Source organism: Engystomops pustulosus, chromosome 4, assembly GCF_040894005.1.
Source record: "Engystomops pustulosus chromosome 4, aEngPut4.maternal, whole genome shotgun sequence".
In the NCBI taxonomy this organism is placed as follows: domain Eukaryota; kingdom Metazoa; phylum Chordata; class Amphibia; order Anura; family Leptodactylidae; genus Engystomops; species Engystomops pustulosus.
In genome coordinates this window covers 145,931,834-145,997,374 of record NC_092414.1, presented here as the reverse complement: position 1 = coordinate 145,997,374, position 65,541 = coordinate 145,931,834, and the positions used below count along the sequence as shown (strand labels likewise).

At 41.7% G+C, this 65,541-nt stretch overlaps 2 protein-coding genes across 3 annotated transcripts; both read left to right on the top strand.

The window, feature by feature from the left end:
• The first annotated feature begins 7,824 nt into the window (after positions 1 to 7,824).
• MRPL18 (mitochondrial ribosomal protein L18) lies at positions 7,825 to 15,480 on the top strand. The gene is made up of 4 exons (XM_072147989.1): positions 7,825 to 8,021; positions 8,663 to 8,849; positions 10,443 to 10,674; positions 15,116 to 15,480. The coding sequence occupies exons 1-4, from the start codon at positions 7,985 to 7,987 to the stop codon at positions 15,185 to 15,187; spliced, it is 528 nt and encodes a 175-aa protein (XP_072004090.1). The 5' UTR covers positions 7,825 to 7,984; the 3' UTR covers positions 15,188 to 15,480.
• Positions 15,481 to 35,378: 19,898 nt separating this feature from the next.
• LOC140125667 (proto-oncogene Mas-like) lies at positions 35,379 to 57,067 on the top strand. 2 transcript variants are annotated; one of them, XM_072144535.1, is made up of 3 exons: positions 35,379 to 35,801; positions 51,519 to 51,644; positions 55,703 to 57,067. In XM_072144535.1, exon 3 carries the CDS (start codon positions 55,965 to 55,967, stop codon positions 56,964 to 56,966), a length of 1,002 nt encoding a protein of 333 aa, XP_072000636.1. In that variant the 5' UTR covers positions 35,379 to 35,801; positions 51,519 to 51,644; positions 55,703 to 55,964; the 3' UTR covers positions 56,967 to 57,067. The 2 variants fall into 2 exon arrangements, with proteins under 2 accessions (XP_072000636.1, XP_072000637.1); XM_072144536.1 differs by lacking the exon at positions 35,379 to 35,801 and adding an exon at positions 48,214 to 48,296.
• Positions 57,068 to 65,541: the final 8,474 nt, after the last annotated feature.

Here is a 65,541-nt window from a genome sequence, read left to right as displayed (position 1 = left end):
AGATTTTGTGTTTCTGTATAGAAAAATTGAGATTTGGTTAAAATCGTACCAAATCTAACGTTTTCAGAACCCCCTGCTTCTCAGGCAAATTAGTTAATTAAAATGTACCGGGTGCCTGCTTTATGTTGGCATTGTATTTTTATGTTATTTTATTAAGCTTTCAACCGATCAGCAATTCTCCAAATTTTTCTGTGAATTTCCGATTCAATTATTTTAGAGCCCCAATACTTTTTTTAAAGCTACTTTTGCCTACAAAGTTTGTGAAGTAAATCTGCAAAGTAGGTAAGTTTAGATTGTAAGCTATTTTTTTCCTTATCATTTGTAAAAAAGTTTTGTATTCTTGCTTATAACTAGATTCCAGCAATAAAAACACATCTATTCATCTAGAAACCACAGAATATGGAAGTATTGAAGTATGACCTGAACTTTGCATTCACAGACAACCATAAATATTCTGATCAATATTTTGCATAAGTATTTGTAAGCCAAAGTTATAAGTGTTAAATGAACATAGAACATTCAAACTGATTTACATATATTTTATGTATTTGACCCACACCTTGTTTTGGTTTACAAATGATAATGTAAAATATGAAAATCTGACCAAAACATGTCCATGCAACTTAATTATTAATGTAAGCTTTGCATCAAAGAAAGTAATTTAACCCCTTAAGGACGCAGCCATTTTGTAGCTTAAGGCTCAGCCCGATTTTTTGGATTCTGACTTGCGTCTCTTTATACGGTTATAACTTTTGAACACTGTTACTTATCAAAGCGATTCTGAGATTGTTTTTTCCCCACATGTTGTACTTCATTTTAGTGTTAAATTTTGGCTGATAAGTTTTGCGTTTATTTACAAAAAAAAAGAAAATATGATAAATTTTTGGAAAAATTTGCCATTTTCGAAATTCAAAATCATTGCGTTTTCAGGCAGATCGATTTACCACCTAAATAACTTGCTGAATAACATTTCCCATTTGTCTACTTTACATTTTCATAATTTCTGAAATGTTTGGATAATTTATTTTGATGTCACGCGGCTTGCAAATAGAATAGCGATTTTCCGTATTTTCAGAATTGACTATTTTGGGGATAAATACAGTTTTGAATGAAATTTTACATATTTAGCATCAAAACCCCCTATATAACCAACCCATTTTCAAATCTGCACCCCTCAAGCTATCAGAAACAGCATTTACAAAGATTGTTAACCCCTTGAGATCTTCATAGTAATTGAATCAAAATGGAGGTGAAATTTAGAATGGTCATATTGTTCCCTTATACGTTCATTTAGCCCTAAAATTTACAAATTTCCAAAAGATAAAAAGAGAAAACCCACCATAAAATTTGTTCTGCAATTTCTCCTGAGTACAAAGACCCCCCACATGTGGCTGTGACTTGTTTTAAGGGTGCACAGCGAGGCGCAGAAGGGAAGGAGGGCCCTGCAGCTGCCAGGATTTTAGTTTCCTCATTGGCCCCTTTTGAAGGCTATAAAATTTTTGCTTTTTCGTTATTGGGGCCATGTGATGCCATTTTTTTTGCGGGATGAGATGCTTTTTCCAGTGTTACCATTTTTGGGTTTGTATCACCTATTGTTGAAAATTTAGGAACTTTTTTTGAGGACATGAGTAGAAAAGCATCAATTCTGTACTGGATTTTTTACTTCTTTTTTTTTGGGTGTTCACCGTATAGACTAATAATCATGTTATCTTTATTCTATGGGTCGATACGATTACGGGGATACCAGACATGAATATATTTTCTTACGTTTTACTAAATTTGTCAAACAAAACCCTAATGTGGGGAAAAATCTATCATTTATGTATTGCCGTCTTCCAAGTGGCATAACATTGTTACTTTTTTGGCTACGGAGCTGGTTGATGGCTTGTTTTTTGCGGGACATGTTGTACTTTGCACCAGTATCATGTCGGAGTACATATGGTTTTTTGATCACATTTTATAGCATTTTTTGTGGGATTGAAAAGGTAAAAATCATAATTTTTGGAGGGTTTTTATGGCGTTTATCGTGGGGGTTCAATAATGATTTACTTTTATTCTACGGGTTGTTACGGACGCGGTGATACTATATATGTGGGGTTTGTGTTATGATTCAGACTTTTTTTTGAGTTATATGTCTCTTTATATGTTTTGGGGCTTTTGGGCATTTTTAGTGATTTATTACTTTATTTTTTTATTGAATAACTTTTTTTTTTTTTACTTTTTCACTTTTATACCATGGGACATGAAGAAGCAATCATCTGATTGCTTGTTCATGATAATATTCTGCAATACTCATGTATTGCAGGATATTATCAGTGTCAGCCTATACACTTGCATAGGCTGGCACTGTGCCAGTAAGATGACGTCACAGACGCCATCTTACTGGCAGTTCTTGCAGGTAACTCTGGGGTCCAGATCGGACCCCAGAGTTACCATAGCAACGATCGGCGCCCCCCGAAAATGGTTCGGGGGGGGGCGATCGTGGGGGAGAGAACCCCCAGCTGCATGTTAGATGCCGCGGTCGCGCTGACCGCGGCATTTAACGGGTTAAGCACCCGCGATCGGAGACAACTCCGATCGCGGGTGTTACACTGGGGTGCCGGCTATCAGTCACAGCCGGCACCCCGTGTTTCCCGATGCCGGTTCAGCTCAGATCTTGAGCCGAACCGGCATCAGCTCAGCGTCCGATATATCGGACGCTGAGCGCTAAGTCACTGTGCTCAGCGTCCGATATATCGGACGCTGAGCGTTAAGAGGTTAATGATAGTAAGGTTGGAGAAGGTAGAGCCCTCAAATGGCCTCATCATGGCCCTTTCCTACTTAAAGGGAAACTGTCAGCAAATATTGACCTATTAAAACCAGTACGAGTCTGTTTTCAAGCAGCTGAACACCTTCTAGATCATGTTTCTTTCATGGCCCAGTGTGGTGGCATCAACCAGAAAATCAACTGTGAGATGTAAAGTGAGATGTAAATTGGTTGGTGATTGTATAAGGTCAGGTTGGCAGATCTGATCAAGCTTTCTCTGAAGTCAAGCTCTCTCCGCCACGTAATGGTCCTGCATCGAGAGACATCACTACCAGGTCTTCTGGTCCATTGCATGACGAAAGATGTGGGTAAAGCTTGACTTCACTGTTAAAGCTTGTGAACCACACTGTCCCCGCTGGGTGTTGTTGGGTTAATGGATGGGCTGAAGTCAGTTACCTTGCTAGGTTTTCTAACTACACTTTACCTCACAAGTCTATATTTTGCTGCCATTTCAGTTTTGACCTGGTTATCCTGACTTGCTTGTGTTTGTCTATCGGTCTGTCCCTCTCTCTGCATTTTGTCATCTGTTCTGAGAATATACTCAAAACAGGGAATGTTGACCAGTTGAACTTGTGGGTTAGCACAGGGCTAGGTAAGTAGGCAGGGACAGAGGTCCTGGGTAAGCTTAGGGCTTGCACGTCTTAGTTGTTTTTCCCTATGGGGCACTTTACTGTAATCCTTTCCCTTAAGCAATCTGTAGATCCATATTTTAATTAACTGTGCTCCATGCAGGCATAAATCTACAGTCCTCACTAAAGAGGCTGAGATAACAAATAATTTGCTCACGTATCCTGTTGTCTAGGGAACTGAAATCAATAAATCACACAAAATATAGCATTGTAATTTGTCAATACAATTCAGTGTAAAATCATCCACACGTATCATTTTGTTCCTAGACGTTATAGTTACTTTGTATTATGGAAAAAGCAAACATGTTTGGTATTGTTGTATATGTGGGAGAGAGGATTATGTTTTGCTATAACGCTTTTTTTGTGCAAAGTAATAATTTAACCTCTTTACGCTCTGCGCTGTACATGTACAGCACAGAGCGGTGGAGGCTATATGAAGAGGGCTCACAAGCTGATCCCTCTTCATACAGATTTGGGATTTGATGCGTATTGCACAGTTCATAACAAAAATGCCTTCATCATACAGGAACTGCTGACACACTACAGCCACATGAGGCCTGTCATTGTCATGTATCAGAAACAACACGGGGCTCTCTGCACCATAATATGGTCTAACTATGATCCTGTTACCTAATGGCAGTCATACTTCTGGCTAGCATATGAAGGGCTACAAAGAAATGCCTCCAACACCATTACTCGCCCACTGCCGATCTGGTCATGCTGGAGAATGCTGCAGCCAGCAAACGGCATCTCCAGACTCTTTCATGGCTAACACATGTGCTCAGTGTGAACTGGCTCTCATCCTTAAAGGAAACCTACCACTTGAAGTGGCAGGTTTCTGATGGAAATACCGGGCACCAGCTCAGGGTGAGCTGGTGGCGGGGCTTATTCTTGTTAGTGTTTTAAACAAACACATGGCAATGACAAATGGCAATCACCCTGACTACATACATTGGGGCCTCATGTAATCTGTTTCTGACAGTTTGAACAAACAAATGGATATTAGTGGCCTGCCAGAAGTCATTTTACAGGGCTTTGCCACTACTCCTTGCACAAAGGAGGAGGTAGCAATGCTGCTGCTGGGGTTATTTCCTTTCTACAGACCCCTTCATGTCTCTTAAAGGAAATCTACCATTTGATTTAATGCATTATGAAGCAAACATACATTGAGAATGCTGTAGCTACAGGGCCGGATTAAGGTTGGTGGAGGCCCCTGGGCGCAAAATATGGTAGGGGCCCCCATTAAATGTAGTCCAGACAGGGAACAGCAATCACTATTTACCACTCCCCAGCAATAACCATATACAGCCTCCCCAGTAATCACTATATACAGACCCCAGACATCACTATATACAACCCCCAGACATCACTATATACAACCCCCAGACATCACTATATACACAGAAATAGAGAAAATAATTTCACTATGACCGGAGCTCCCAATATTCTTCTTCTCTCTCGTTATTCCACCCTAAAAATCGATGAACAGCACCAATCCTCAATTTCTCCAGCTGCAAGTATGTCACCATTCAGACTAGCACCATCGCACTCTCATCATCCTCCTTTAATTATATTTGTAGCTGGAAGAAAATATGCAGGCAGATGGTGTGGTACGTTCCAACAAAGTTAAAATTTATTTCATTTCATCATACTCACAAGAGTCCATTAAAAATGCACATATCACAAATTCATATAACGGGACGATAGCTTTCCTATCCGCCCGACCAAGGGTTTCGCCGGCAAGGCCCCGGAAGACACGAACAACTGTGTTTCATCACTATATACAGCTCCCCCAGTAATCACTATATACAGCTCCACCAGCAATCACTATATACAGCTCCCCCAGCAATCACTATATACAGCTCCACCAGCAATCACTATATACAGCCCCCAGTAATCACTGTATACAGCCCCCAGCAATCACTGTATACAGCCCCCCTGGCAATCACTGTATACAGCCCCCCTGGCAATCACTGTATACAGCTCCCCCAGCAATATATGGCTTCCCAGCAATAACTATATACAGACCCAACATTACCTATATATAGTCCCACAGCATTAACTATATACAGCCTTTTATAATAACTATAAAACTATATAAAGACCCCTATAACTATATAATCCCCCTATAACTATATACAGCCCCCTATAACTATATACTGCCTCCCTATAACTGTATACAGTCCCCCTATAATAACTATACACCCCTTATAACTATATACAGCCTCCCTATAATAACTATATACACCCCCTATGACTATATACAGCCCCCTATAAGAACTATATACAGTCCCCTATAACTATATGCAGCCCCCTATAATAAATATATACAGTCCCCCTATAATAACTACATACAGTCCCCCTATAACAACTATATACAGCCTCTGTATAATAAATAACTGTATGCAGACTCATATTATTACTGCTTTATACAATCCCCCCCCCCCCCATAATAAATATATACAATCCCCTATAATAACTATATACAGTCGTAGAAAAAAATTATATAATATTGTACTCACCTTCCATCGTTCCCCCGACGCGCGTTGTGATCATCTTCCCTCGCGATATCGGATGTAAACAAATATGGCGACACCCTGCTACAGACAGCACGCTGCAACATCACACTCTGCGCTACTGTTTTTGTTTACAATACAATGTTGGAATCGCCCGCATTTGGTGGAGGCCCCTTTAAGGGCAAAGTGGTGGGGGCCCTTTGTAGCTACACTGATGCAAAAACATATCTTTTGTAATCCCTGAGCTTGAATAATACACAGCAGCTGGGGGATGGTGCAGCGTCAAGTACAACACAGTGATTACATCATTCTCTGAAGCAGTGAAAGAGCAGACGTGCCAAACCAGGCACTGGAGTGACAGAGCCTCATTATCCTGAATTTTACAATAGTTGTTTCAGAAAAACCACTCAGCTCAGGGATTAAACAAGATATACGTTTCTGCATCAGTGTAGCTACAGCATTCTCAAGGTATGTTTGGTTCATAAGGCATGAAATCAAATGGTAGATTTCCTCTAAGGCACTGGCCTGACTACTGGCCTCTGATCCATGCTCTTGATAATGTGCTAACGAACACAGTCTGAGCACCGCCTCATGCTACCTCTAGAGATGAAAGAATTGACAAAATGTAAATACAACAGAGAAATGATCTGTGCTCACCACCTACAGAACCATTCCTTTACTGTGGTTGTCTGGCCAATCATTTCCACCTGTTGTCTGTTCCATTTGCACAATAGAAAAAGCAATTTATTCACAGTTTTGTAACATTATCAGGCAGGTTGATTTCACAGAAATGTGATTAACTTGTGAGTTACAATGTATTGTTCAAGTGTTCCCTTTCTTCTCTGAGAGGTACTTCTTTCTCTTTTGTGCTCCAGTTTCTGCTATTTTAGTAAAACCATGGACATGTACACTTGGAATCTAGCCGGAAAAGTGCAGTCTCCATTGTACAGCAGTCACACATGGTACATGACCTGGGCTCTCTGTTCCAGTGAGATGCTGGAAGTTTTCCTACCCTGCTGACTGGTACAAGTCTCCTGACCCTGCATCCTGTTGTACAGATTATGAGGATGAGGGGGTGACACAAGGGCTTACATTCTATGAGGATGAGGGGGTGACACAAGAGTTTACAGACTATAAGGATGAGGGGTGACACAAGAGTTTACAGATTATAAGGATGAAGGGGTGACACAAGAGCTTACAGTCTATGAGGATGAGGGGGTGACACAAGAGCTTAGTCTATGTGGATGAGGGGGTGACACAAGAGCTTACAGTCTATGAGGATGAGGGGGTGACACAAGAGCTTACAGTCTATGAGGATGAGGGGGTGACACAAGAGCTTACAGTCTACGAGGATGAGGGGGTGACACAAGAGCTTACAGTCTACGAGGATGAGGGGGTGACACAAGAGCTTACAGTCTATGAGGATGAGGGGGTGACACAAGAGCTTACAGTCTATGAGGATGAGGGGGTGACACAAGAGCTTACAGTCTATGAGGGGAATGACAAGAGGTAAAAGCTTGTATAATGGTATATAAGTGAGTGTCCCTGGTTTATCGTGACGGAAAATTTCCTTTAATAACTTCACACCTGATAACTCAATTTTATAGGCAGGAAGACTGGTACATATCACGTGTGATACACGGGCAGAGGTCACGCATCAGCCAGACTTGTGCTGTATATTACAGCAAGCAGTACATTACATGTGTACAGAGACCACATTACACTGTGGAGTCCTGCTGTGAGCATTGCACAGCGCTCTACTGCAGCCTGCGGGGTCTAAGAGTCAGCTGCAGGACCTTTGTTAACGTCATAGCCACGTGATCCGTCGCCTGCAAATCACACGCAGGCTTGTACTGTCTGCTCTCACACTACCTGTAATCACAGCTCCTGGCTCCTCCCTGTCATTACGTCATCACAGGTCCTTTCCTGCTGTTCGTACTTGACATCTGCTGCCCTGTTCCTGTGTCCTGGAAAGCAGCAAACAGTGTGTGCGGGGGGAGCACATGTCACCTTGACTGCAGTGTAATGTAATCATGTCCATCCTGAGGAGAGGCCGAGGTCTCCTAGCAGGTCTGTACAGGCTTATACATAGTGCACTGCTGGGGCTATTAGGGACGGGTTTATCAGCGTCTTTATGGAAAAACATTGAAACGTATAGACAATCAGTCTGCCATATTCCTGAAGATCATGTATGAATGCCTCAGGAATGGCGTGTAAGAGTGGCGCAGAGCTGCACGTATGAACGGCATGTATGCTGCCATCAATATGCAGTATCATTTAAAGGAATGAATGGGATAACCTTTTTAACTGGCTCCAAAGAGTGTAAAGTAATATAAAGCATCTACTTCCCTCATTAAGTCGCCAGTGGCCTGTTATAGGCTGCAGCCTGCGTGCACTGCTGACATTACCTCTAGGCCCCCATATGCAGAGGGCACCGGGGACAGGAGGGGCCAGGCTGCACTGGAGGTAGTTTTACACCACCTGATGCCCATAGTAACGTAAAAATGTGCAATCCAGGCAGCACCTTTACTCAGGTTTTCAGGTTATTGATATTTCTTTTTGGGTCAGTGAAGGGAATCTGTAAGGTTGTTGGGGCCACTAAACAGAAGTGTTGAAACTCCTGACAGTGATGAGCTGGTGGGATGGACGTTCTTCTTCACATGTTATTGATATTTGTTTGTGATTAATATATTAATTTCTATTTATTACAGCAATCCGTCCAGCGAGTACATCTGCCAGTGTTCAGACCTCACAGCTGGTGGGGATAGATACAAATGAAAATGAGATTGTCAACCCAGAGTTCTCTAATAGGAATCCTCGAAACCTTGAGCGACTTGCGCTGGCTGTAAAGGATCGGGGATGGGGTACAGTGTGGCCAACGCGTCAGTACTGGCATAGGTGAGGGTCACTGAGTGTGTGGACTCTTCTTGTGTAGGGTCATATAGGACAGTCTCACCTTTTGATGTTTTGTCCATGCTGATGCTCCCTAGGTACAGGCATCATTTCATAGTGTACTTTAGGACTGCTTTCCACTGTATACTAGATTTCACATGCTCTGCAGTAATATTTCTTGGATGTGCCAGGAAGGTGAATGCAACAAAGAGATCTGTAGACTCCCATCTAGCATTTGCTGTATAGAGCAACACAGCCAGCTCTGCTATTTCACACAGTAACACATGTATTCCACAGGGTCTATTTCTTTTACTACGGAGATTTCCAGGGCAGGATACAGCTATATGGACTGTGTATATTGCCCGGAGCTAGGGATATCCTGTATCAGCAATCTGCTCTGTATGGTTGCGAGTCATGTCTCTCCAAACTATTTTGTCTCTTATCAAGTATTTGACTTTGATACCACAAGGAAGAAAGATTGTAAACCAAGCACACTGACATACTGGTTTGTGCCCTCTGTTGTAGGCTCTGCTCTTCTTTTAGCTTCTCATGCCCTGGCTTTTACAAAAAAGGCTTTTATAATTATGCAAATGAGCCTTAGGGGATCCGGGCTCCATAGGTGTTAATGTTTGCATTATGTCATAGGTTTGCATGATTTTTAAAGCCTTTTTTTCTTAAAAACAAGGGCATAGGAAGCTCAAAAAAGAGCAGCTCCTGCCAGAGGGGGAACGCAGCTGCATGCCGATGTGCTTGGTTTACAATCCTTGCTCCTGCTGGTAGATGTCCTTTTAAGATGAAATAGTCTCTTACCTGAGGTCAGACTGGGGACAAGATGGCATTATAGGATATAAACACTGCTAACTACTGTGTCACTGTATTTGAGCAATTTGATGATTTGCCATCTACTTCACTGGGTTATACCAAGTTTACATGCTATCCCCTATCCACAGGACAACAAAAATGAACTCCAACAAACCAGAGGACAGGGGTCCCATTCTCATTAATTGCTGAAGCAGCATCACAAGCATGCTACTTTCCACTGCATTCAATAGTATGGAGGTTATGAAAATTGCTGAGCACAGCACTCCGCTATTCTCAGCACTCCCATTCCCAGCCGTATTCCACAAACATATAAAATTATACAAATGTTGACATTTCCTTTAAATGTCTTTTCTATTCCTAATCTTAGGATTTAGATCAGGGGTGAGCAACATTTATTTGCCCAAGGGCCATACTGGCAACTGCTCAAATTCAAAGGAAATCTACTACCAGGATGAAGAATTTTGTAAATGAGCCTGAGGGGCTCAGAACTCCGGCTCCTCATTTGAGTTTGAACGGCTTTTGCACGCTGAAGACTGGGGTAGGAGGGATCCAAACGGGCTACTGGGGCATGGAGTAGCCTCTTCATAAAATGTGTATGTACATCAAATAAAAGATTTATTAAGTTCTGAGCCACTACAGTTGTGTCTAAATAAAGCATAGGGCTACACTAAATAAGAGGAACATGCCAACTGGGTCAAATTAAAACAAGTTCTCTGCTTGATATAATTCAATGTAAAATAATGGTCATTAAATACTGTTCATTATTTTCTATTAAAGGTTACGCTTAGAACGCTCTGGACATCATGTGAATGCAACTATAGACCACTGTAGTGGTAATGTCGTACTCACAGCCTCCACTCAAGAATGGGCCGTGAAGAAACATCTTTACAGCACAAAAGATGCCATGGCGTGTGAGAATGTTGGTAGGGTATTGGCTCAGCGCTGCTTAGAGGCTGGAATACACTTTATGGTTTTTCGGGAGGTTCCATGGACGTTCCGTAGCGAGTCGGTAAGGGGAAAAGTTTATTTTATGAATCCAAATGGCATATTCTCCTGTATCCATAATATTCTAGTCTTAATGCTCAGTTCTAGCTTTGACTAGTGGAATTGATGTGATTCCTTTATTTATATACCGCACACAGATTATGCAGCGCTGCACAGATCTTGTCAAATCTGTCTCTGTCTCCAATGGGGCTCACAATTTAATCAACCTACCTGTATGTTTTGGAGTGTGGGAGGAAACCCACACAAACACAAGAGAACCTACAAACTCTTTGCAGATGTTGACCTGGATGGGACTTAAACCCAGGACCCTAGCGCTGCAAGACCATAATGCTAGCCACTGAGCCACTGTTAGGGTAGAATCGCATTGGGATTTTTTTTTCCACATGAGTGAAACCCATTTTGGCTTCTGGTCACATACAGATTGGTTCAGTAAAGCAATTTATACGTGTCCATAAGGCAAAATGGGTTAAAGTGTAACCGTCATTTCAAAAAAACTTTTGATATGTTGTAGGGCAGGTAATTTTAAGTACATTTGCAATTGGATTAGTTACCCGAATCTGGTTCCTTCCTCTTGTATTCTGCAGACTTCCCCTAGATGGCAGTGATCTCTCATATGTCTGTTACTATGGACATTCCGTATTCATAAAGAAGCTGAGACTACGGAAGGAGAAATGCGCCCACCCCCCCCCTCTGCTCACAGCTGATTACCTCCTGGCTCAGTGCTGCAGCAGTCATTTGCAGGGAGAAGCCCTCTCTTCTGCTACACTTGTGTATAAACACATAATCCACACAGACAGAAACGGCAGCCCCCCATCACCTTACACAAGGAATTGGCAGGAGACAATCTCCAAGTCTTCATGCTGTGTCATGTGCTGTGTTGGATGGATAGATTGGCGATAAATAGAAGATATAGATGGATAGATATATGAGAGATAGAAGATATAGATAGATAGATATAAGATAGCTCTGGTGTGATTGGTCAGCAGCGCGGCTTGTGATGAGGTGACAGGAGGCAGGCTCCGCCCCTGCATCTTGCTGATTGTAGGTTTTTGAGAGCTTGAAACCCTGGTTGCTATGGGCCAAAAAAGGTACTAAATGAGGACTGAAAGGCAAAATATTTTGAGGAATGATTCCGAGGAACACCTGCAGAAGAATTATGTATTTTGTTTTTTTTTTTGTTCAGAATGACGGTTACACTTTGTGAAAAAACAAAGATATGAAAGAAAAAGCCAATGTGGAACCACTGTTAATTGCACAAATAATGTAGATCAATTAAATTGAAACATAAAGTCCTGTACTGACAGTTTTTATTATTCCTGGTGATTAACAACCAATTAAGTAATCAACGATCATTCCTTTTTTTTTTTTTTTTTTTTTTTTAATTATTTTTGTTATTAATTACTTTTATATTTTTAAAGGGATTATTTTTCCAATTTTAGATTTATTAGGGGTTAAACTACCATAAAATGTTTACATGTTCAATTACAGTATAATTCTTTTTTAAAATATAGCATAAATATTAAATACCAATGAAACCTAATAACCATGGGTCCCTTTCTGTGTATGTCATCATCTATACTGGCCATAGTTACGGGAGATAGTGACCCCTTGTGAATTTCCTTGCAGAGCTTTACTGGGACTAGTAAGACCCAGCAGCTCATTTAACCAAAGCTATCAAGCAATCTTGTGATGACTGGGTACAATAGAAGGAGAGGTATTACTGAATCAGTTCTATGAAATTAGACAAAAGTTGTAATAAACTACTGTTTGCTAGGAGTTGTCACTGAAAGAATCTTAAATGCTTCCGATTAAAATCGGGTTATTTCCAGGTATTACTCTTAAAGGGGTTGGACACTCTTTTGCATGACGCGCGGCAGTCACAGCCGGCCTATGGAGCGAACGGGGCGGTCCGGGGGCAGCGCCTCGGACCACCCCCTCATGAATACACCGGACAGCTTTGAGAGCAGTCCGGCATTTACATTGTACTCCACCGCAGTGTTAGATGGGGTTATCAGAGGTTTCTTTAGTAAGCAGCTCCTAGGGCTGAATTTCTTGGTGACAGGTCCTCTTTAAGTGATTCGGCATTCCCGCTTCTTACTTTAGTGCTGTCTGCAGACTCTCCATGAATCTTTGTTTACATGTCTCAGCTCTGATGAATTAGAGAGGTTGCACCCCTCTACCTGTGTCTGTTAATGAGATAGAAAGAGGCACAGTGGGGGACGCCATGGTCTGGAGCAGTGAGAGAGATGAAGCTGTGTATATGTTCAGAGGGCAGCATGGTGAGAACAAGGAAACACTGAAGTTATCAATGGAGGCAAAGGCACTGTTACGTAAACATGCAGAGACAGGTGGAACAGATTGATTGAAAATTGGCCAACCCCATTAAGTAAAGAGCTAATTTAGATACACAAACTAGATCTCACATGGTTATGATCACCCTAAATTTACTGGATTAAAGTGATTTATGATTCTCTGAGTATGGTATTCTCAGCCACAGGGTCCGGCTGTTGGATGTTACATCTGACCATTAAGTCCCATGTAGTAGTAGATGGAGGCAATCTTCATGTTGCATCTCCACTTTGCTGTAATTTTGTGTTTAACACTAAAAATACTATTTGTTAATGGATATTATCAAAAACACAAAATGTTAAGAATATTTATCCTGTGATTTGTGTAAAAAATAAAAGGTGAATGGTTAAAAATGTGCAATACATGCTTTTATTCTCCTCCCCCCCCCCCCCCAAATTAAATGGCAAATGATGGCCTGGATAATCTGTAGTGAATGTCCTATAGTCCTAAAGGAGGACTGTGGCCTCTTTATACCTGGATTGGTGGAGGGTTCCTCAAAAAGTTATACAATCTTCTGCTGACCTTCATCATTCTACACATGTATAGATGAATGAGCTGATAGTGGCTTTGCGTTGGCTATGCAGCTATGTATATTTTGCAGAGAAAGAAGCCGCTTCCTCATCCCCAATTTCTTCTATATTCCAGTACAGACAAGTCCAGTCCTTGCCCTTTCTAATTTGAGTAACACAGGGCAAATTGATGTAGAACTGCAGTCTTCTGCTGTCTCCTGTATATACATCTCTAACTCCAGGAATCATCTGGGATGTCTCTGAAATAACATGAATGAGCCGCATAGGTCAAGCCTCCACATTCTCTATGTACTTAATATGCCAGATTATTTTATCTAATCTCACGGTCAGGTTTCACGCAAACACCTGTGTTTGTCTCTGACCTCATTTATTTTGGATGCACAAACAAGTAAAGGACATTGTCGTGTCAATATATACAGAGCAGTGTCCACACTGTCTTCTCGTGATATAGTTGATTTGTATGTCCCTTTATTTGCTCTGTTTGAGCTTTAAAAGCATCTTTATTTATCTTGGAAGTGGAGGAGCAGTACATAAATGTATTCATCAGTCGCTCAGGCTTAGTTTGTTCTGCTGATGAATGATATAAATAATGTGGTCATCTATAAAGCTCTTTGGTCCTGGCGAAGTCTGTGTTTGTTCCTATCTCATGAAAAGGTAATTGAGGGATGGACATGTAGGGGCGGTGCTCAGATTTCATTTTAGAGCATCTATTATTCAATATGTAATAAATGTATCAGTTCCTTTAAATAATATTAAGGCCGGTCACATCCCATATCGGCTCTGCACTGCTCGAGTCATTAAAAATGCATTGAAATATATTTGGTGTACTCATTGCCTTCTATTCGGAAATATATGCAAAATATTTTGCTCTATGTCTGACCTTCCTTTACTTATTTTTTTTCTTTATCCGCACAGCTGTCTTGTGTTTTTACTAGCAGTTTGACCTTTTGCAGTAAAATGGGTCAGTCTGAAAAGTACAGTCTGAATCTTGTTTTTTTTTTTTTTTTAGTTTTTTTAGTTTTTCTTCTTTTAAACATTTTATGCATGCATTAATTTCGCATATAGGGGTTTTTTATGTATTTTTTACAATTGCCATAAAAACTGGAAAGATGTTGCAGCAAGTCAATTGTGGCAAAGGAATTTCAGCAAAGGTTAATGTTCACATAAGTTTGTGAAAAGAACAAATGCATGCAAAGCATGTGATAAGGATGTGGCTAGTCTTATTTATAGAGAAGATTTTCTGCACATAGGATGGTCCTATGTTCCTTTTCCGTTACAGGGACCCTATTCTTGTATTAACCCCCGTCCACCTAAAAAAAAAAAAAAAAAAAAAAAAGTTCAAATGTCCAGCATTGAAAAAAGCTAATAAACCCAAAAAGCACGGGAAATCCTGCTGCTTGGAGATCAACTAATAGATATGTGAGGTGATGTGTGGCCGTGCTTAGAGTGCAGAAATGTATATTGCATCTTTCACGTCATGTAAATTATCATTTATTTCAAAACCTAATGAATCCAGACTCTATAGAATATTGTTTATGTAATAACTTTGTTCTTTTTGTTGTTTAGGTTCAGAGGTTCCGAAATGCAATGATTGAAGGTGGAATATTATTAACTGAACCAAGACGCATTTATGAATAATAAGACTTAATAAGCACAATTCCTATAAAGTGTCAAAAAATCTACAAAATGTACCTGCTTCATGGAGAAATGGTCACAAGTAAAAGAGTTCCATGCAGCAGGCAGACGTTTCGTGAAGACTTCCACTCTACATGGAAATGACTTGGTCTCATGGTAAAGCCTCACTGCCTAGACACACACGATTTTTGCTTGCAAAATAACCATGTTATTAAAAAAACCTTTTTTCTAGTATTTCATCTGTTAATGTTAGTTTTCACTCAAATATTCTTAATAAAAATCCAATTCCAATAAAGTTTGGTGGGATATAAAAGTGCTTGTGGTATATTATTGAAGAGCAATTTATTTAGCATGTGCCCCCCCCCTCCTTCAATTAGTGTTGCTGTGTTGATACATTTTGCCATTTCTCATCTTGGATCATCCTCTTTTATACTCTATGGGTGAGATCACACATATCGCTAGTGTACTTGGGTGGGCCTTGGCCCAATTGCATATGCACTCGATCACATATTAAAACAATGCAAGACACCGGGTTCTGGTTACCGATTTGTTTGCCTTTCCATAGAAACGCATTTAAAAAGTATTGTTAAAAAAAACTGCTAAGATACATCTGACCAGCTGGAAAAAAACAGGGAAAGTCCCAAAAAACAGACAAAGCCAGACTTATGATACACGTCTGAAAACAGAAGGAGCAGAGATGTATATGAAAGGTCTTCGTTCTTCCTGCTGTATAACCTGATTTCTGCAGTTTTTTTGCCTCATGTACACAAACATCTATGATTAAGAGTTGCAAGGACTCAAAACGTGTAAGATGTGTGGACCTACTACTCTCTGATGTTGCCAACCTGTCTGTTACTGGTTTTATGAGGAAGAAAAAAGTTATAATGAGAATTCATCCCTGTGGACTTGCTGGTTCATTTCAACAAACCTTTTTGTCTGTTGGCTACAGATCACACCTTGCTATGTTTATTTCATGGCACACACATTTTCACAGATCATGTGGAATCTGTAGAAAACCCAGAACATACCCTATTCCAGCCCATGTCTTTGGATTGCCCCTTCCCATAGAAGTCTATGGGAACGTGATAATTTGGATGCCACACGGGTGTCATCTGTGAGCTGTCCATATTTGCGGATCATTTGCTGGAAAACACAATCATGTGACCCTTTAAGAGGTTGGGATAAGCACAAAAGTTCACAGACCAGGCCCTTTTAAAGTCATAATGTTGGAAATTCCACTTGGTTACTCAATCTCCGTATTGAGTCCATGGTTAATTTAATAATTTATGGTTGTGTGCTGAAACTAGAGTATACAGCCAGGGGAGGGGGATTATGTTCAGTAGTGCCAGGACATGTCACTCATTTCCCGCAGCCTTATTTAAATAGCTTTATAAGGTCAGGAAGACAAGCTGGAGATTGTCATTTACTCTGTAGGAGGGGGAGCCATAAAACATACAACTTTTCCAACCAATATGGTCCATCCCAGCCCAATTCCAAATACATATCTGGAATCAAGCCTGCGAGGAAAACACTTACCTGCGTCTCAACTTGCTTTAGTGGCCATGAAAACTGAGATAACCAGAACTTTCAGTGGGAGCTTAGGAAGTGGGTTATGTCTGGTCTCAACAGAATCCAGAGCTTCAGCTGGATATGAGTTCACCAGAACTCTATTCCTATCACTTCCCATTGAGAAACTAGAACTCATCCAAGGCCCTGGATCTGATCCAAGGAGAGATGTTCTCTAAAGCCACTTGGGGTGTGTCTACAGCTAATATAAGCACTTCACCCCTTCTGCTTATTGTCTTTGCCTGGGGATTTACCATCACATCAATGGCATGAAAGATCGTCAAGTGGGGACTGAACTATTTTCCCATTTGTATTGTTTGTTAATGAAAAGTTATACAATTTTCCAATATATTTTCTGTATCAATTCTTTACGTTTTTTTTCTAGATCTCTGCTTGCTGTCATGCAACAGGAAGTTTGTTATACTTCCTGTAGATAAACAGTGGTCCATGGTGATGTGATGTCACACAGTGTGTGTTATAATGAGCTGTACCCCTGTGTGACATCACATGACTATTGTTTATCTTCAGGAAGTAAACAATGAAGCAGACAACAAGCAGAGATCTTGGAAACAAGAATTGATACAGAAAGTATATTGGAAAATGCACAACCCCTTTAATAAAACAATGAACACAACAATTGTGTACATATTACACAAGACTGTATACAATATATCTATGGCTAAATTTAAAGCACCATGCTACAAACTAGGGTGTGAGATTGTAGTTGTAAGTGTCAGCCAAACAGGCTGTTATATCTAAAGCCTAGACAGGAGCAGAATCAATTTTTGTGCCCAGACACAGAAGCCCCTACTCATGTTTTCGCACAGGAGGAAGTGGAAATGATTCCATCCTAGTGACATGTTGGATTGTCTCTACCATAGGACATTCACATTCAGCTTTGTCATTACGGGGAAGATTTTTTTTTTTTTTTTTTTACATATATTAGAAGTTCACAGCATAACAAATTGTGAAAATAGTGGGAGAGTGTGAAGATATTCCAAATGTATTGTATCTATCTCCATTGCAGGAAACGCATTACACCCATTGCACCAAGTACTACTGCAACAACGGAGCACGAGAAGTTACCAACTTAACCCCTTCCCGCCGCAGCCCTTTTTCATTTTTGCGTTTTCATTTTTCACTCCCCACATTCAAAAATCTGTAACTTTTTTATTTTTCCATGTACAGAGCTGTGTGATGGCTTATTTTCTGCGTAACAAATTACACTTCAAAATGGTAGTATTTAATATTCCACGCCGTGTAATGGGAAGCGGGAAAAAAAATCCAAATGCAGTAAAATTGGTAAAAAAACGTATTTGTGTCGTATTCTTGTGGGCTTGGATTTTACGGATTTCACTTTGCGCCCAAAATGACATGTCAACTTTATTCTTTGGGTCGGTACGATTACAGGGATACCAAATTTGTATAGGTTTTATAATGTTTTCATACATTTAAAAAAATTAAAACCTCCTGTACAAAATTTTTTGGGGGGGATTTTGCCATCTTCTGGTGCTAATAACTTTTTCATACTTTGGTGTATGGAGCTGTGCGTGGTGCCGTTTTTTGTGGATTTTGATGACGTTTACAATGTTATCATTTTTAGGACTGTAAGACCTTTTGATCACTTTGTATAGAATTTTTAATTTTTTTTTAAATGGCAAAAAAAGTACCATTTTCGATTTTTGGATGTGATTTTCCGTTACAGGGTTAAACGCAGTGAAAAACCATTAGCATATTTTGATAGATCGGGTATTTTCGGACGCGGCGATACCTAATGTGTTTATAATTTTTACTGTTTATTTATATTTATATCAGTTCTAGGGAAAGGGGGGTGATTTGAATTTTTAGGTTTTTTTATTATAATTTTTTTTTATTAACTTTTTTTTAATTTTTATTTTTACTATTTTTCAGACTCCCTAGGGTACTTTAACCCTAGGGTGTCTGTACGATCCCATCATATACTGCCATACTACAATATCGCAGTATATGTGTATTTTGCTACTCATACATTACAATGTGCTGATAGCACATTGTAATGAATGGGTTAACCCGAAGTAGCTTCGGGTCTTCGTGAGACCCGAAGCTACCATGGCGATGGATCGCCGCTCCCCGATGACGTCACGGGGAGCGATGATCCTCAGAAAGATGGCGGCGCCCATGCGCCGCCGTCTTTTTGAAGCCGCCGGCACCTTTGCCGGCCGCGATCTGCAGGAAAACACCCGCGATCAGTGCCGGGACCGATCGTGGTTGTTACCGGTAAGCCTTTGCTGCAATATGCAGCAAAGACTTACCGGCTATGGAGAGGGCTCGGTAAGGGGTTAATAACCCCACTTGCCTCACCAACAAAAGCCCCCCCCCCCAAGCCATATTGTATCACTATTTCATGTGTTATCATATGTGTTTCTAAATGTCTATGATTATTCTTTTGTGTACTCTAAATGGTGGAGCCATGTACATCACAATTTCCTAAGGGATCAATAAAGCTTTATTGTATTGTACATTTCTAGCTCACACAGTTTTACACAGGAACGGCACACTCTTTTTATGATCACACTAAGTTTCTCAGGTTAATTTGCTGACTGACATATACAAAAGGCTTAAAATCCACAAAAAATTCTACTTATAAATAGGAAATATGTTCAGTTTCTAAAAATATCATAGGATTTTAGATGATAATTTGAGTTTATTACTAGTATAACCCACTAACCTTCACAAATCAAAGTGAAATTAAGTTTTAATATCTACATGTTTTCTTAATGATATGGGGACTTTGAAGTAGTGATAACTAGACAGTTCAATGAACTAACAAGAAGTATGAGAATTCTGAACAAATATGATGGGAAGCTGCCAACCGCTGAAATTACATTGATATGAAAATGGCACCAACATGTCTATGTCCCTAATTAAGCCTCGTACATCATTAGTTCTATGTCAGTTCTGAGAAAGTTTGAGATCAGTTTTAGGGGTCATGAGATTAGAAAAAAGTTTTACTTTTTGTCCCAGAAACAACGCCACCCTTCTGTGTCTGGTATTGCAGTGCAGGTCATGTGGTCATCAATGAGGGGAATTTATTAAAGGAAATCTACCACATCATTTAAAGGGATATTCCGATTCCAGAAAATTCATTTTAATGTTTTTATTATTAAAAGTTACACAATTTTCTAATACTACCTGTATCAATCCCTCACTGTTTTCTAGATCTCTGCTTGCTATAGAAAGCTTCTATGTTACTTCCGTTGGAAAGAAGTCTGACCATGGTCACACAGGTGCACGGTTTATTATAACACACAGCTCTGATTAGTTTTTATGTTATAATGAGTTGTGCACCTGTGTGACCATGGTCAGATTTCTGTCCACTGGAAGTAAACGTAGCAGCTTCTATAGAATGACAGCAAGCAGAGATCTAGAAGACAGTAAGGAATTCATACAGAAAGTATATTGGAAAATTACATAAGTTTTTAAAATACAAGCAATAACATTCATTTGTAGAAATGGGAACACCGCTTTAACTTCTACAAAGCACCGCCAGTTCTTTGTAGAATTTAAAGGGAACCTGTCCCCACATTTTCACATATACAGCCAGTGACAGGTTCCTATAGAGCCCTAAAAACTAACTGACACCCTTATTTTAGCTAGAAATTGTTCTGCTTTCATCCACATAAATCACCTTTATCTAATATTACCTGGCATCAGAGGGGGCGTGTCCTGCTTGGCTAGCCCCTCCAATCTACTCCTCTTAATGCTTTATGCCTCCTTACTATTTAGCATATGACCAGGGTGACATCTCAGGTCCTTTAGCCTCTTAACAATAGCAAACTGTACCCCATTCATGTATCTGACCACATGAAGTCACAGCAGCCTCTATGTATTTCTACATTCACCAACCGCCATGCAGGCTGCTGTTCTTTTATGTAATCATACATGGTGTACAGTTTGTTATTGTTAGAAGGCTAAAGGACCTGTGATGATGTCACTCTGGTCACATGACATGAATGTAACACAAGGCACAGTGTAAAAAAATTGACACAATATTTCCTATAATTAAGTAGAGCTTTATATGTCTGTAGTTGAATATTAGCAGACAGTACCTCAGTAATATGAGGCAGGGTAGTGATTTGAAGAGACACAGGACTATCAGTCAAAATAATGGGACGGGTTTCACTAGCAGCCTGGGAGAGGAGAAGAGTCACAGCCTGCAGACATGAGTCAGAAAAGCTCATTTGCATCAGAAAAATGGCTGTAATTAAGGTACAGTGACTCACTGGCAATTTTAGGTGAACCTTTATCAGCAGGCATTGTTAGTCAGGGTGGTAAAATTTTGGTGACCGGTCTTCTTTAAGAAAGCTTAGCTGGACCATTGTACAAGCTCTTATACCTCATGTGTCACTCCCTTGATTCTCATAGACTGTAAGCTTTTGCGAGCAGGACCCTCACTCCTATTGTTCCATATGATTTTTTGTACTCTTTCAAGTAATATTATCTGTACAATCTGTATATGTCCCCTATGATTTGTAAAGCTCTGCAGAATTTGATGGTACTATATAAATAATGGATTATTATTAAAGCTGAACAAAGGTATACTTTTATGAAAGATGATGGTCGGGTGTTTCTTAGTAAACAAAAGTTTACTGTTTATATTGCATGCCCTGTGCAGCAATTCCAACCGCCCTCTACCTCTTCTCCCCTGAGGGGCCAAGCGGGTTGGTTAGAAGTGCTGCGAGCCCTTCAGGCTAATTGACATAAACATGCTTTGTAGAGGTTGAATGATGTGATATATTTCTGGAATATCCTTTGCCAGTCTTAACATTTCCCCCGCTGACTCATGTACCAAAATGAAATTCTTCAGACCTGACAAAGATTTTAGCTATAGCCTACACCCGTTTTCTATTGCAGGCTATAGTAAATGCACTGTCCTTGCCATGTCACGTTCAGTTTTTGGGTAGAAAACTTCCAAAATGTCCTAATTCCTTACTGTGCTGTCATGCCACGTAAGCATTGCACACAAGATATGATAGGTCTGCCCCAATGTATTTGGGACAAATCAGACCTAATCAATACATAGACATTTGAGTCTTGGGGTAGAAAGTTATGGCTAGAAAAGGGTTTGAGTTTATGACATGATCTGTAGATATATAAAAAAGTCAATAGCATTGCATAAAAATATGATTTATTTATGACCCTGTGACTCTACAAGAAAATATACTTAAAACCTTTGCATGTAGCATTCGACAATTCAAGCCCTCTAACAGATAACAAAGAAAGACAATATGATCCTAGATGACAAAGGAAAGAGATCATTGACATATATATTTCATCTGGGTAAATAATTGAGGTACAAGTGACAGATGATATAAGAGAGTTATGACGAATGTTCTTAGATCAATACTGCTGGCTTAACATAAGAAGAGATACAGTTGCACAATAAATATCAATATAGTAACAGACTGAGGTGGTATTGTTTTGTTTACTACACAAATGATTCCTGTTATTGATAGGCCTTTGTAATCTCTTATTTTACAATCCCCTTTAAACTGGGTACAGACCTTTTTAAGTGGACAGTGTTATCCTGATCATTCATTTGTGTGCCCCTATTCAGGATCCTTTATCTAAACATAAAATGATTGTTTTTTAACTTTACATTGCCCAGTAACGTCCAGCCAATCATATGTAAATAGTATAGGAGATAAAGGATAGTGTGCAATGGCCTACGTAAGGGGCTTTCAAACGAAAAATGCTTATTAAACGGAAAAGGTCAAGTAAAGTGTATTGGTAAAAATAATCATTAAAAGTAAATTGTTAATGAAAGGAGACAAAGATTGGTTCAAAGTTATGGACATTCAAAATGCATTATAGTCGTCAGGTTTGTAACACAATGGTGCTCATTTACTAACGGTGCGCGGACCGCATAAACGTCAGATATTCAGATGATTACCATTTTGAGCCGCATTTAAAAGGGGATTGTGGCGCATGTGAACGATTTTTGGTGCATTGGCACCGGCTTTAATGCGACACAAATCGGGGGGCGGGCCGTCGGACGATCTGACGGATTCGGACTGAGCGCGGGATTTAACATTTAAGTTGTGTCGCAAGACAATGCACTTACATGCACCAGGAAGAAGAAGGTGAACTCCGGCAAACCTTAGTGGGTAAGCGACACATGCAGGATATCGGGCGCACGATCTTGGTGAATCGGCCGGACTTCATTTTCGTCGGACTGTCCGGAACAGGGATTGCGACAGGACCGGGTAAGTAAATGTGCCCCAATATGAAAGTGGCCCTTCTAAGTCATAATGCTATTTACTTTATAGCCAAGCACTACAATCAAAATTTGCTATTATAGAAGACTTATAAGACCATACCTTAAACTTGATTAGAGTTACTAGAAACTTGAATGGAAATAGGTGATCTCTATTCTGTGACACTGTAACACAGTATCCCATAAAAAAGTGAGAGGTCCACATTAATCTCTGCTCCATATGCCACATGTCAGAGGATTGCTTATTAAATGGGAATACCCAGCACCACATTATGATTATGACTATTAGAGAGGGCTGTCTGGAGATTTCTGTTACTTGGAATTTTTGTCAGTCTTTGAGGTAAGAAGTAGAGATGAGCGAACATACTCGTCCAAGCTTGATGCTCGTTCGAGCATTAGCGTACTCGAAACTGCTCGTTGCTCGGACGAATACTTCGCCCGCTCGAGAAAATGGCATCTCCCGCCGTTTTGCTTTTTGGCGGCCAGAAACAGAGCCAATCACAAGCCAGGAGACTCTGCACTCCACCCAGCATGACGTGGTACCCTTACACGTCGATAGCAGTGGTTGGCTGGCCAGATCAGGTGACCCTGGAATAGACTAGCCCCTGCCTGCGCTGCTCGGATCATTCTCTGTCTGGATGCCGCTAGGGAGAGAGCTGCTGCTGGTCAGGGAAAGCGTTAGGCTGTTCTATTAGAATAGTGTTAGGCAGGAGTGATTCAACAAGAACCCAACAGCCCTTCTTAGGGCTACAATAACGTTATACTTTTTTTTTTTTTTATTTGCAGCTAGTACCATATTGTGAGGAATTTGCAGGGGGACTTGCTACCGTTGTGTTTAGCTCTTAGTGACACACATATCCACCTCAAACACCAAAGTGGGACAATTTATTAGGGGTTTGATTTCAATTAGGCACAGTCTGCCAGTTTCTTTTTATTTTACGTTTATTTTTTCATAACTCAGCGTCATTTCATCTGGCATAGCAGTGTGCTTTCATAGTTGGCTAGAAAATAGCCATAGGAGAATCCAAACGGCTTACTTAGGCCTACAATAGCGTTATATATTTTATTTCTGGTTGATCTGCTGGTGGCTGGCCTTGCTGTAGTGCATCTACTACCATATTGTGAGGAATTTGCAGTGAGACTTGCGACCGTTGTGTTTAGCGCTTAGTGACGCACATATCCATCGCAAAGACCGAAGTGGGACAATTTATTAGGGGTTGGATTTCAATTAGGCACAGTCTGCCATTTACTTTTTATTTTACGTTTATTTTTTCATAACTCAGCGTCATCTCATCTGGCATAGCAGTGTGCTTTCATACTTGGCTAGGAAATAGCCATAGGAGAATCCAAACGGCTTACTTAGGCCTACAATAGCGTTATATATTTTATTTCTGGTTGATCTGCTGGTGGCTGGCCTTGCTGTAGTGCATCTACTACCATATTGTGAGGAATTTGCAGTGAGACTTGCGACCGTTGTGTTTAGCGCTTAGTGACGCACATATCCATCGCAAAGACCGAAGTGGGACAATTTATTAGGGGTTGGATTTCAATTAGGCACAGTCTGCCATTTACTTTTTATTTTATGTTTATTTTTTCTTAACTCAGCGTCATCTCATCTGGCATAGCAGTGTGCTTTCATACTTGGCTAGAAAATAGCCATAGGAGAATCCAAACGGCTTACTTAGGCCTACAATAGCGTTATATATTTTATTTCTGGTTGATCTGCTGGTGGCTGGCCTTGCTATAGTGCATTTACTACCATATTGTGAGGAATTTGCAGTGAAACTTGCGACCGTTGTGTTTAGCGCTTAGTGACGCACATATCCATCGCAAAGACCGAAGTGGGACAATTTATTAGGGGTTGGATTTCAATTAGGCACAGTCTGCCATTTACTTTTTATTTTACGTTTATTTTTACATAACTCAGCGTCATCTCATCTGGCATAGCAGTGTGCTTTCATACTTGGCTAGAAAATAGCCATAGCAATAGGATAGCATCGTTTGGTTTTAAAAACTAAAAAACACAAAAAAAACACACAAAAAAAATACAAAAAAAAGTCAAAAAAAAATTAAAGTTATAACTTTCATTTTCAAAATGTTTAACCCGAGGGCTAGGGGTAGAGGACGAGGGCGGGGACGTGGGCGTCCAACTACTTCAGGGGTCAGAGGCCGTGGTCCTGGGCGGGGTGAGACACCACCTGCTGATGAGGCAGCAGGGGAACGCCGCAGAGCTACACTCCCTAGGTTCATGTCTGAAGTTACTGGGACTCGTGGTAGAGCACTGTTGAGGCCAGAACAGTGCGAACAGGTGATGTCGTGGATTGCTGACAATGCTTCGAGCAATTTGTCCACCAGTCAGTCTTCCACGCAGTCCACCCATGTCACCGAAATCGGCACTCCTCCAGCTCCTGCACCTCAGCCTCCTCCCCCCCAGTCTGCCACCTCCCAGGAAAATTTGGCATTTGAACCGGCATACTCTGAGGAACTGTTTTCTGGACCCTTCCCACAGTCACAAACCACTTGTCCGGTTGCTGCTGAGCAATTTTCCGATGCCTAGGTTTTCCACCAGTCGCAGTCTGTGGGTGATGATGACCTTCTTGACGTAGTGGAAGAAGTGTGTAAAGAGGTGTCGGACGATGAGGAGACACGGTTGTCAGACAGTGGTGAAGTTGTTGTCAGGGCAGGAAGTCCGAGGGGGGAGCAGACTGAGGGATCGGAGGATGATGAGGTGACAGACCCAAGCTGGGTTGAGAGGCCGGGTGAACATAGTGCTTCTGAGACGGAGGAGAGTCCTCGACCAGAACAGGTTGGAAGAGGCAGTGGTGGGGCCAGACGGAGAGGCAGGGCCAGAGCTGGTGCATCAGCGCCAAATGTGTCACGTAGTGAAGCTCCCGTGGCGAGGGCTCCCGCGGCGAGGGCTAGATTTTCAGAAGTATGGGTGTTCTTTAAGGAAACACCGGATGACCGACGGACTGTGGTGTGCAACCTTTGCCAAACCAGGATCAGCAGGGGTTCCACCACTACTAGCTTAACTATCACCAGTATGCGCACGCATATGAATGCTAAACACCCCACTCAGTGGCACCAAGCCCGTTCACCTCCGGCCGTGCACACCACTGCTCCTTCCCCTGTGTCAGCTGATAGTCAGCCCCCTGCCCAGGACCCTGGCCCAAAAACCCCATCGTCGCCTCCACGATCCTCCACAGCATCCACCAGCATTCAGCTCTCCATACCCCAGACGCTGGAGCGGAAAAGGAAATATAGTGCAACCCACCCGCACGCCCAAGCCCTCAATGTCCACATCTCCAGATTGCTTAGCCTGGAGATGCTGCCCTATAGGCTGGTAGAGACCGAGGCCTTTCGCAACCTCATGGCGGCGGCCGCCCCTCGGTATTCGGTCCCCAGCCGCCACTACTTTTCCCGATGTGCCGTCCCAGCCCTGCACCAGCACGTGTCAGACAACATCATCTGTGCCCTGACCAACGCCGTTTCTGACAAGGTCCACCTGACCACGGACACGTGGACGAGTGCTGCCGGGCAGGGCCACTATATATCGCTGACGGCACATTGGGTTAACTTGGTGGAGGCTGGGACCGAGTCTGACCCTGCGGCTGGTCATATACTGCCGACGCCGAGGATTGCGGGGCCTACCTCGGTCCAGGTCTTTCAGGCCTACTATGCCTCCTCCTCCTCCCACCCCTCCTCTACCTCCTCCTCCGAACTACCATCCGTGGGCATGGCGCCATCAGTCGCTAGCTCTAGGCACAGCAGCAGTGCCGTCGCTAAGCGACAGCAGGCGGTGCTCAAACTGCTGAGCCTAGGCGATAAAAGGCACACCGCCCAAGAACTATTACAGGGCATCACGGCGCAGACTGATCTGTGGTTGGCACCGCTGAACCTAAAGCCAGGCATGGTTGTGTGTGACAACGGCCGTAACCTGGTGGCGGCTCTGCAACTCGGCAGACTGACACATGTGCCATGCCTGGCCCATGTGTTAAATCTGATAGTTCAGCGTTTCCTCAAGACATACCCCAATCTGTCTGATTTGCTCACGAAGGTGCGCCGCATCTGTGCGCATTTCAGGAAGTCCACAGATGCTGCCACTCTCAGGGCAGCGCAGCGCCGCCTCCAACTGCCCGCTCACCGACTGTTGTGCGACGTGCCCACGAGGTGGAATTCAACATTAACCATGTTATCCAGAGTTTACCAGCAGCGCAGAGCGATTGTAGACTGCCAGATGTCAACTTCCACCAGAACTGGTAGTCAGGTCAGTCAGCTTCCTCAAGTCTACAATGAGGAGTGGACGTGGATGTCTGATATCTGTCAGGTGCTGAGTAACTTCGAGGAGTCAACACAGATGGTCAGTGGCGATGCCGCCATCATCAGCCTCACCATCCCGCTGCTTGGCCTGTTGAAAAACTCTCTGATCAGCATGAAGTCGGAAGCTTTGCGCTCGTCACAAGAGACGGGGGAAGAAGATTCCCTTGTTGATAGCCAAAGCACCCTCAGGTCTGTTTCTCAGCGCATATCGGAGGAGGTGGAGGAGGATGAGGAGGAAGAGGAGGAGAATGTTGACAAGACACAAGAGGGGACCATTGTTCAGTCCTTCACTGTTCAGCGTGTATGGGCAGAAGAAGAGGAGTTGGAGGAGGAGGAAATGGACAGTCAGGCCAGTGAGGGGAGTGAATTCTTGCGCGTTGGGACTCTGGCGCATATGGCAGATTTCATACTAGGCTGCCTATCCCGTGACCCTCGCGTTCAAAGAGTTTATTCCAGCATCGATTACTGGGTATTCACTCTCCTGGACCCACGGTACAAGTAAAATCTTTCCACTCTCATCCCTGGAGAGGAAAGGAGTGTGAGAATGCATGAATACCAGCAGGCCCTGGTGCACAAGCTGAAACAGTATTTCCCTTCTGACAGCGCTAGCGGCAGAGTGCGTAGTTCTGCGGGACAAGTAGCGAGGGAGAGTAGGCGAGCAGGCAGCTTGTCCAGCACTGGCAAGGGTACGCTTTACAAGGCTTTTGCCAGCTTTATGTCACCCCAGCAAGACACTGTCACCTGTCCCCAGTCTCGGCAGAGTAGGGCTGATCTTTACAGAAAGATGGTGAGGGAGTACGTAGCTGACCATACCATCGTCCTAAATGATCACACAGCTCCCTACAACTACTGGGTTTCAAAGCTGGACATGTGGCACGAACTGGCGCTGTACGCCTTGGAGGTTCTTGCCTGCCCTGCCGCTAGCGTGTTGTCCGAGCGGGTTTTCAGTGCAGCTGGTGGCATCATCACCGATAAGCGTACACGCCTGTCGACTGACAGCGCTGACAGGCTGACGCTTATTAAGATGAATAAAGCCTGGATTTCTCATAATTTCCAATCTCCACCAGGTGAAGGAAGCTCAACCTGAATAATTTATCCACTCCTCCTCCTCATTTTCCTCCTTCTCCTCCTCTTTGTACACTAAAGCAGAGGAAACTGGCTATTTTTTGACAGGGCCCACTGGCTCTAGCTATAGTACTCTGTTTGGTCCTCTGTTTTAAACAATTTTTGGGAGTGCCACATACAGGCACTTAATCTATTCAATTTTTCTGGAGGGCCACCTACCTGCTCCTCTGGTTTGAAAACTTTTTTGGACTGCCACATACAGGCACTCAATCTATTTCATTTTTCTGGAGGGCCACCTACCTGCTCCTCTGGTTTGAAAACTTTTTTGGACTGCCACATACAGGCACTCAATCTATTTCATTTTTCTGGAGGGCCACCTACCTGCTCCTCTGGTTTGAAAACTTTTTTGGACTGCCACATACAGGCACTATCCAAATTAAATTGTCTCCATAGCAGCCTCCACACGTTGTCTCCATTGCTACCTCCAAAAGTCGTCCATATAGCTGCCTCCATACATCGTCCCCTTATCAAACGAGGTGTGTCAGGCAAAAATTTGGGTTGTTTTCATGGATTCCACATCAAAGTTGTTAACTTTGTCGCCACCCTGCTGTGTTAATCACAAAATATACTGGCAAACTTTTATGATTAACCGATATTATTTCAGCGCTTCTTGCGCATCTGTTTACATTCCCCTCACCCGCCATATCCCAAACTTATAAGAACGCTACTACACTTAACTTGGTGGAGGCTGGGACCGAGTCTGACCCTGGGGCTGGTCATATACTGCCGACGCCGAGGATTGCGGGGCCTACCTCGGTCCAGGTCTCAAAGGCCTACTATACCTCCTCCTCCTCCTCCTCCGAATTACCATCCGTGGGCATGGCGCCATCAGTCGGTAGCTCTAGGCACAGCAGCAGTGCCGTCGCTAAGCGACAGCAGGCGGTGCTCAAACTGCTGAGCCTAGGCGATAAAAGGCATACACCGCCCAAGAGCTATTACAGGGCATTCCACATCAAACTTGTTAACTTTGTCGCCACCCTGCTGTGTAATCCACAAAATATACTGCCAAACTTTTACCATTTACCAATATTATTTGAGCGCTTCTTGCGCATCTGTTTACATTCCCCTCACCCGCCATATCCCAAACTTATAAGAACGCTACTACACTTAACTTGGTGGAGGCTGGGACCGAGTCTGACCCTGGGGCTGGTCATATACTGCCGACGCCGAGGATTGCGGGGCCTACCTCGGTCCAGGTCTCAAAGGCCTACTATACCTCCTCCTCCTCCCACCCCTCCTCCACCTCCTCCTCCTCCGAATTACCATCCGTGGGCATGGCGCCATCAGTCGCTAGCTCTAGGCACAGCAGCAGTGCCGTCGCTAAGCGACAGCAGGCGGTGCTCAAACTGCTGAGCCTAGGCGATAAAAGGCACACCGCCCAAGAGCTATTACAGGGCATTCCACATCAAACTTGTTAACTTTGTCGCCACCCTGCTGTGTAATCCACAAAATATACTGCCAAACTTTTACCATTTACCGATATTATTTCAGCGCTTCTTGCGCATCTGTTTACATTCCCCTCACCCGCCATATCCCAAACTTATAAGAACGCTACTACACTTGATCTTATACAAAAGGTTCTTAGAAGTGCTGTTTGGGGAGTAGCCTAGAGACAGGGGCTTGGATTGGCGAAAGCTCGCCTGGCAGCAGAGCGCCAGCTCCATCCCAAGATCCAACTAACATAGTTTTAACTGCAGCACCTTTAATCTACTACTAGTTCACTGCCTCCATACATGGTCCCCTTATCAAACGAGCTGTGTCAGGCAGAATTTTCAGGTGTTTCACCACATACATAGTGGAACTCGGCGCGTCTGTCGCCGCCATGATGGAGACCTGCAGTTGCAATCATAGAAGCGCAATATGGATTACCCGTTCTGTCACTCTTAATCATGGAAGTCGTCTCCATGGCTGCCTCCACATGTCGTTCCCTTATCAAACGAGCTGTGTCAGGCTCATTTTTCGGGTGTTTCACCAGATACGTTATGGAACTTGGTCACTATGTCGCCACCATGCTGCGTTATCGACTAAATATACCGTCAACCTTTTGTTCACAGAGGAAATAATTTCAGCGCTTCTTGCTCACCTCCTTTGGTTCCTCTCTGCCACCCATTGGTTTGAAGCCTGAGTCCATTTAGGGTATGTCGCCATGCCACTCTCTAGCCTGCCGCTGCTGCCGCTGCCTCTGCATGCCGTCCCCTATAGTGTCAGGGTCAATTATTCGATGTTTTAGATGCTATCTAGCTTCATTCTGTCACTCTGTCATGGCCATGCTGTTGCCCATAATTTTGGCATAATGGTGCGTTTTAGCAGCCTCAGAGGCATCCATGCATGCTGCCCCTGCTGTTTCCTGTCCATTTCCGTGGTGTTTCCATCCTTTTCTGAGGTTTCCAGGTGTTTGGCCAAGCTTCCCTGTGCAGAGCCTTTTAGTGCTCGCTCATCTCTAGTAAGAAGCAATAGGCAATACAAAGTTTCCCTTCAATAATAATTTGCTGTACTCAACGGTATTTAGATAGATTTAAATAGAACCTTTTAGCATCTCTACCGACATCAGTTTTCATCCCTTAATAAGTGGCGCTCCACTAATTGCGGTAAAGAAAGCCACTAGGTTCTCTACTGTGAGGTGGGCGGTTCTGTATCAGGCAGAAGCCATCACCATGTTCCACCATCAGTGGGCAGCAGACAACCTTATTCTCATACTGAGCTGAAATCATCTGCTTTGTGATGTGTGTGCCCACCATATTGCCACTCTAGGGGGGCTGGAGCTCAACCTTTGCATGTAAAGGTTGAATCTGGCACCGTGATCCACAGCAAAAAATGGCATGCAAAAGATCATAAATCTGGAGTGGAAAATAGTTACCGTTACAGATCTTTCCACAATTCTCAAAAATCCCATACACTACATTGTTCACAGATTTACAGCATAGCAACTCTGTAGGCAATGTGATACATGTACACATGCCTTAAATCTACTATTTGTTTTTACCTTGAGATTGCTGTAGCTACACTGATGCAGACACATAGCTTGTTTAATCCCTGAACTGACTGGTTTTGCTGAAAAAACATATATAAAGTTATGATAATGAGGCTGTGTCGTTCATGTGGCTGCCCTGGCGCTCTCCTTACCCACATTATTCTCTGCAACAGTCTTGTCCCGCCCAGCATAACCTGAGAATACGCAATCACTGTGTTGTCCCTGACAGGCAGAAGTAATCAATCGCTGCACCATCCCCCAGCTGCTGTGTATGAGTCATCTAGCTCAGGTTTATTAGTCTTGTCAGTTCAGGAAGCTATGTGAAACACTGCAGCCAATATGCACCCAGGTTTCCCAAGATCAGGAACTTTATCATTGTTTTTAGAGCAAAACCACTCGGATCACTGATTAAACAAGATATGTGCCTGCATCAGTGTAGCTACAGCATTCTCAAGGTATGTTTGATGCACAATGCATAAAAACAAATGGTAGATTTCCTTTAAAGGGTGTAATAAGCTGGAAGTGGTAAAATGTCCTTCTATAGTTGTCAGATAGGTACTATCAAAAAATATTGGAAATGTAAGTAAAAAATTTAAGATATTAGAAAGCAAATGAGTAGTTGCCACGTCCCCCACCGGGCCTAGCCTTTTCTTGGGGACTCTGTCTTTTCCCGAAGAACTTCTGCTTCAGCTCAGAGGCAGTACATTTTTGAAAGGTGGTGCACAGCCTATTGAGGATTTGGACCACACTCTGGCGTTCTTCTCTTGTCTTGACTGAGAGTGGGTCCCTTTAACTGCCCAGTTAGGATGCCCTCTTTCTGTTCTTCTGTGAGCGGATACAGTGTGAAGGTAGCTAGCATCTTGGCTCTAAATTCAGAGAGGGTATGCAACTTTCCTTCATAGTGGGGTAACCAGATAGCTGGTGGCACCAGCTGGGCTCTCTGGGGTGTTGGGCATGCTCCAATACCCTGAGAAGGGGCCGGGTGATAGGAGTCGTTCCAGCCAGTGTCCTCTTCTTGGGCTGACATTATTGGGCTGAGTCTGAGGGGTTAAACAATGTCCGCTGCTAATGGGGATATGGTCCCTCTAAGACACAGTCTCTATTCCCTGGGAGGTGAGACAATTACACCTAGCTTTGGAAACAATCTCTACCCCCCTTTATCTTCCCCAGCGGTACTCACTCAGGATCAGCCGCGATGACAGGACAGCTCCAGTAAACGATGATCTCCTTTCCCAATGTCCAGCAGACAGCAGGTGCTCAGAGAGGATCAGTGGTGCTCTCTCCCGGTGGCGGAACACGTGCGTCGGTACTCCGGAAGATGCGCATGCGATCGGCAGGCTCAAGCGTGGCCTGCCTCGAAATCCAAGATGGCCGATTAACCCTCTTCGTTGCTTGGCTGCGGCCGCTCCGGCTCCTCCTCCAAGGTACTTCATGCCAAACATGCAGGGGGCAGAGTTCAGCACATAGCCAGGGTTTCCCGCCAGTGAGGGGTTTGGCGCCACAAAGCCTCCAGAAGGTAACGCTTCAGGCGCTGCAGCGCCGGATGTAGCAGAGCTGACAAAGTTCTGTAGCAGGTATAAACCACCTGGGTGCTGGAGCAGCGCTCGACAGCACGTGGTAATGCAATTACACATTCTATGTTGTAACACAAAATTCACTTGGGCATAAACCCGGATGGCAGCAGGGTTAGGCAGCACAGTCTTTTCAATAAAGGACAGTCTATAGTGCCAGTATAATGCACAGAAGTAGATATCCTGTTCGTGCGCCACTTGCAACATTCCCCCACCGGAGCCTAGCCTTTTCTTGGGGCCTGGAGGCAGCCGGGGCCCAGAATACCGGAGTGGCTGTCGGTTGTGGTCTAGGCACGCTGTGGTCACGGTGCTTGGTATGGGGACCGAAGGGCTGTCCAGTAGATGGTGTGTGCAAGAAATATGGAGGGAGAGGCTGGTGTACTGGATCTCCCTGGGGCAACCCCTAAGTGTCCGTAATATATGTCCCTGGGTGATGGATGGGGAGCCCTTGATGGTGACAGCCTAAACGATTCTGGTACAGATTCCGGATTACTGGAGATTTCGGATGACTGGAGTGGTCATGGAGAGTGGTCCACAGGAGTTGGTTCATCAGCCTGGTAGTGTATGCAGACTGGGATGTTGATGTGCCCAATTGTGGAAGCTGCAGCTTTTATCCTGGTATTCACTTCTGTGTGCAGCACTAATGGTGTGCTACACACTGCTTTTCTCCTCTATGACAGGATGTGCTCTCTAAGGTGAAAGCTGAGGCCTAAGAGGCCTGTGGAAAGAGCAGAATCTCTCAGATCCTAAGAGACAGAGCCCCTCCCTGTCCAGGGGTTTTGTTATTACCTGGTCAGGTGGTGGCTTACTCTCCAATCACACTCCAGCTTACATAGGGGAATACAATTGGGGAATGTGTAGAAGGATAGGGAAATATTCCAGCACTCCAAGTCTTCTAAAATCATAGCATTTTATTCTTCATATTAAAAGCGTGCAGCCATATCCAGTGTGACCACTGATACACGATCTACGCGTTTCGGACTAAATTGTGGAGTCCTTAGTCATGATCAGTTATTTGCAAATTGGGGAATAATAATTTTTAGATACTTAACCCTTTCCTGCTCAGGCAGAATCTATACCTGCTAATTACCTGATACTGACTGAATTAACCCTAAGGCGAGATGCGCAGGCTCACCTACTAGGGAGAACCAGAAAGAGGGCCTCATTCGCAAACACTCCTCTGCCCATGCTTTGGCAGGGGTGTTGCATAGTCAATTCTTAAAGTTAATGGGGAAGATCAACACCTTGACTGGTCTCTTGTACCAAATGAGACCAAAAAGTCTCAAACTGACAACGTGGTAAAAGTATAAGAACCCAACCGACTTTGACAAAGGTTATTTGTGATGATTAGAACAATACAATTCCCAAAGTTCAGCCCTATGGGGCACTTGTGATAATTACCTACCAAAAAAAAAATTCAAGCAAGGACGAATGGTACCCAAAGCTCACTTCAGATGGTGGAAGCATATCTATCTCAGTGCCATAGAAGAGTTGCTATACCACAATTTTCTGAAAAGGTTTATGCTGCCTAAGATAAAGAGTTGTCAGAAGGCATGGTGCATTGTAGCTTGCTGTATAGCACCTGACTGGATAGAGTGCCCATGCCAACCCCTACCCGCTACAGAGACCACAGTGACCATCACAACTAGTCCATAGAGCAAGTGATGAAAATGGCTTGACCTGATGTTTGATTTATGTGGCAGCCAGGTGTTTGTGTCACTCACCTGTGGATGTCCCCAACATGAACAGACGAAAGAAGGAAAGACTTTTATGCAATTTTTCTTCTGGGAAAACTAGGACTGGGGCATTCATGTCGCTCTTATCACCTTCCAAATCATCGTAGTAGCATCTAACAGAAATTTAGGGATGGGACCCTCTTCTCTCAGACATTTACAGTTTACCATCTTTAATATAAAATCACATGACAATATCTAAAACTTTTTCATCACAGGGCAAATAGGGTTTCTATAATGTAGCATCAGAATACAAACAATGGAATCAACAGAAACACCTCTCTGCTGACCTTGAGACTAATTGCCGTCTCCAGAGATTTGGTTCAACACTTCCCAATTATTTGTGACGGTTTTATAGACCTTAATGAGGAACAGACCAGTCATTTGTAGTATTGATGAGACTTCTCCATGTAAAGGTAGCAGATATAGAATACACATAAGAATGTGTTGTACAATGGAAAACTAATCATACAAAAAATATATGTATTAGCATCTGATTGAGACTGGAGATGAAACTTTTTATAGGGGAAACTTCCATCATTCTCTGCCGCGCAGCTGAGCAGCACTACATTTCCTTAATGCCAGCAAATAGTTAACCTTTGGATTCCGTGTTCAATTTTAGCTCAGGATACGTTTTTTCTCTCTCCCTTCATCTCCTCATGGTAGCTGCTGAATTTGATAGAATTTCAGTCTATTTTCAAAATGATAATATTTATCTGTTGCTTTCTCACTGTTTACGCTCAGCTTTTACGTATTATAAATCATTGGGGATGAGGGAGCTGAACAATTTTTGTCACGTTATTTAATTGGAACACCAGCAGACAGAGCTGCAGTCTTACTTTCTGCATCACACCCATCTACATCTGGGGAATATCAACAGATCTGGGGAACATCAGACTTGTTACCTATCTTTGGAATCATGTTTGGAGCTGTGGGATTTGTTATCTAATATATTGGATATCTCAGAAGATGGTGAAGTTTTCTTGCTCACTTTGATATACTAAAGTAAAGCAACAGAAGACAGATTAACTACAAAGAGCATGGGAGAAGCACCCTGACCACATGCACAAACAAGGTAAGTGCTTGTATGAAGTGATATATTGTTGCTATAAAGATGATTAAGTGTCTGGGGCTGGGTATAATAGCTGGCTTCTGGCGCTCTTTGCTCTTGTTCATATCAGATAATGGTTTAATGCAAGGTAATATAAGCCTGATAAACCATCAGAGAGCATTTTATCAACTGAAAAGCATAAACTTCAATGTAAAAGAGCACAAGCGAAGTTAAATTGGAAATATGTTATTAATTTAATATGTATACAGTATATATATATATATATATATATATATATATATATATATATATATATATAAAATAAGTAACATATTAGTAACATAGCTTTTATATATAAATATAATATATATTTCCAATATATTCAATATATTTCCAATTATTTTTTGAACAGTATTTAAAAAATACTGCATTAATACAGTTTGTGCTTTTCAGTTGTATATATATATATATATATATACAGATAAAACATTGATTTATTTGTTATTTTATGGGCTGCAAAATAAATAGCATTAACCTATTCATTAGTCACCATTAGTCACATGCTTCATGTAAGTGTTTGATATTCATTTGCTTTTCAGTTCGCATTGTAGGTATCGGATAAACAGGTAGAATGTTGTCTTTGTTTTCATTTTCATAGCTATCCAATGCACAGTAATACAGACTTGTGGAACGTGTGATTCCCTGTAGCTGTTGTAGGTGTAGCTTTTCTCTCCCATTCCGTGATGGAGCCCATTTTTAGTCATTGGTATCCCAGTCTCTCTGATGACATCCCCAATTGTCAACTCTGATTGGGTGCATCACTAACAAGATGACTTCAAAGCACCTCCCCTGACATTGCTGTTCTTGTACCAAAAGTTTATATATTATGGTATGCCCAGCATATGTTACATCTGATGGTTATTATTTCATCTTCTTGCATCTCTCACAAGGCAAAAGAATTGAACAATATGATGCACATGATTAAACTTCATAAATTGGATTTAACTGGTTTTGATGTTCAAGCAGATGAGCTTAGGCTATTTTTGTTTTTAGTAGAATGCTAAACATCATAATGTATCTTTGCTGGTACTGTACTTGGCATCAACAAGGTCATTGTAGAAAAAGTATAGTTTAACTTGCTATAATATTATTGTATGTGAGGGCTCTTTCACATTGGCTTTGTTTTTCAAGTCCGTGGTTCAATGATTTTCATAGAAGGCAATAGAAGTCTATGGGTTCGCAAAATAACTGATGAAACATACATTTTCTTTTACTGATGAGGCTGAAAAACCAGGTATAATGTTTTCAAAGCAATTTGAAACCTTCAGTTTTAAAGACAAAATGGATGAAAAACTGAGACACAATGGAGACAAAACACAACTGATGCGCAAACAGAGCTGAGCACCTATGCAAATGAGAAAGAGCCCTAAGTGAGGGAGGTAGGATATTAGGTAATTTACCAATATACATAGAATAAAAGTTCTGCTCTGGTTTCTTGATGTCAAGCTAGACTGGAATGAAGCGGCCTTGGTTGCCATTTTTAAAAAGGACATTCTGGACAGATTATAGATGCCAAGTCTGCATGAGACCTGATGTTTTTTCTGAGTGGTCTCATCTCTCTGGCCACTTGGATTGATATCTGGTTCTCAGAGTGGTTAGAGGAACACCATCTTGAACAAGCACAGACCAGAACCCGTTGACTACCCTGTTTGGCTCCTGTCTTCCAAAGAACACCTCTGCCGCCCTCCATGTCTGCTACAGAGGAACCTATGCAGGTGGATAGAGCTTGCCTGTCACATGAAGACAAGAGAAACTCTGCCTCTATTGTGCCAGTCCAGAGCACTTTCTTGAGAGTTGTAAAGTCCGTCGGGAAACGCACTCACCTAGGGTTCTTGGGAGAAGCATCCCTAGGTGAGAACAAAGCTTCTCCATTACTGAATATCCCAGTTCTACTCAGCTTTGGAGTAAGTGGCCAGTTTCAAGCTTCAGCCTTCTTGGATTACGGCTCTGCAGGAAACTTTGTGGATGCTACCCTGGTCTGCCAGCATGACTTTTTTGTGGTTTGTCTAGAGAAGCCGGTGGTCATTTCATCCATCAGTGGGCAGATCCTCTGTGGTCCAGTATCGCACCTAGCCCCTGTGCCTGCAAATTGTGGCTTTGCACAAAGAAAGACTGTTGTTCTAGGTGCTACCCAGTCCACGTCTTCCATCCTACTGGGTCTCCCGTGGTTGCAACAACATTCTCTTGTGCTTAACTGGTGGATCGGTGAGGTTCTTTGCTGGGGACCAGAATGCCAGTCCCGCTGTTTGGTGCCACCTCATCCCGTATCCACCACGGCTTCCCCGGTGTTCACCAAGCCACTGGGGGGTCTCTCTGCTTCATACATGGACTTTGCAGATGACTTCTTGGAGAAGCAAGCGGAGACTCTGATGCCACTCTGGCCCTATGACTGCCCTAAAGACTTGATGCCAGGCCTGCCTCCACCACAGGGTCTGGTGTATCCACTATCTGTGCTTGAAACTGCAGCAATGTCAGCCTTCTATCTACAGAAGTGTCATGGGTGCTTCTGAGACCCACGACCTGGGTCGCACGTGCACCCGGGCTCCTCTCCGTGCCCCCAAACCACCCTCCAAGGCTCTCACTTCTCACCTGTCATTGTCCGCGGTGGTCCAGTGGGTCCACTACCCCTGAAGCCTGGCAAGAAGGGGTTCATCCACAAGTCCTCCTCCCCTGCCGGTACTGGATTCCTCTTCGTGGCCAAGTAGGATGGCTCTCTCTGTCCGTGCAAGAACCGCTACCCACTACCTCTGATCATGCAAGTTTTCGGTCATCTACGTGGTGCCAATATTTTCACCAAGTTGGTTCTGTGGGGGGCATATAATCTCATCCATATCCATAAAGGCGATGAATGGAGGACCAGCTTTAATACTCGAGAGGGGCACTTTGAGTACCTTGTTATGCCATTTGGACTTTTTAATGCATCAACAGGAGTTTGTCAACAACATATTCAAAAACTTACTTTATACCTTTGTCATGGTCTATCTAGATGATATCCTGGTGTTCTCCACAGACCTTGAGTCTCATTGGGCCCATGTATGGCAAGTTCTCAGATGCCTAAGGGCCAATCGCCTATATGCCAAGCTCAAGAAGTGCCAATTTCGCCAAAAGAGTGTTCCTATCCTTAGATCCACTATCTCTGACAAGGGACTACTGAGGCTGATGCCACCGATGTCTAGGCAAAAGAGGTCCTGGATATGAAATCGGTCAGAGGGATGCGCTCAACTTGAAGGAATTTGGGCTGGAGGAGAGATCATGGGAGCCTGAGGACAACATCCTGGATTGTGCTCTACTGCAGAATTCCTTTAGACCAAGAAAAGGGGGAAGATTGTCACAGGTGCTCCTGCGATCCATGTCCCGGGTCGCAGACGGACCCGTGTGCCTCTTTGTGCCCCTTCACGCCACTAGCAGCTTCTCTCACCTGTCCTCAGTCCAGCAGAGGTCCCCACACTCCTTTAAATCTTAGAGAACTGGCATCACGCCCTAGCATGCCTGAATGCGTGCCAGCTCTCTAAGATTTAAAGGGCCAGCGCGCTGATGATTGCCACTGTCTGGCCGCCTTCCTTGTTAAGTATCTGGCCCCCTTCCTGTGTCCCCTGCCAGATCTTTGTGGCTTTGCCTAAGTGTAAAGCTGTGTTTGAAACCCTGTGGGTTTATACTGATTTCCTGTTGTGACCCCAATTCCATTCCTGACTTTGTTCCTCAGCCAGCCCTGACCTTCTGATTTGTTATTGACTACGATCCCGTGCTGCCTGTCCTGACCTCCTGCCTGTCCCCAACTATGATTCTGCTCTACGACTCTGTACTTCCCCTTGACCACCACCGCGAGCAAGTTGCGCCTGTGGAACAACCTGGTGGTGTCCCACTGCAGCAAGTCCAACCTGCTTTGCGGCAGGTTCTGGTTAAAACTGGGTGCCACTTAGATTCTGCTCCCAGGTGTCCGATTACGTCATTGCTCACGGTGGTACAGTGGGTCTACTACCCCTGATCCTGACACTTGACATGTAAAGTGAAGTCTCCTTTCTTTTATCTCATCAGCCAGCTGATCATCTGATCTCTATCTGTCCATGAACAATTGCCTTGCCAGGAGCTTGATCTTATATTCATGAATAGGATCATAAGGTTTTGGCAGGGCAATTGTTAATGGTCAGTTTTTGTATTACAAAAAGGGCCAACCCCTTTAAAAACTTTTTAATTCCAATTTATTCATTATCAATTTCTTTCCAAAGTATTATTTTAATATAAGTACCTTCTCCGAGAATAAACAATATCTACAAACAAAGTTATCTTCTGAAAAGTGTCATCTAGAATCACGGATTGTGTTTTTAGATGCCACAGAACCAAAGATTAATAAAATAACAGTCAGAGTGTAATTTTCTTATACACCTCCCATTCCTGACTTTAACATTGACCTAAAAAGGAACACAATCCTGGTGCGATATTAAGTTTGAGATTTTCCTGTACAACCTGGTTTTTTACTTCGTTTTCGCGATTCCACTCTACTCCAGAACTTTGAATTTTTTCATCTACAGAGCTTTATGATGGCTTGTTTTCTTTGCATCCTCTTGCATATGGGATTTGCTATGAGTGGATCCACCAGTATTCGGGTCTGGCGGTTTGTCAGCCCGGACAAAGCCTGAATCCGAACAATTGCGATCGATTCTAGCAGCGAGCATGGGTGTTAACTCTTTACATGGTCTGCTCATCCATCATGTTGTTCCCGATGACACTGGAATACTTCCTTTTCCTGCGGCATTAAGAGCATAACACTGATCGCAGGTGTTTCCAGTGGGTGAACCAAAATAAACCAAAGTCCAGGTCCAGGACCTGAACCCGCAACGTCTAGGTGCGCTCATCACTAGTCAGTATGATCACAGAGATACAAAATTTATATAAGTTCATTATGTCCTAATATTTTTTTTTTTAAACAAAAACATTTCTATGTATTGCAATGTTCTGACATCTGTAACTTTTTCATACTTAGGTGTACAGAGCTGTGTAAGGTGACATTTCATAGATACCATTTTGGGAACTGTCAACCTTTTGATTACTTTTTATCCAAAAGTTATGGGTGGCAAAATGGTGAAAAGTGGTTATATGGACATTTGGTCATTCTAACCTTTGGTTACAGTGTTCACTGCATAGAATAATTATTTTTGTATATTGATCGATTGTTTATGATCATGTTTATTATTTTATTTGTTCTAGGGAAAGAGAGTGATTAAACATTTAACTTTTTCTTTAAATTCCAGGTTTATAGTGCCAGTTTTATTAATATCTGCTTCATGACATCCTTCATAATAGTACCAGTGGTTGTACTGTTCGTCATATAATCCATTATATATTCCAGCTTTATCATACCAGTGTTATTTATATCTGAATCACATCGCACTGATTTATAGTACAAGTGGTCATACATTTTGTATCATATATATATTCCAGCTTTAAAGTACCAGTGTTATTAATATCTGCATCATACCGTACTGTGTTATAGTACCAGTGTCAATGTTATTTGCTTCATACATACATTCAAGCTTTATTGTACCATATTTATTGGGGGACATTTACTTACCCGGCCGCTGGAGTTCCCCGAAAGTGCATTATCCGATGATCATGAAGAACGGGCGCCTGATATCCTGCTGTGTCGCTTCCCCGCACAGGTCCGACACAGTTGACCTTCTTCTTCCTGGTGTATGTAAGTGCGTTGTCTTGCGACACAACTCGAATTTTAAATCCTGCGCTCAGTCCAAATCCATCGGATCATCCGACGGAACCCCCCCCGATTTCTGTCACATTAAAGCCAGCGCAGACGCCCCACAATCGGATCGTGTGCGACACAATACCCAGTTAAATACCTGTCATAGCAACGCAAATCCTGGAAAAAACTGAAAAAACTATGAAAATGCGTATGCGGAGCCTTAGTAAAATAAGCCCCAACGTTTGCATCATAAATACATTCTATCACAACGTACTGGATTATAGTACCAATGGTCGTACTGTTTGCTTCATACATTCCAGCTTCATAGTACCACTGTTTTTAATATCTGCATTAAACTGTGCCAATGGTAGTTTTATTTGCATCATAACTGTATCTGTTACTCCTTCACTCCTAAGAGCATTGTGAATGGCTGCAGATGTTTCCAAATGAATAGGGCAGGAATTAACAGGACAGGAACGTGGCCATGGTTCTGCTGGTTGTGGTGATAAAGCTGGTGCTGCAGGGAGAGGGGGTGTTCTGTCAGTGCCTACTATCACAGTAAAGGCATTGGTCAATTACATAGCAGACAATGGGGCAGATTTACTTACCTGGTCGATTCGCGATCCAGCGGCGCGTTGTCTGCGGAGGATTCGGGTTCCGCCAGGATTCACTAAGGTAGTTCGCCGGAATGCACTGAAGTTCACCGTCCTATCATGGGTGCAGGTAAGAGCGTGTCAAGCGACACTTTTTTTAAATACGGCGGATTTTTGCCACACTAATTCTCTGTTGGAAGTGCAGAACACTCCACTTTAACCCCTTCAAGTCCCTCACTGGGATTCCTAGTAACAGGCATTGAGTTGCAAGATTCCTTAGAACTAGTGGATTCTTAATTCCACTATTAGAGTGTGAGGGTCCTCCCCGTTTAATTTTTGGGTGGAAAAATTGGACATGTGGCCAAAGCTTGCCCTCTCTATCTACGGCAGGTACTGTCCTGCCATGTGGCAAGTGTGCTCTCAGAAAAAGCAAAGTTGAAATTGTCAAATTCTGCATTCACTGGATTCAAAATAGCAATTGAAAGTTTCTGCATTTGCTGAATTCAAACTTTTAATTGTCATGTTCTGCATTTGCTGGATTGAAAATGGATCTTCTCAAAATCTGCATTTGCTGAACTCAGCAAAATCTGGAGTCTCCTGTTTGGTTTTCTAACAGTTAAAGGGGTTGGCCACTTTACCTCATGTTTTTTATAATGTGTATGTAAGTGTGTGGGGCAGGATATTAGGTAATTTACCAAAATACATCTATTAAAAGTTCTGCACCACTTTCTTCATATGTAAAGTGAAGCCTCCTGTCTTCTACCTCATCAGCCAGAGATTCCTGTCCATAACATGGCCACAGATGTTTATTGGTAAATTACCTGCCCCCCCCCCCCCCTCCACACACACACACACTTTACAAAAAACATGAGGTAAAGTGGTCAACAGGAGACTATTAGGTGTGGTACATAATTAATAAATGCTGCTAGGAACAGAACAATGCAAATCTGTGCCTCTTCCTTCGCACCTTGTTAACTGAGGATGTTGCCAGTATAGATATTATAGCGCACCCTCTTTTAAGAGGGGCCACCTAGTCCCACTAGGCTTAGAAGGATTCTTGTGATTATATAATATTAGAAGGTATGAAGCATGGAGATTTTTGCCAGAGACCCATCTCCACTCTTTAGGACCATAACCCTTGCAATGAACCAGGTATTGGACGGAATCCAGAATCTTTTCTACCTTGAAACGCAAGAGTGACATATTTTTTGAAAAGGGGCTTGTGGAAAACATTAAGAATAGGGAGTATGTTAGGAAACTGTAATCTGCAAGACAATATAACGTGAGGCAAATTTCCCAGATGGAACTTTGAGATGCAGGTTCTTAGTTGATAACCACACTTGTTCACCCAAAATGTGCTCAGAGAGACCAAGAGAACATTTTTTATTGGTCTGCCATTGTTGTCTGTACATTCCTAGTTACATGTTCGCTTTAACATTTTTAGCAACAAAATTAAAACAAGTGCAGTACCCAGCCAGCTTGGAGAAAGTTGTTTAGTGTTACCTAAATTCAGCAAAAATCAAAAACATAAAACATGAGGGAAATTTTATATGACTTACTGACCCGATTCTGAGGCCACATTAATCTCATAAAGTGTAGAAGTCGTCATCTAGTGTCACCATTCCTCAAGCGCCCATTTGATGGGCAAAAGCTCTCGCTTGCCCATATTAGAATCATGTTCGGAAGAAGAGAACTCACTAGATTAGTAAGAGACTTAGACCCATGAGACAAAACAGCTCACACTCCTACCTCAGATACATCAACCTTCCCTACAAATGTATGATTCAAATGAGTTTGTATAAAGACTGGCATGCTAACAAAACATTTCTTGAGCTGTGCAAATGCTTGTTCAGCTTCTGGAGTCCAATTAGTCAAATGGACTAATTTTTATGTATTATCTTTATCAAAAGTACAAAACAACTCAGATAAAAGACAAATTATCTTCACAATAACATTCATATAAAATGTTATATATTGCTCACCCCAACCACCCTCACCCAACCCAGCTAGAGAAGAAAAAAATAACAGGAGATAGCGGCATCACTAGTTGTTTTACAACCTGAGCTAGGCCTGGCCCCTCCTCTTTAAATTTAGCCCTAGTAAGGCTCCTCCAACCTTAGGCTGCCTGTGCCTACTATATGGCTGGGGGCACTATGGCTAAAGTGTTAAGCTAGATTATGAACATGGCAATTATAAAAATAGCAATTAAAAAGGGCAATAGAAAAGTAAGTTTGCAAAGAAAAACTAACATATCCCCTCTTTCATTTTTAATATAATGTTTTTTATGTCGCTGTACTATTGTTAACTGTTTTTCTTCTCACTCTCCATCCACCTATCTCCTCAGTGTCCTCCATTCACATCAGCTCTTCCATCCTTCCTTCACCTATACCGTATGTTCTCTTTGCACAGGAAATACTCTCTCATAAATAACTTTAACATCTCCCTGCTCTGTCTATGCTCCTTTTATGAGCAGCAGGTAACATCTCTCCCAAACCTGGCCCTTCTTCTTTCAGCTGCAAACTTTCCACCTTTCTTGGAAACCTTGCTAATCTCATCGATTTCCAGTGCATCCCTTCTTATCCATCTTCTCCTCTTGTAGCTCTTTTCAAATCTTCCTTCTTGAATGTCCAATCAGTGTGCAGAGTCCATTAGCAACCTGTTCCTTTCTAAGTCCTTTGACCTGCTGACCATCACTGAAACGTGGATCCAGCAGAACAACACTGCCTCCCCTCCCCTGCTGTGCTGTGCTATGATGGTTTGCAATTCTCTCACTCCTCCAGACCTGAGAATAGGTAGGGAGGAAGGTAGGCATACTACTTTCTGTAATGTGCACTTCCCAGGTCATTCCTCCTGTACCTTCTCACACTTTCCCTTCTTTTGAGGTCCACACCCTCAGGTTTTTCTACCTGGCTGTAATAGATTGTCCTCCTGGTTCACCCTACCAGTTCCTTGACCACTTTGCTTCTTGGCTTTCTCACTTTCTATCCTGTGGTATTCCAAGTCTCATCATAGGAGATTTATTTTAAAATCCCTATTAACACCCATCTCCCCTTCAGTCTCTCCATTCTTATAGCTAACTACCTCTTTAGGACTATTACAACTTTCTGATACTCCAACTCACCAGGAGGGAAACTCTCTTCAGTCTCTGACTACACTACCTTTCCACTTCTCCATAACCTTCTCTTGTGTATTGTAAATATTTTCTCCTTTACAGAGTATGACACTTTATCACACAAAACGGAACCCACATGCCATTAGTACGCACCATCTTGCAGAAACTGTGTGGTTACTATTGTCCGACCATCTCTTTTCTCCTAACCTGGCTACTAATCATCACAATAATGTTCTCAAAAGTACCCTGGATGAGATGGCTCTGCCCTTAGTCTAAGCATTTCAACACAGATGTTATCCACTTTGGCACATGCCCTAAACTCGTTTTCTGTCAGTGCTGTATGAGTGCCGAACATCTGTGGAGAAAGTTGTCTACAGACTTTCTCCACTTCAAATTTATGGAAAAACCTACAACTCTAATCTAATATACTCACTCTCTAATCCCAAAAGGCTCATTGATACTCTTCACTTCTTACTGACACTAACGCTGCTGAAGACCTGACCACCTACTTTAAAAATAAACTTTACTGTATGCGATAGAAAATAATTTCCCAATCCACTAACTACATTAATCCTCCTACCACTGGTACCTCACCCCGCTCTCTCTCTTCTTTTGAGGCAGTCACAGATGAAGAAGTGTCCAGGCTTCTTTCTTCTGCTTGCCCTACTACCTGCATCAGTGACACCATCCCCTCACATCTCCTACAGTCCCTCTCCCCTGCAGTAACTTCTCACCTCACTAAAATCTTAAGCCTCTCTCTTTCTGGTTTTGTTCCCTCTTCCTTCAAGCATGCTATTGTTACCCTATTACTAAAGAAAACTTCCCTTGACCCATCCAGTGCTGTTAACTGCTGACCAATCTCTAATCTCCTTTTCACCTCCAAACTCCTGGAATGCCTGGTCTATTGTTGATTTACTTGTTATCTCTCTGCTAACTCCCTCCTTGACCTCCTTGCCTGGCAGGGATGGACGATTACTGTCATCCATCCCTGGCGAAGGAAGCTGTAGTCTTCAAAAACACATCAGAATTTTTACCCTTCTCACTCTCCATACCCCTGTGAAGACACAGAAGGTGGGCCTTCTCGCTTGGTGAGACCGAACCTGAAGGAGTTTTTGTACCTTTAGGACTGGTTGTTCTATAAGTTGGCATGTTGGATTTGCATCTTTGTATGGTAACATCCATTTGTCTCACTAAGATCAGATTTACTACTTGGGGGATGTCCTGGCATAGGTTTCTAGACACCCTTTCATCACAATCCATTGTTTGCTAGCGCAGGTAATCTTTCCAGTTATTTCTTATAATATGACTATTGCAAGTTTTTTCCGCTAGTAGAATTTCTTGAAGCTCTCCCCTCTGTTCATGCCCCTTCTACTGGGTCCTTATTTTCCAAGACCGAGAACCTGGAGCCAGATGAGGGCGGGACAATACCTCATCGATCACTTTCTGTTTAGTGTGTGTCTTAAATTCCGGGATTCTCCAGTAATATTCCAACTTACTTCCCCCTTCAGTTCTTGCTCCTGTCTTATCCCTGGGACAATTGAATAAAATGTACTAGTGCAAAAACGAGTTATATGAGGAGGCAGGGAGGGAACCGAACTTACTGGGCTACCAGTGAGTCCTGTTTCCTCCCTTGTATTGTTCCACTTATGTGAGTATATGTTATTTTATGAAAATAAAGTATTGAAGATTCTGAAGATTGATGAGTGCCATCATACTTTCTTTTTTCTATATTTGATATTTGCACACACAAAATATATCAGATATAAGCAGACACAATAAATGCAAGCTTTGTCAAGTGTAAATTGCCAGGATCTTTTATGTGATCTCAGAATTATGATTCCAATGCTGGTAGGATAAGGAAACTGTCTATCACAGCAGGTTGACTGCTAGTGAACTGGACAGGGGACTACTGGGTGTAATGCATAATTAATCAATGCTGCTAGGATAAAATAGACCAGTGTTCAGTCAGAACAATGTAAATCAGTGCCATCTCCCTCACACCTTGTTAACTGAGGATGATGCCCCCATAGATTTTACAGATATTTATTTAGATTTTTTTTTCAAAAAGGACCATGAGGGAATCACATTCTTTCATTATCATTACAGTATCAGAGCTGCTGTTTAGTAATGAAACATGTAACAAGGACTCCTTACAGCATAGATTAATTTGATTTAAGAAGTTCTGTACTCAGAAGTTTTGTCAGTGGGTGACGCAGGACTTTGACAAAGACAGTGTTAAACTGCCCTAAATGTTGAGGAGCTAACAGGTGCTCAGTACCGTTTGGAACCCCATCAAACATTGGGAAACCATTCCAGGTGACTACCTCATTAGGCTAATTGAAACAATTTCAAGACTTTGCAATACTGTCATCAATGCAAAAGGAGGCTTCTATGAAAAATCAAAAACATAAAACATGAGGGAAATTTTATATGACTTACTGACCCGATTCTGGGGCCACATTAATCTCATAAAGTGTAGAAGTCGTCATCTAGTTGGAAACCCCACAGTCGTATCCTACGAAACAGGTAATTAAACCCTCTAATTGTGGCTTGTTTAACACTTTTTAACACTTTACTAGTTAATTCCATATGTGGTCTTTCATATAGTTCAGGTTTTAATATGGATCTAAAATATAGAAAAGAATAACTGAAACAAAAGAAAGTTTGCCCAAACTTTAGACTGGTATTGCAGAAATGTTTTACTTCAGTTTTTATCTATTAGTCCAGAAACTGAAGTTATGCACTGACATGACAAGAGAAATACAACATCTGTTGTAGCCCAGAGTAGTAATCACAATTCTGCTGGTTACGGATCTAAAATCTATCTGTACTACTTTCTGTCTCCGAGCCTCAGCTCAAGATCCTACTATTAGCACCAAATTTAAAGGAGGAACCATTTTTGAGTGAGCTGCATATTTGTGAGCTGCTGCTCATGCTTCACTGAAAATCTCATCAAGTATTTGGCAGCATTTACACCTCTAGGATAACATATATGAATCGTGTACAGTGGGGATGAGAGTTACTGTTGGATGACAGTTGGGCACAGAAGCCGGCAGTAGGTAAGTTGGTTATACTTTACTATGGACATTGCAGCAGGCAATTTTAATGGGCATTTGGCCAATGTTCCATTTTAAGAATAGATCGGGCACATGGTCGTTATCCACAGACACAGTATAGTAATTTTATTAGTGGATATTTCTTCTGTTTTGCATATTGCAGTAATGGGAAGACAAGAAATAGCAGACAAATGTAATTTGATTGGTGTGCTTTATATTTTCACTGTGCTCTTAATGTGAAAGTAAAACCACAAGAAGCATATTGTTCTAATGGATAAATGTACCAATTACAAGGCAATTCCTTATTTTGCAAAGAAGGAATGTAGATGCTTTGAAAGGTTATGTACAAGATTTCATAGACATGTACCACTGCTCTAAATCCTAACGACTTGGCTGCAAGTGAGTGGTACACTGCTTAATCCAATTCTTTAACGCTATAGGGTTATTTGATTGCAAATCGACTCTAATCAATATTAGAGGAAATCTACTATTAAAATCCATCATGATAAACCAGGGACACTTACTCATAGATCCAGACACTGTGCTTCTTATATTTGTTATCCATTTGTTAAACTACCTTCTAAAATCTAATTATGCTTGGGGTTGCAGCTTCATTGGCTGTTACACTGTCTCCCCTCTACTCTCTCAGCATTTCTCCCTCCCTCTGTCTGGGAGATGAACACAAATAAACACCAGAACCTTCCTGACATGTGTTTTTGGAGCTCACTTGTGATTTTTAAATTTTAATCTATTTTATTTCCCATGTGACCCAGCCTCACCGCAGTTTAATACATCACACTTCGGTACATTTTATCATCTGTTTTCACGCCTTTTCCCTCATACATATTTTCGGTAATTGCTAGTAGCTTATTTCATATTACAACTCACTCACAACAACTATTCCTGCTGTACAATGAGACACATGTTAGAAACAAAAAAATGTTTGCTTTTTATTGTTCTTTTGGAACATTGCCTTCAGGCCCAGTCACCCACATCACTAAAAGCTATTATAGGAGGCCGATTGAATGTTTGCAGTATTGAGATTAAATAAACATCTTATCAATTATGGATTGTTTGTTTCTACATTCTAAATATTTAACGTCCTATTACCCATGACCCTGCATCCAACATGAGTAGATTTCCCTATACATACTAATGTACAATTATTGAAAGACATAATACATCTGAAGTAACCTTCAGTCTTCTACTGAAAACAGCAGCACCAAACTGTAATCATCCCTTAGATATTTATCGGAAAAGGTTAGTGTCTCACACATATAACCTTGAGGCCCCTCTTTTCCTCCGTTCATCAGTTGGGTCAGTGTTAGGTTTCTGATCACAAATGTTGCCTTTGTCCATGTGCTTTCTATTAATTCAACTGCTTTTCATTTCTATGGATCCATGCACACAGCTGTGGTGTCTGTGTATTCCTCCCCATTCTATCACCTTTTAAATGCAGATTTGCTCTCCCCACTGCAACTTAAACAATGTATTTTGGCTTTTTTCAGTTACTATTTGAATGGCTGTGAAATTACCACTTTCTAAATTCTACAGTTATTGTGCATAATGGGGGTCATTTACTAAGGGCCCGATTCGCGTTTTCCCGACGTGTTACCCGAATATTTCCGATTTGCGCCGCTTGTACATGAATTGCCCCGGGTTTTTGGCGCACGCGATCGGATTGTGGCGCATCGGGGCCGGCATGCGCGCGACAGAAATCGGGGGGGCGTGGCCGAACGAAAACCCGACGTATTCGGAAAAACCGCCGCATTTAAAAACCGAAAATGTGTCGCTTGGGGAGCGCTCACCTTCACCTTCTATGGGATGGTGCATTCCGGGGCGTTAAGATTATTTTCGGCGCTGCAGCGCCACCTGGTAGACGGCGGAGGAACTACCATCTTAAATCCCAGCCGGACCCGAATCCTGTGCAGAGAACGCGCCGCTGGATCGCGAATGGGCCGGGTAAGTAAATGTGCCCCAATGTGTTAAACATTTATTAAAAAAATTGGTATATAAAAAAAAAACCTGAGTACTCAGTACTCATGGCGAAAAAACTAAGAAGAGGAGGTGCCCGTGTTGTCAGTAAGGTGCAGGTCATACTGGGGACTGGCAGGCTATATTCTCCAGGGGACTGGCTGGCTATATACTAAAGTGGGCTGGCTATATTCTCCAGGTATCTGGCTATATACTACTTGGGGATGGCTATATACTAAAGGGGGCTGGCTGGTTATATACCGTACTAAAAGGGACTGTCTGGCTAGCTATATTACAGGGGACTGTCTATATACTACAAGAGGCTTGCTGGCTGGGAAGGCTGTGACCAATTCCTTTCCCATCCTAGGATTATACTCAAGTCAATAGGTTTTCACAGTTTTTGGTGGTAAAATTAGGTGACTTGGGTCGGCTTATACTCGAGTGTATACGTTAATACTTTAGAAAAGTAAGAATAATAAAACAACATTAAAACCCTGAAGAACCGTGGCATGTGAGATGTGTGGCATCATCGCCTAGATTGAGCTAAACTAAGAGCGTAAGACACTTGTCTAATAACACCTGAGAATGTTTTGTGGGCTTATTGGCTTTATGCACAAAGCACCTGCATTTTATATGTGGTGTTACTGTTATGCTGCCCTCTAGAGTCACCATGGTTGTATAACCCTACTCATTTGGTGTGATGCTGGACATTTGGTACATAGACTAGAATGCCAATGATTATTTGTTTGTTCTTGTTAGAAATTATAGGAGGTTATGTGCCTATCTCTTTAAACAGATAATATTAGAGATATGTCACCAGCTGCATTCCTTGATTAATGAAGCACAAGCACTAGATGGAGAGCGAGCGTTGTATGGAGCATGAGTATGCACACTGACTTGCCGACAGTGGTATTTTGAGGATGACCATCACTCACCCATGATATTATTGAACAAGCCTCTTTTAATGAATGGTTGAATGCCTTAGAATGTGCAGCATAGATTTTCTTATGCTTGGTTCTAACTTATTTTTATGCTGTTCTTAGAAGTAAATTATATTATGTGTAGAAATATAACTTTTACTGAAAACATTGATTTATTAGGTTAATAGTTTTGAATATTTATTATTTTAAACACTACTGTAGTTGTAATATTCTGAGCTGTATGATTGTTCCAACAGCTTCATTATTACATGCACAGTAGTACACAATTATACTAATAGGCGTATCATTTTTATTTATTTTTTCATTACAGGGACCGGTCCAAGAAAGCTGAGCTGCAGAATGTGACGACAAAATTATAATTTTCCATTACTGTGGTATATATCACTGTTCTTATAAAAATATCAAGCACAAGCCTTGCAGCACCACACTATTTAAGGTACCTACAATAAAAATTAACATTTATCTTTATATTAAACAATATATGAAAGACATTTATACATACATATTTAAAAAAAAAAAAAAAAAAAATATATATATATATATATATATATATATATGGTATATACTTTATTATTGTATATGTAAGTGTAATGTTTAACGGGGCATTGGGGGCTTTTGGCGATTTCTCAGATTGTGGGTGTTAACCCCTTATACGCCGCAGTGAAGTCGATCCGACAATGCCCCCCCCCCCTCGCTCCACTCACTGGTGGGCCCAATACTCCGATGGCAGCCCTGGGGTCCTGGCAGGATCCTGCTGTAATGCACTAAGCATGTGTAGCATGCTCAGTGTGTTACATCACCATCACCGTATGTGTCCATCACCGTATGTGTGAGGTGGTGAAAGGTCTACTTTAAGATTAACTATAAGATTTCATATTAATATAATGTGCAATTGAATACTGTAATTATGTATTAGAATTAGTACTCAAAGTGGAAACTTGTCAAAACTGTAATCCCACCCTGTGTTTGTGATACACCCATAAAAGTAAAACAATATAATGCTGTGTGGAATGGTCTGCCACTTACTGCCTTTTCCTTTTTAAGACCATTATGTCAATAAAATTAATAGATCTGTACTTGTTCTTTGTTACAGGACAATAATGGCAATGTGCCTTATGGCAGTTCCTTTTAAGGTTTCCAGGATACAGTACCATGGTTTCCACTTTTAGTTACTTTTTATAGATACAAACTCAGCGTTAGCTTGGTTACAATTTAATTATAAGATACACAAGTCACCAACCAGTAAATTGTTAAAACAAATTAGCAAAATTCAGAATACTTAATGCTTGAATATAGCAGAATAACAGAAGATTACACATACCAGCTCAAAATTTTAAGGGCAAATGTCCAAACATAAACACTGTAGTTGCCAAGATATTAGTAAAAGTTTTAGGTCCGCATAACTCATAGACATTGTTTTTTTAGGGGAGGGTGAGAGTTATTACAAAAAAAATGTGCATTTCTATATTTTGCGACATTTCATGCTCTTTGTGTCACGAACCTGACAAGCAAACAGCTCAACCACAACCAGACTTGGCGCAAGCTGTCAGACTGGGTAAGTGGTAAAGAACTAACCCTGAGACATCCCTGCTGGGTAAGGACCTGCCTACAGCAGATAATAATGTCCTGACAAGAGCAGGTTGAACCTAATTAACAGACCCTGAGTGACCCTGCAAAGTGACAGAGAAAACTTACTTTGCCTGGCAGCTGCTGGATGGTGGAGCGGACATAAAACAAGAAGTCAGAGACAGGCCAGTGTTCACACAAGGACACAATAATACGACAAGGCAAGTATGAGTCGGGGAAAACAGGGTCACACAGGAAGAGACAAGACACAAAGGGACAATATAACAGATAATAGCAACGTCAGAAGACAATCAGGTCATATCCGAGAGTCATATAGTGAGAGAGTGGTAGATTAAACATAGCTCAGGTCAGATGCACAGAATAGCAAACAAAGTAATGGCACAAGCAAGGACAAAGAGTAGGACAGCAATAACCAGTATCCTCTGAAGTAACTGTGCAGAATATAAAGGGAGTAATGGACACTACCCCCAGCACTGGCTGATTCAACCATCCTTCTCGCAAGCCACAGCTGCACTCAAAATTAACTCAAACTCACTCCCAGCTTTCCCTAAGGAAAGATCCTGAAAGTGAGCTGTCAATCACAGGCAGGCCTAGGTGTGGTTTTCAAGCAAGAAGCCTGAAATGTGATCCCATTCAGATCAATTTGTGAGTTATGACACTTTGCTTGCCACTTCTACCTGTAAGGCTACCACAGTCAAAATTGTGCTCCTCACAATTACTGATCTCTAATTTCCAGGAACATTTTAAAATGCCAAGTGTATGCACAGAATAGCAAACATAGTAATAGCACAAGCAAGGACAAAGAGTAGGACTGCGATAACCAGTATCCTCTGAAGTAACTGTGCAGAATATAAAGGGAGTAATGGACACTGCCTAGAGCAGTGACTGGTTCAACCATCCTTCACTCAAGCCACAGCTGCACACAAAATTAACTCAAACTCACTCCCAGCTTTCCCTAAGGAAAGATCCTGAAAGGGAGCTGTCAATCACAGGCAGGCCAAGGTGTGTTTTTCAAGCAAGAAGCCTGAAATCTGATCCCATTCAGAGCAATTTGCGAGTTATGACACTTTGCTTGCCACTTCTACCTGTAAGGCTACCATAGTCAAAATTGTGCTCCTCACAGTTACTGATCTCTAATTTCCAGGAACATTTTAAAATGCCAAGTGTATGCTGCCCAGGCTATTCAGCTATTCTGGCCACAATTTCCTCACTGCTCTAGTGCCAAAACAATAACTGCCCTGGGTTTTACATAAATATGGAACCAGAAGAAATAAGACATTACAGAGTAATAACAGTCATATGAAACAATAGGAATGAGGTTGTAGCAAAGCTACAAGAGCAGAACCATTCTCATTGCATAAGGCTCCAGTACCTAGGTCATTGCATAAATAGATAGGATAAATCTGAGTACATTTATACAACCAAAGAAAAAAATCACTGATGTCATTGTGCCACCTGCTTTAGAGTGTACCTAGACCTAAAGCGCAACAGTAAATGTAGGAGGTGGTGGAGCTGCATTCCGCTCTTCCCCATTCTCTGAACTGACTAGTTACTTTGATAAATGTTTCAAAAGAACCAGCTGAATCCCCCATTCATTATGCATTAGCTCCATGGGGGAGATTTATCACTTCTTCTATGCAAGTTTCCTGCCGTAGAAGCGGAGAAATAATCGCATATTCTTAAAATAGCAAATACACCACCTCTTGGGCATGGAGGGGATGAATAGCAGGGCAGCGGCCAGTGCAGGGGGCAGGCACAAATTTAACAGTTTTTTACGTAAAATGCATAGTCCCACTGTGATTATTAAGTAATTAATTTGCATTTTATTGCATGAAGTATTTATTCGATACAATAGAGAAACAGAACTTAATATGTAGTTCTAAAACCTTAATTTGCCATTAGAGAGGTCAAATGTTTCAAGTAGTTCATGACCAAATTGTCACCCACTGCAACAGGGATCTAGGCCCACTCCTCCATCCAGCTCTTCTCGAGATCTTTCAGGTTTTGGGTCTGTCGATAGGCAACACTAAAGTGAACCTGTCAAAAGGTTTTACCTCACCAAACTACTAGTGCCCTCAGGTAGGGTACCAAATGTAATTTATTAATTCCCTCATTTATGTGGAATCTCACCCATTTACCTATTTAAAAAATCTCCCCTAAAAAACCCTATCTTCTGTTCTATAGTATCTAGAAACAAGCTTTTGTGAACTTTCAGATTTCTTCATGCTTATGGTTCTGTGTTGGTCTATGTTGGTCTCATCTAACCACATGACCTTGTGCCATGCCTTCACCGCTTCATCCAGATTGTCATTAGTGAACTTCAAACGGACTTGGACATGTGTTGGCATGGACAGTGGGAACCTTGCATACCCTGCAGGATTCTGCAATTAAAATGAAGTATAATAAACCAGGGACACTTACTCGTAGATCCGGGCAGCGTGACTGTAGTGATCTTCTAATATTTGTTATCTATGACCTCCATCCTTCTAAAATCAACTTTTAAAATTAGGTTCATTAGTCAGAAGGAATAGGATAGCACCTCTGTGATCTGGCTTTACAGACTGTTACACTGTCTCACTCTCCCCCCTGCTTTCCAATGCTCATACCAGCACATGCACAGGTCCATGTATAATCATTACTCAACTTCTGAGATGGTTTTAAATTGGATAGAACATGGTTCTGCTTCAACATAAAAGTGGTCTATGTGTTGGGATTGTTGTTCTGTAATGTACAAATACAGTGCTAATATCTATGAGCAGAAAATACAAAAAACAGATGTTACTCTTGTATTTTTCATGAATGTTTTTGGAAAACCGGTTGGATACATGCACTAGACCAGTAGAGCTCTGCTCTTGTCTTGTTGTCTTACATCCTGATGATTAATATTGCATTATTTCTTATTCACAGAAACAATGGTGATAGAGGCAGCAGGTAATATCTGACCGCCGCAGCTAAACATGTTTCCTTCTGGAAGAAATGTGTAATTCAGAGACTGTTTGTCAATCAACCTAAACAGATAAGAGGAGGGGAAGCGCTCCATCCATCTAATATATCATAAAGAAGCTGCTGTGTCTATGTGATCACTGCTAGCGCTGCACATCCATTCACTCTCCTGTATTTATTCCAATTAATTCAAAGTTTTCCCACTTTATCTATATAACTTAATTAAATGGAATCAGGGAACACAAGTAGAAGTTTCCTGACAGAAACACCATACTGGAATAATGATACCATATTGTTCAAACCAGTATTCAACATCATAATCTCACCAATAACCATAGTCATGTCATTATTGGGCATGGTGGGCAATGGTCTTGTAGTCTGGTATCTCTCCTTTAAGATTAAGAGAACCACTTCCTCCATTTATGTTTTAAATCTAGCCGTGGCTGACTCAGCTTTTATGCTGTTTGCATTAGTTTTTCATATTTTTGCACTCATTTTTGCCCTGATACCAAATCTAGAATCACAGTATGAGGATGGACATGTTATCAACTTGATAGGTGTAATAATTCTTTCTTGTCTTTTTTGCTACAACACTAGTTTATGTCTTCTGGCAGCTATAAGTATAGAAAGATGCTTGTCTGTTCTCTTTCCCATATGGTATCATTGCAATAGGCCCAGACACACGTCCTCCATTGTATGTACTCTAATATGGATCGTGTCGTGTATTCTTTGTGCCCTTGAGTTTGCATTTTGTTACAATATAAACTACAATCGTAAGGGTATACTTAAGGAGTCCAGCAGGGAATGTAAAGTAGTCTTCATCATAATTTGTTGTTTTAGTTTTGTCATATTTATACCATCCATGACAGTTTCAAGTTTTATTTTGCTCATTAAAGTATGGGCAAGTTCTCAGCATCGTCAGCTTAAGAAGTTATATGTTATTATTGCAGTGACAGTCTTATTTTTCCTCGTCTTTGGAATGCCCATGAGAGTGTTATTGCTTGTATGGTACAAACACCATGCTGTTCCATCCTTTTTGATGATGGACCTTTTTGCTTTGTTTTGTACCATTAACAGCTGCATAAATCCATTTACCTACTTCCTGGTTGGCCGTCATGGCCAAGGTGGGAAAATTACACTTCTTTCAATTATGCAGGCAGTTTTTAGAGACGATTGGAATAATTCCAGGAGGGACCTAAGAAAGCCAACAGAAGAGACCGTAACGTGACCAAAGACCTTCTGAATGAGAAAATATTATATATAAAATAATATGCTGTTATTTAATTGTAAATAAATGAATGTGTGAGACTATTAATACAAATACACAGTACTGACAAGTGATGTGCAAGTAATAAATCTGATGAAAGCACTTAATCCGGAGATGTATTAGTGTTTTTTCAGTGTTTTTATATGAGGAGGAGTTTATTAGGAATGTACTCTTTGTGAAAGTTTAATTGGGTTTTCCCCTTAGCCCTTGCCAACGTGTGATCTATGAGTATGTCACACATCAGCTGCGGGTGTATGGAAAGGGCTCACGGGCTGAGGCCTCTCCAAACACAGTGAGTTTTGCTGCATATAGCAGCAAACACCCACTGAAAACACCTGATTATGGTGGCGGCATGTGGACACTGCCATCTTGGCTTAGATTGTTGCTCCCACTGACATCATGGAGCGACAATCTGTTGCTATGATATCCTTGGGTGTTTGTAAGACCCGAGGCTTTATAGTTTAACGTACATGTTACAATGGGCCAGTGTCAAATTGTGATGCAAGATCAGTAAATTCCCCATATTTTGCCATACTGCAGTATGGCAGTATTTGGTAGGATCAATCAGACAAGCAAGGGTTAAGTTACCCTAGGGGTCTGAAGAATAGTAAAAAGAATGAATAGAAAAAAGTTAAAAAAAAATATAGATGAATTAAAAAAAACCTAATATTCAAATCCCTCCCCTTTCCCTAGAGCTGATATATAAAAAAAAAATAAACTGTAAAAATCATAAACATGTTAGGTATTGCCGGCGTCCAATCTATCAGAATAAATTAGTGATTATTCCTAGCATGTAACTCTGTAATGGAAAATAGCATTCCAATGTCCAAAATGCTACTTGTTTGCCAATTTGCAACATATAAAAAAATTTATAAAAAGTAATCAAAAGGTCATACAGTCCTTAAAATGGTAGGAATGAAAATGTCAGCACATCTCGCAAAAATAACTTGTCACACAGCGCCATACACGACAGTATGAAAAAGTTATTAGTGCCAAAATGAAGAATTTTTTATTTTGTATAGATTGTTTTCATGTTTCGATATATATTAAAACACAATACAACCTATATAAATTTGGTATCCCTGTGATCGTACCAACCCAAAGAATAAAGAGGACATGTAAGTTTTTCCACCAAATTCACTGCATTTAGAAATTTATTCCAGCTTCCCTGTACACACCATGGAATATTACATATCGTCAATATACCATGAAGTGCATATTGTTACACAGAACACAAACCCTCACACATGAAAAATGGCCTGGTTGTTAAAAGGGCAATCTATTCCCACTCTGGACTCATTACTATAAAGACTGAGGATGGAGTGGGAATAGTGGCCTACAAGAGGATCCACATCTCAGTTGCTATACACTTGAACTTGAACTGGAATTTAACCCGTGAATTTAACCTGTGAAATAATAGTACCTCATGAGGCTGTTGACTATGGAAAAGGACTCATGGACTGAGCATCCTCTATCCAGCCTGTGTGTTTGCTGCATATTGCAGCCAACACTCAACGCTAATACCCTTGGTCGTTGATGGCACTGTTCAGGGGTGTTATCCCTGTAAATGCCGCTTGTCCAGCCTGTCTTGTACCAGCCTGTCAAGCATCATCACCCAATTACATCAGAAGGCTTCGATCTATCATATGACATCAGGGATTGTCTATGAGACTACAGGGCAGATCTTGAGCAAAAAATGCCATATACTGCAATACATTACCCCCAGGTTTCAAGTACCCCAGTTGGCCTAAAAAACTGGGAAAAATGTTGATCAATCAAAATATAAAATTATTTTTTTCCCATACAGTCCCAATAATTAAACATAACACAGTTTCTTAAACTTTAGTATGAAAGCTATGTAACATGTAGAAGGACTGCTGTCAGAATATGGAAATACAAAGAATATTTTACAGCTTATATGAATTTGGTGTGTCAGCACTCGTACCAAGCCAAAGAAAAAGGGGAAGTGTTATTTGGAGTGCACCATGAAAGCCGTAAAAGCAGAGGCCCCCCTCATATACATACCGTTGCCCACTGTGACTTCCTTAATTCCATTGCCCTGTGACTAGTTAGCAATGTAGTGTGTTATTTTCAGTAGCTGTATACCCCTTTTCCAATTGATAAAGGAGGTAAACAACATTAAAAACCCTTCTAGGGAGGTGGACACAGTTTAAAACTCTTCTGTTAATGTAGCAAGTGACCATCACTTCTTTCCCTCATAGAATAGGGTTTATTAGATCTGGAGTCTATGTAGTTGCCTGTGATTAAGGGAAATCTACCATTAGCTTTCCTCTTTATTAATCACGTGCTCCTGTACTTTATTTAGAAAGTAAACTTTATTTTTATGTTAATGAAGCATAAGTGCTTCAGGGGCATCATTAAGCAATTATTTTGCATTTTATTGCATTAAATAATTATTTGATGGAACAGAGAAACAGAACTTAATATGTGATAAAGAAACATTTGCAATTATAGAAGTTAGATGTTTCCTGTAGTTCTTGACTAAATTTTCACCCACATAAACAGGAACCTTGTTAAATTTCATCATACCGCTCTTCTCCAGATATTTCATGCTTTGGGTCTGTCAATGGGCAACAACCGTTCACGACTGACGTACGGCCATATTCCTCCTATTTGCAGAAAGGACGTTTATAAACGTCATGTCAGTGACCAACTTCAAACAGCCTTATCTCCTGAACCCTGGCACCTAGAAACATTTTGTTGTCATATTAGAAAGGAGAGACTCCCCTTTAATATAATATATACACTCACCGGCCACTTTATTAGGTACACCTGTCCAACTGCTCGTTAACACTTAATTTCTAATCAGCCAATCACATGGCGGCAACATGCATTTAGGCTTGTAGACATGGTCAAGACAATCTCCTGCAGTTCAAACCGAGCATCAGTATGGGGCAGAAAGGTGATTTGAGTGCCTTTGAACGTGGCATGGTTGTTTGTGCCAGAAGGGCTGGTCTGAGTATTTCAGAAACTGCTGATCTACTGGGATTTTCACGCACAACCATCTCTAGGGTTTACAGAGAATGGTCCGAAAAAGAGAAAACATCCAGTGAGCGGCAGTTCTGTGGGCGGAAATGCCTTGTTGATGCCAGAGGTCAGAGGAGAATGGGCAGACTGGTTCGAGCTGATAGAAAGGCAACAGTGACTCAAATCGCCACCCGTTACAACCAAGGTAGGCAGAAGAGGATCTCTGAATGCACAGTACGTCGAACTTTGAGGCAGATGGGCTACAGCAGCAGAAGACCACACCGGGTGCCACTCCTTTCAGCTAAGAACAGGAAACTGAGGCTACAATTTGCACAAGCTCATCGAAATTGGACAGTAGAAGATTGGAAAAACGTTGCCTGGTCTGATGAGTCTCGATTTCTGCTGCGACATTCGGATGGTAGGGTCAGAATTTGGCGTCAACAACATGAAAGCATGGATCCATCCTGCCTTGTATCAACGGTTCAGGCTGGTGGTGGTGGCGTCATGGTGTGGGGAATATTTTCTTGGCACTCTTTGGGCCCCTTGGTACCATCGTTGCAACGCCACAGCCTACCTGAGTATTGTTGCTGACCATGTCCATCCCTTTATGACCACAATGTACCCAACATCTTATGGCTACTTTCAGCAGGATAATGCACCATGTCATAAAGCTGGAATCATCTCAGACTGGTTTCTAGAACATGACAATGAGTTCACTGTACTCAAATGGCCTCCACAGTCACCAGATCTCAATCCAATAGAGCATCTTTGGGATGTGGTGGAACGGGAGATTCGCATCATGGATGTGCAGCCGACAAATCTGCGGCAACTGTGTGATGCCATCATGTCAATATGGACCAAAATCTCTGAGGAATGCTTCCAGCACCTTGTTGAATCTGTGCCACGAAGAATTGAGGCAGTTCTGAAGGCAAAAGGGGGTCCAACCCGTTACTAGCATGGTGTACCTAATAAAGTGGCCGGTGAGTGTAGATTGTGTGTGGATTCTTAACAGAACCTGAGCTATCCACCTTTAGATTTGTACTCAAAAAAATGAATTTTATATACAGCTATCTATTCCTGAATTAAGTTTGGATATCTCTGGTTCTGTTAAGAACAATCCATATACTATATAAAAGGGAAGACTCTCCTTTTTAATACAACACTAGAATTGTTGTTTCTAGGTGCAATGGTTCAGGAGATATAGGCGTTTGAAGTGTGCCCCCCTCCAGACGGTCAGCAGAATAATGCTGTTCATATTTTAAACCTATTTTAGTAAAGTTTACTACTTATTTCTTTATTTGTATAAAGAAAAAATATGTTATTAATAAAACTACCCTATCAAGTCTCACATGTCATGAAAAAAAAACAAAGTAAAAATTGTTATGATAATTAAAGCTTTTCCAAAGATATAGTCATTAAAAGAAGCAGAGAAAAAGAAAATCCACAGCAGCACAGTGTCATGTATGAGCCCCTAAGAAGGGGGGGGTGCAAAGACTCACCAGTCCTGGTAGGAGACTCGCATGTACAAAATATCAAAAATTGAGGCAGCACTCCCAAATAAAGTGAAAAAATGGAAGGGTTTATTCACAAACCGGCGACGTTTCGGTGTTTATCACCTTTTTCAAGCAATGTGTGGATACAAATGGACAAACTTATATACCCCCAAGTGGGAGGGTTTACAATAATGACATCATACATGCATGTGCAAATACAATCATAATCAGAAAAGTTAAAGTGCTAGTGCTGGTTAAATTCATAAAAGTTATTAAATCTTATCACATGATACCTTGTGTATGAAAAATGGTGCAGGATTAGATATAGATGTCCGGCGGCTCACTGGCTTAGTGATGGCGACAAAGTACTTGTTCGCGTTTGTGTAACTCCATTGCGCATGACCGGAAGTCCATGTCATATGCGCATGCGCAGAATCGACTACGGAGTGAACGGTGGCCATATTGGATGTGGGAACCGCGATGTATGTATATACATAAGTATCTGGCAATCTGGCAATATCGGGTCTAGTGTAGAATAGTAATGCTTATGTAGAATGTCTTATAGACCAGTGTGTGAGGGTGTGTATAAATTAAGAGACCTGATCACAGCGTGTGGGCAGAACTGGCAAACAGTTTGGCATGAATGCCCACTGATGCCAGAACACAGGCACAAATGTATATGGTGCTTTCGAGGTCACTAAGAAGTGAGAACGAGCACCCACATAGTGCGAGTAAGGGCCCACAACATCTGCGATATTTTGGTCCCATATATAGGATGTACACCCCACATAGATACGACCCATTGTCAGTGCCGAAGTACAATATTGCAGAATCCCAGTTGTGGCCCAGATGAGACGCCAGTGCATAAATCAATCTTCAAGTGCAAGTGACAGTGCGTATGATGTGATAATGATCTAAAAAATAGAGAAAAAGTGTTAAAATCACATAAATGTAAAGATTTCTTTAAGACATATTGTATCTTTCAATGTCAATCAGACGATGAGAACATGAATATTGCGGAATAGAGGATATATACATACATAGAGGATATATTTACATAATTGATCCCAGATTAAAATCTACATTGAGACCATGAGGTTTCAGGGTATTTAGCCTATAAATCCATTGTAGCTCCTTCTTACGTAAAAGTTTTTCCCTGTTACCACCACGTCGTAGTTTGGGTACATGGTCTATTAGTATGAATTTTAATTGTGTTTCCATGTGTCCACAATCCGAGAAATGTTTAGAGACTGGAAGATCCTGTCTGGCCTTTCTGATGGTATATCTATGTTGAGTGAAGCGGATTTTGAATTCTAATGTCGTTTCCCCAACATATGCCAGCCCGCATGGGCATTTCAGCAAATAAATAACATGATCACTATTGCAATTAAGGTAATGTCTAATCCGAAAAGTTTCACCATTATGTTCAAAGGTCTCACCCTTATGCATGTAGGAACAGTTTACACAAGCGCGGCAGGGGAAGCTGCCCTTGCGTGTCGTGCCCCATAATCCTGACTGAGTTATTTTATTAAGGGGTCCAACGTCAGCCCTTACTAGTCTGTCCCTTAGGTTTTTGGATCTCCTGTAAGAGAAGAGGGGAGGTCTAGAAAATTCAGGAATTGCAACCGAGCATTTGCTTAAAATTGACCAGTTTTTCCTGACTATATTTGCCACCTGAGGACTCAGGTCATTATACGTAGAAATGAAGGGTAACCTTTTCATATTGTCTTTATTCGCATTGGGTTTTAAAAGGGAATTGCGGTCTCTATTCATTGTTAATTTTTTATTGTGTTCTATGACTTTACTTGGGTAACCCCGATCCTTAAATCTTTTCTCCATGGTGGAGAAGTTTTTTTCAAGTGATGTAGTCTCACTAGTGATTCTTTTAGCTCTCAGGAATTGGCTCAATGGAAGAGATCGTATCATGGGTTTGGGATGGTTGCTTTCAAATCTAAGAAGGTTGTTCCTATCAGTGCTTTTCGTGTATAAATCAGTGGACAATTTACCTGCTTTAAGGCTCACTAGGACATCCAAAAACTGCATTTCCGTTTTGGAGGCTACCATCGTAAATTTGATATCCCTGTCGGCTTCGTTCAGAGACAGATGGAAATCATTCAATTCTTGGGTCTCACATGTCATGAAAAAAAACAAAGTAAAAATTGTTATGATAATTAAAGCTTTTCCAAAGATATAGTCATTAAAAGAAGCAGATAGAAGAATGGCAAAAATTTACCTGGACATTAAAGGGGTATTCTCGTCTGGGCATTCACATTCAGTTTCATTAATCTGCCATATGTAAACATTTCTTCAATTAGATGTTATTTCAAAAAATGTTCCTGTGTGCAGATAACTTCTCATAAATGTAGTCATATGGTCCCTTAGAAACGAGATAGCTTCCTCGGATACGGCCTCCTCTGCTGGAGAAATTGCACAAAGAAACAAATTGTTTTTGTATATGAAATGTTTTTGTATATGAAAAGAGTTACGGCAGGTCCTACAGTCGTCCTGTGGTAATGATTGCTGAATCCCGCATGTCAGGCCACTGCTGCCAGAATGTGAGGTGGTCTTATCCGAGGCAGCTATCTCATTTCTAAGGGGCCATATGACTACATTTAAGAGAAATTATCTTCACACAGGAACATTTTTATTAATAACATCCAATTGAAGAAATGTTTACATATGGCAAATGAATTTAATTAAATGTAAATGCCTTGATGGGAAAACCCCTTTAAGGCACCAATGACCATATGTCATGAATGGGAACCAGTTACAAGGTTTTACCCAACTAAAATAATCTCTCCCAAAGTCAGGCAAATATGACTCTTTTTAACTCATTTTCACATGTTTATTGGTTCCAGGGGTAGAGTCATTTTAAAAGCCCCTATTGTTGGTTCTGTAGTATCTGGAGACAATCTTTTTGTGTCACATTAAAGATTAGATGCTCAATCGTCCGCATGCCTTATGCCTCCTTACTCATCAAAGTTCATGTTATGTGACCAGAGTGACATCATCTCAGGTACTTTAGCCTCTTAATAATAGCAAACTGTACCCCATGCATGTACCTGACCATATTAAGTCACAGTAGCCTCCATGGACTTCTACTCCTCTTCATTCTCCATGGCGGCTGCTGTGATTTCATGTGATCACATACATGATACAGTTTGCTATTCTTAGAAGTCTGAGAGACATGTGATGATGTCACTGGTCATATGACATGAATGTAAGACAAGGCACTGTGTAAAAAAATTGACACAATATTTCCCATCTGTGCATAGAGCTTTATACGTCTGTAGTTGAATATTAGCAGATGGTTTCTAAGTACAAGGAGTCAAAACAGTGATTTGAAGAGATACAGAGCTCTCAGTTAGAATAATGTGGAGTGCTTCACTGCCAACCTAAGAGAGAGAAGAGTCACAGATACCAGACATGAGTCAGAAAAGCTTATTTGCATATCAGAGGAGGACTTGTTACCCTTTATCAGCAGGCATTGTTAGTCAGGGAGGTCAAAATAAGTTGACAGGTGCTCTTTAACCGGTTCGCGACCACTTGCCGTGTATTCACGGCGGCGGTCGGGTCGCGCTGCATGGAGAGGGCTCACTCATATTGCAGCAAAGGCTTACCGGTAACACCTGCGATCTGTCCTAGCACCGATCTCGGGTGTTATCACAGCGATGGCTTCCGGCAAAGCTGCCGGCAGCCTCAAAAAGATAGCGGCACATGGGCGCCGCCATCTTACCTAGGGTTAAAGTACCCTAGGGAGTCTGAAAAATAGTAAAAATAAAAATAAAAAAAAGTTAAAAAAAAAAATTATAATAAAAAAACCTAAAATTTCAAATCACCCCCCTTTCCCTAGAACTGACATAAATATAAATAAACAGTAAAAATCATAAACACATTAGGTATCGACGTGTCCAAAAATGCCAGATCTATCAAAATATGATAACGGTTTTTCAATGCGTTTAACCCCGTAACAGAAAATAGCACCCAAAGTCGAAAATGGCACTTTTTTGCCATTTTGAAAAATATTTAAAAAATCTATAAAAAGTGATCAAAAG

Bases quoted from the DNA above. Each gene is read 5' to 3' on its own strand.
- MRPL18 (XM_072147989.1), top strand. From the start codon at position 7,985: ATGTCCATCCTGAGGAGAGGCCGAGGTCTCCTAGCAG. The intron at 8,022-8,662 runs GTCTGTACAGGC...TATTTATTACAG, and splicing joins AGGCCGAGGTCTCCTAGCAG to CAATCCGTCCAGCGAGTACA. The intron at 10,675-15,115 runs GTAAGGGGAAAA...TTTGTTGTTTAG, and splicing joins GGACGTTCCGTAGCGAGTCG to GTTCAGAGGTTCCGAAATGC.
- LOC140125667 (XM_072144535.1), top strand. From the start codon at position 55,965: ATGGAATCAGGGAACACAAGTAGAAGTTTCCTGACAGAAACACCATAC.